Genomic DNA, 72,089 nt, shown 5'->3' on the forward strand with positions numbered 1-72,089 from the left:
AAAAAGAGAAAAATGAAACCACATGACACTAAATTAATACACTTTAAACCATAAGGTACTAAAGTGAGAAAGTGCGAAACCACAGGGGTGGTATTTGAAGTTTTTCCTATTAACTATAATTGAAAAAATATGTTATATATGACAAAACTAAGGCATATTTCAGGAACAATTTTGCTTTTCATGGATAGGGTTTCTTACGGTTTATGTGTTTGAGTGGGCTGGTATGCTTATGGAAGCACGGAGCCCTCTGTGCTTCCAAGTTGTTTTCAATATTCGGACTTTCGAATCGATGATCGGCTCCGTTAGAGCTGATCTAGGTATTTGAAGTACCCAGAAAATAAATTTTGTGATTTTTCGATATCATTTGCCTAGTGATTGAAGGGGTTCAAAATCAATAATTTTAATAGCCGTGGTGAGCTGGTTGCAAGTTTAACGGTGTAGAAATATCCAAATCACATGAAATTTTGATAAAAAATTCTTTATACCATATAAAACAAGATCAATAACTTTGATCTAAAATTTTAATGTCATATCATCATATTTTGTAAGATTTTTATTTTAAGCCGTTGATTTTGAGTGACTTCGATCACTAGGCCAATAATATCGAAAAATCGCAAAATTTATTTTCTAGATACTTCAAATACTCTAGATCAATTCTAATGGAGCCGATCGTCGATTCGAAAGTCCGAACATCGAAAACAAAGTGGAAACATGGAGCCCTTCGTACTTCCATAAGCATTCTAGCCACACTCTGTGTTTTAACTCTTTCGCATTTGTGGACATAACTTTGTTCTGCAGCAATCCTGGTTTTTGGCTAATCCTGGCTTTTGGCTTTCGACAATCATGTGATACTAGATTATTCTGTCAATTCTTCTAAATCTTACTTGTTCCCTCATATATTAGTAACTCCAAAAGCATCATCCATCCTTTTCTAAGGATATGAATATTCCTCTCGCACTATTTATATATATACATAGAGAGAAAGAAAAAGAGTCCTGCTACTATACTCTTCTGAGTAAGATCGTCTTCGTACTCATAAGTTGTTTTCGATAATAGAGGCTTCCAAATTGATCATCCATACAGTTAAATATGATTTAAAGCATTTGAAACTTCTAGAAACCAAATTTTATTTTTTTTCGGCAGTATTTACCTTGCGATCAAAATATCTCAAAATTGACAATTTTTAACAGTGGTGTGGGATGCTTATTAGTTTAACAGTGTCAAAGAATTGGAATTGTTTGAATTTTTAATAGAAAATTCTATTCACGATCTAGATAAAGATTAATAACTCTCATTTTAAATTAAAAAAATCCAATCCTCTAATTTTAGGAGTTGGTTTGATTTTGACCATTCATTTCATGCCTGCTGGATGGACTTCGTTATAATTTTAAAAAATTACAAGATTTGTTTTCTTAAAGTTTCAATGCTCTAGATTATATTTAATGGTATGGATTGTCAATTCAAAAGCTTTATTATCGAAAATAACTTATGAGTATGAAGGCCTCCGTATTCGACTATAGTAGTCTCTCTCACTNCTCTCTCTCTCTCTCTCTCTCTCTCTCTCTCTCTCTCTCTCTCTCTCTCTCTCTCTATATATATATATATGCATTAGTCTAATACTAGTTAAGGGACCCCGCGCGATGCTGCGGGAAATTATTATAATTATTAATATTATTTTTTTCTACTATGTATTAATATTTTTAAATATTATTTATCTCAGTATTGAATAATTAAAAATTAAAGAATAAATTAAAAATGAAATTAAAGAATATTTCTTTCTAAAAATATTTAAACCTAATAAGTAAAATGAAAAAATCAGTTTAAAATAAAACAGAAGCTCATTACAGTATTAAGAAAGATAAATAATATTTTTCTATTATCATCAAGGTAGAATTTACAAAAAAAAATTAAAAATATTAAGTGGAGTGAAAGTACTATCTTTGGTATTCTTAGCAGCAACGTTTTCATTGTGCCCTCATTAATTTTTATCATTATACATACAACTAATAAAGTATTTGATTCCTAAATTTTAATTAATTAAATTAGTGAAGAAATTAATCAGTAGGTAATAATCAGAAGCAAAAAAAATAAGACTAAGCAAAAGGCCTTCGAAATCAAAATATATAAAAAGATTTAACTATCAAATATTATATTATTATATAAATTAATTTTTAAAAAATTGTTTGGAAACTAAAATGAAAAATATGCAAAGTTTAGAGATTAAGGACCAAAATAAAAAAGCGTGAAAAGATTGGAGCCCAATGTGCAATTAATCCTTTAAAAAATTAATGTGGGTCCCACAACACCCCAAAATAAGGACAAGTCTTTTTTAAATTTCAAATTAATGTATTTATAAATTATAAATAAATAAATAAATAAATATTGTGTGAGAGTATGTGAGAGAGTGAGGGAGAGAGAAAAAAAAAAAGAGGACCTATAGCCCCCCAAACCCAGGGAGGCCTCTATAGGGTTCCAAATTCATAAGTATATAAATTGGTGTCTGTATCAGAAAATAGAAAAGAAATTAGTATTTATAGAGGAATTATCTTAGTGAGAAAGCGTCCTATTCAAGATGTATGCTAAAAATTGATTGATCCATCATGTACCATCCAACATAATTTCTTGCAGAAAAGCATCAATTCTATTAGGTTATGACGCCACAGCCGCCATATCTTATTTCCTGCAAATTAATTTGGGTATGCACATGCCATAGTTCGTGAATATAAGATGATGGATGAAACTTGTGTGCAGGGAGTGCACTGGGGATGAAGAATTGGCTTCGCGTCACTTTCGCCATCAATCCATCTTCTCTCGAAGATGGTCTTGACAGGCTTAAATCCTTCTGCCAGAGGCATGCAAAGAAGAGCAACTGAGTGACTAATAATATCGCCGAACAACCTACATATGGATGCTTGCGATCTACAACTCCGTGTTGAATCGCAAATCCTCTCAGGATCTATTGCAGTAAACTTGTACTTTGATGTAGTTGTGTAAAATAAATAAAAACCGTCTACCAGAGGTGCGCAATTAAAGATGAGCAGCTGGCTGAACTATAATAAGGATGAGATCTACAACTCCGGCGTTGAGTCTCAAACTCTCTAAGGTTATTTGTTGTTTCATGTAGTTTGAAGCAGTTGTGTACAGTGAACAAAACCATTGCGGTATGTTGTTGTTACCAGTGGGTTGAAGCAGTTACATAAAATAAACAAAACTGTGGCATTTTAGCATATGAATGGTGTTTGTTCTTTCTCAAGAGACTGTAAATCTATTATAACGTATCGAAACCCCGATAGTGATTATCGAACTTTAGCCAAAATGGATTAAAGTGCCGAGAAAAATGGATGGACAAACTCCAGTTGACATTCTAACAATGTTGGAAGGGTCAAAGTCGAGTCCCAAGAGTGTTAAGCAAGTTTTAGCATTGCTTGGCGCGATTTAAAAGTGAATAATGCGAAAGAAATAGATGAACAAGCTCCAATTAGCATTCCAACGAGGTTGGAAGGGCTAAAAATGAGTTTAAGAGGTGTTAGAAAGGTTTTAGTATCGAACGACGTGAAACAGAATCGAAAACAGCGCAAAATTGCATTCTGGAGCAAAGTGTACCGGTACAACCATCGAGTTGTCACCGGTACAGCATTGCAGGCCGAGAAGGAGAAACTCTCGGGTTTCAGAAATTTTGCCTGTGTTACCGGTGACAGCTACAGTGTACCGGTACACTTTGGAAAGACCTGCGAGAATTGCTCTCGGGTTTGCCTCTGCGTAATCGTGTTACCGGCGACAGCTACAGTGTACCGGTACACTTTGGGTCTGGCAGCACAATAAAAACTGCTGCAAATACAAGTGTTTGGAGGGCTTTTTGGCTATTGTTACAACATGTAATATACCCCAACACCCCTCCCACCTGTTCTAAGAAGCAACCACTCCCTCCTCTCTCATTTTTCTCTTTCTCTCTCTAGAAATCCTCTCTAAAGGCAAGGGAGGAGCTAAGGAGAATGCTTGGAAAAGGTGATCTTGGAGGATTAGAAGATCAAGAAGCTCTCCTACAAGGTGAAGTTGGAGGAGCTTAGGGCTAAGGTGAGTCTATTGCAAGAACTCTTCTAGAGTTTGAATTTTCACCCTAAGATTTAGTGTTTTGGACTTGTAGCAAGTTTAGAAACGTCGAACAAGCCAAGAACTCCATGAAAACCCATGGAAGCTCAAGGTGCTTTCATGGTGATCACCTAGGGGTTGTGTTAGATGCCCTAGGTGTTGGCTTAAATGGGCCAGTATCCTGCCCTGTGGCGGGAGGCCATGTGGGCCAAGTCATGTTCGAAATGGCGTGAGGCTGGGTTGGGCCGAGTCATGTTCGAAGTGGCATGAGGCCAGGTGGGTCGAGTCACAATCGAGACCCATGGGCGCTGTTTCTGTACGCTTTAAGTGAATTGGTTGCGTATTTCTAATAGCTCGAGCTTTTGGGATTAATGGTTAGCACCAACGATCCGACACTAGGGTTGGTCCAAATGACTTAGTAATGGTATTAGAGAGCTTCTTAGATGATTCTAAGCTAGCAATTGCTTAGGGATGAGATCAATCTAGGAGAAAACCAAATATGACATTATTAGGGCACCCAATTTGGGGCTTTTGCCTTCGACCGTTTTCGAGGCAAATTGACATTGCGAAAACATAATTGGGGGTACTCCCGACGCGTGGGACAACTCCGTTTGACATTACGAAAAAGGTTTAGATAAAGTTATTGAGTAAAAGCCTAATTTGGTTTCATTTTGCCGCAGGCGATAAAGTAGGGTTTCAAAAATTCCAAGATTTGAATCGTAGCATCCTCTCAACTATTTAAGGTGGGTGGTGCAATCCGAGGACCTCGAAATTTCTTTTATATCTAAAGTGTCATATTTGAGCATATGTGTATTGAGCATGAAATTGCATAGTAGGATTATATGTGAGCATATCATTGCATGTTGTGAGTACAAATGCATGTGGATTACTAGCAAGATTGTGAGAATTTTATAAACCCTATTTATGCATGACAAATGACAAAAACTTAGTGAACTTAGTAAACAAATGTGACATCTTGACATAGAAATAGAAAGTGACAATAATGAGTCGAGAATGCTAGAGTTGGAACACTTAGAAAATAGGTGTGGCATGTGTACAAGAACATAGTAGTGTATATGACACTAGTGAAAGTAAAGAATGCAAGTAAAAGTGTGATAGCGACATTATGACATAACAAACTTAGAGTTAAGGTTCATATGTGCATTGTTTCCTTATACTTAAGGAATGGATTGAACTTGACATCCTTATAGTTAAGGATTGGATCATACCCATCTGTAAGTCCTTCCTCGAGTGTGGTAGCTCCCCCTCGGGCGATGTGCTCCGGAGTTATCATCACTGGGTGTAGTAGCCTCCCCAGAGGACTGTCCCGTCGGGTGTAGTAGCATCCCTAATACTGGAATTTGAGTTGGTGAGTTGTTGAGGGCAAAACCTATGGGTTAGCCAAGAGATTGAGCAACGAGATTGTGACCTTGCATTCATCATGAGCATATTATTGAGCATTGCATTATTTATTGTTCAGGCATATTAGCTGCATTTGTATAGTTCGGTTACTATTTATATCTCTTTTCTTCTATTATGCATGATTTAGACCTAGTGGGAAAGTCGGCGTGGTCGGTTGCCGAACCCACTGGGAACTTTGTTGTAGTTCTCACCCTACTATTTCCACAGAGCCGGGATCGAGCGAGCTGGCGGACGATCGCGGTAAGGGCATCGTGCCCTAGATAGAGACCACCCGAGTTGGTTTCACATTTTGGTTTAGTTGCATACCCTTTAGTTATCATCTTTTGTATTTCGATGATTTTAGTATTATAAATATGTTAAAATGAATGATGTATAGGATACTTTATATTTCAATGCAAAACTTATATTTTGAGATCATGTGATGTAAAGAGAAGAAATGATGCAAAAATGTAGATAATTTTCTAAGTGTAGTTTATTACTTTCACTATTGGCTATTGCTTGCCCTCGTGCAAGTCATTGTGTTTGCTTCTATATGTGCAAAATTTTACCCTATTGATACTTGTTGTTGAGCCTTGGGCGGACAGGGTAGGCTCTATTCGTTCGGCGTCTGTTCGACACGCTCGAACCGGCGAAAAGAATCGGGCTCGGGGCGTGACATCTATTCTAGCTGAAATTAATCATTCTTGTTTTATTAAACTTTCCGTCACTCTCGTGGATTAACACTTCTAAAGCTTCTGTTAAATATAAAAATGTTTAAACACCATTATCTAACAGCTTAAACTTTTAGAGTATAACGGTTGTTTCATATGATATTAGAGCAGGAGGTCCTGAGTTCGAGTCACGCCAGGCTCCTAACATATTAATTTCCTCCCATTTAATTCAAGCCCACGTCATGAGCCGATTAAAATGTCTCGAGCCCAGATGTGAGGGGGAGTGTTAAATATAAAAATGTTTAAACACCGTTATCTAACAGTTTAAGCTTTTAGAGTACAACGGTTGTTTCACAGCTTCAATCTGCAGAATCAGGCCTTTTTTATTGATAGAGGCTTTAATCTTCGTCTTGAATTTCAGTTTACCTTTTTTTACTTTTTTATTTTTTCCTTTTTGATGCTTATAGGTTACATGCGCACACTCTTTTCTACATAGAGCGAGATTTGTTCTCAGGATTTTAACTCCCAAGGAAGAAGGTATACCAATCCCAACTACTCTAAAATGGGGAGAAGGGTTTTTTTGTTTATTTGGGAACAGCTAGTTATATATGACATATTATACAGGACATATTCTAAACTAATTCTTGATGTTCTATATGTGAGATAACATATGGTCTAATTCTGGGCAATATCACAATTTTATATTGAAACAATGTCTTTTTGAAAATCTTTTTGATTTTGCACTTACGTGCAATTTAGAGATTTATGATTCGAAGTTGTTATTCCATTCAGAATATTTATGACATAACTGTGGCTGAGTACACTCTCTTCTAATGTGGTAATTAAGCCATAGTGTTTAAATAATTTGTAACCTTTTATTTTCTTTAGAGAGTGAACGGTTGAATTAAAAGTGTAAGATGAATGAACGGCAAATGGGGTTTGTTATTTGCTGATGCACAGAAGCACAAGGTGTTGGAAAATCTTTCTGATCTTTTATTATAATATTTTTTTTAAAATCAATTCAAATTTAATTACAGGTTTAGGAAAATTCTGAAACAAAATTAAATAACAAATATGGTAAAGAAAAGGTTTAGATAAGGCCTGTGAATCGAGGCGTGCAGAACACTATCCTAGAAGCGAAATTGCTCCTCTACGTGCGAGGCTTCCCAGCAATTACTCCTAGCGGTATAATGACCACGTTCCATCCCGTCGGCACGCTTCCAAGGTGGCGCAAGATGAACCCAACCAGCTTCAGATCCAGCAAAAGAAAATTCGGCGAAAATCCAGAAAGCAGAAAAAGACGAGAGGCTTTAGGTATGTTCGGGTTATTATTAATTAACTCGTGCAACCTCGCTCCATATTTATAATCTAGGCGAGAATCTTGTTTCAACGCGTCAAATCTGTGTAGAACAAAATAAGCCTAAAATTATACGGATAAATATTAGGATTAGACTTAGAAAAAAGATAAAACTGAAAAATAAAAATAAAATAAAATAAACCGGATGTATGAACCACGTGCGCTGCCCGCCCAGCCTGGCTCGGCTCGTGCCGTGTTTGCGTGTATTTAAACGAGAGTATAACTCTCATTTTCTTCTAAGCAACTAGCTATAGAATAAAGCAATATATAAAAACAACAAACACTCTTTTGGTTTCCAATATAAGACTAAACATCTCACATGAAAATTTTAGTTGGGCTCCTAAGGAGCTCATTAACAATTATTGGACTCTCAAGAGGTTTTAATAAGTTTTAAATCATAAAACCCAATAAAATCCAATAAAAGGTGGAGGACACTCAAAAATTTTTTTCTCTATTAAAGGGGTGTTCAGATGTTAAATTTAAAGCTCGGGGACCAAAGTGAAACTTCGAGCCAAAAAAAAAATTAAAGAGGCTACAATTATTGCATTATCTACCCAGAGAGTGAAATTTCATAGTGTTCCGTGATTGCATGGTTCTACATGCAATTCAGTGCTTGCTGAGGAACACGAGAAACATGCTAAGTTCCAAGTACTTTTGATCTCTCTACTCTCACCATCTCATTTTATTACTACACTACACAGAAACAGTGTCTCCTATCATCTGACTCTAACATTCCAATGGTTTTCGCACTACTCAGTAAACCCATTCTGTGCCCTTCATTCCCCTCCTCATCCCGACCGCCGCCTCCTCGGTTCCGAGTTTCATTATTCTCTTCGCCTTGTTCATCAGTTTCATCTCCAACAGATAAAGGTTTCATCAGCCTGCCTTCTGACAAAAGAACAGGAAAGTTTTGCTCTAGCTAATTTTTTTCAGTTTTTTTTTTTCTCAATCTTGAGCTAATTATGCTAATCATGTTTCTGAAAATGCGGCATAGTTTATTCAACCAAGAAATGAATGTGTTTTGCATTTATTTCTGCAGCACTGGGAGATGATAGGGAGTCTGTCGATATCAGCATTCCGGTCTACTCATCGTCCGAGGTGAATTCCCAACGAAACACTCTCAGAACTCTTTTCAGTGTTTTTGCATCACCTTACATCAAAGCATATTTCTCAAATCAATCAATTGCGATCTACTAGGAAGTAGAACTTTTCGAGTAGAACTTTTCGAGTTGATGGTTTTACATGTTACTATTACACTACCGATCGATGAGCTCTTGAACAATATTCTTGCTTTCTCTATCACGTAGAGTAAGTGGATCATATGTTGATTCTCGCTCAAAAATCACATCGGATGATTCTGCAATTTTATTCAAAGAATACCGCTAGATAAATTGTTGAAGAGTAACATAAGCGACAAGGTTGCTATTAAATGATGACATATATAATGGGACTACAAATTGTAATTTTCGTACTGATCGATCATATATACTCTTGTTTTAGTTCATTCATGTTGTGGTGTGTTCTCTAGGTGATTGATAAATTGCAAGCAAATTTTAGTCGGGAAGCCAATCGCCAATATCAAGCAATGTATTCGAGTGTTTTCGGTGGAATTACCCTCGATCCGGCTTTAATGGTGATCCCACTGGATGATCACATGGTTCATAGAGGGCATGGTGTTTTTGACACAGCAATGCTCTTTAATGGGTTAGTAGATATGAATGATTATTTGCCGACAAATTTCATGAACTTAATTCTATTGTGAGATACTAGATTGCTGTATAATTAGTGGGGGTTTGCAGGTTGGAAATTGATAATGGAAATAAGAGCACTTTGTCACATGAGAACGTGTTGTCTGCATTTTCTATTTTCTTGAGAAAAAAAAAAAAAGAACTTGGAACCAAGTGAAGTATGCCTTACTGGGATTTCTTAAGTTTCAATGCTTTTCTCACTTGTACTTGCCTGTGTGGAACATGCTTTTAGTTGTAATGTAGTGAACATGACATAAGAGAGAAGCATCCTATGTGTACAACAAAATTCGGAGATTTTTGCAGGAACATACACTCAAAGAACCCTATGCCTTCAAATTATCATCCTTGTAGATGTCAACATGTATATCTTCTTAAAACCATGCATGCTTCCTCTTTTTCCTCAGGTTACACCACTTTCAATGCTTTGATGTACTGTCACTCGAATTACTGCTAAGTTTACCAGCTTTAAGTACTCAAATCTCAAATTTCAGCTTTAGGGGCATAATCTATCAAGAATTTAATTGAGAAGCAGTCACAATCAGATCTTGTTAGAACATGCATGAAAACAATGATGACATCGAACCAAATCATCGTGCAAGCTTGTCAAGGAGACTATCAAAAGCTTGATCAATGAATACTTATCATTTATGGATGTCGATATCAAAGGCGACGAGTTTCCCTTGCCCTAATCATATTGATTTTCTACAAAATTTTTTGCAGGTACTTGTACGATTTAGATGCCCATTTAGATCGATTCTTGGCTTCCGCGTCGAAAGCAAAAATCTCTTCCCCTTTCACCAGCAGAACTCTCCGAAACATACTTATCCAGCTTGCAGCTGCATCCAAGTGTAGAACAGGATCACTCAGATACTGGCTAAGTGCAGGCCCAGGAGACTTCTCTTTATCACCTAAAAGATGTTCACAACCCACATTCTACGCAATAGTAATCAGCCAAACCTTCTCACAACACAATGAAGGTGTGAGTATCATAACATCCACAGTACCGATAAAATCTCCTTTATTCGCAACAATGAAGAGTGTGAACTATCTCCCTAATGTCCACTCCAAGATGGAAGCAGAAGAGAGAGGGGCCTTCGCCTCTATTTGGGTTGATGAAAAAGGGTGCATTGCTGAGGGCCCCAATGCAAATGTTGCATTTATAAGCAAGGAGAAAGAGCTCACACTTCCTTCACCTGAAAGAATTCTTTTTGGGTGCACAGTTAAGAGATTGATAGTGTTGGCAAATAAGCTGGTTGAGAGAGGTCTTTTGAGAAGTGTTGTAGTTAGAGATGTAACAGTGGAGGAGGCCAAGGATTCAGCTGAGATGATGTTTGTGAGCAGCTTGCTTCCTATATTGCCTATCATTGAATGGGACAATCAACCAATTGGGGATGGTAATTAAGTTTCGAGGCGAAAAAACCAAAAAAATTCTATCAGATAGGCCTCGCTAAGACATGCCAGTTAATTATCACCGTCAGATATCACTTAATTGGAATCTCAGACAGTTTTAGTGATATCCGACTTTGATGATTGCTGCATCTGAGTGATACATACTAGCTAGATAGAATTTCTCTTCTTTTTTTTTTTTTGCAATTTATTTTTGAAAATTTAGGGACAATTTTTAGTTATATGAATAAAGGAGAACAAACTAACTACATTTGTTTCTTTGATAGGGATGGTAGGTGAAATAACACGTGCGATCTCCGCTCTCTTCTGGGAGGACATTGCTTCAGGACCGTCGACGCGAAGGATCCGCATTCCGTACAAGAATTTGTAGCATTAAGTGATCGGAGTAATAAGTACCCTCACGGCTATTTGAGGTAGAAATTGCGACTTAGATCATTCTTCCAGAATGTTGAGACACCATAAGTTGAATATCAAGTACTCTTAAGTGTGATAAAGCTTATATGATAAAGCTAATCGTGGTTGCAAAGAGTATAAATGCACTTTCTAATTGTCTCCAATTGAAGCCTTGCAAGTATAGTCACAAAATTTTCTAACAATAATAATCTAGACTAGTTTGTTATTACTTGGAGGGTTGGGGGGCCTGGATCGGAAGTTCGAACCCCATTAAAGAAATTCAAAATTAAACTCCCAACTTCTCTATATAACAGTAAAGGGCCTACAAGCAACTTGATGGGAAAACAAAAAAGCACAATATTCTCCAAGTTCTTGAAAAATCCATTAATAAATTATGGACTTTCTCTTATTAGTTGAATAATAACTATTGGGTAACATGTACCATATTAGTCCGTTTCAGTTTCATTCTTAAACTTTAAAAAATGATATTTAAGGTCCAAAGTTTTTTTTTGTTTTTTTTTTTTGAGAGAGAGATAGATAGCATACTACCCGCTTCGTCTATTTTTTTTTTAGAAATAAAGTTAGCTGAAAATAACCGACTATTCCTAGAGCAAGTGGTAAAGGGCTTGGTAGTTGGTACCCAAGACCCAAGTTAGAATCCTAGTTGATTCACAGCTAAGTTTATTTCTAAATAAAATAAACGAAGTGGATAGCGTGCTACCTATCTCTCAAAAAAAAAAAAAAAAGTTAGCTGAAAATATGAATCAATTAGGATTTAAACTTAGGACATTGGGTACCAATCACCAAGCCCTTTGCCACTTGCGCTAGGACGGTCGGTTAAGGTCCTAAGTTTTTAGTAGTGTTTCATGTTAGTTGTTAAACATTCACGTGTATGTTAGTTTAGTCATTACCTTGAAGTAAATAAAAGTTATTGTTTGTACTTCACCTGCATGTTTGTAAACAATAAATCTATTAGTACTAGTGTAGCACCCGCACTTTACGGCTTGTAAATAATATTTCAGTCAGTAAGATATATAAAACTAAAATATATAGTTATTAAAGTTTTAAGAATAAAAATTATATCAAAAGAAATACAAAAGAAAAGAAAAATATCTACAAAATAATCTTATGTACATTATAAAAAATAATTTTTTATTACTATTTTATCTACTTTTAATATTTATAGAGTTAAACTGTTCTTATAAATTTTTTAAAAAATTAATCAAATTTATAGTTTTGATAGCTATTCTATATATAAAAAAAAACTAAAAATTTAAAGTTGGAGGAATTATTTCAAATTAAAGATTAGGTGGTGGTGTCTTTATCTTGTTAAAATTGATTGGAGGAGTTATTTTACACACAGCAACTGACTAATGTTCCAATATCAAAAATTAATTAAATATAACTGATTTATAAAATCTAATAATTTAAATTATATTTAATGATTTAATTTTAAAATCTCTATTAAAGAATATTGCTTACGCCGTGTATGTACATAAATACACTTGGTGCAATGAATGCTTAGTACAGTGCACATATAATTCTAAAAATAAAAAAGAGGAGAAATCTTTGCTTGCACCTTCTGCATACTAATTTTTCACACACCTTACCGAATATTATATGATTGATGGAGTGTTTGATAATTAATACTGTAAAATAAAATATAATATAGTAAAAATATTTAAATAATTTATTATTCGATCGTTGTTTTATTTTTTATATATATTTTAGAGTAGGTTTACTGTACAATGGGCACATCCAAATTTTTAGTAGGCATGTGTCAATCCCCCATTGGTTAATGACATAATGGACAATAGAGTTTTATCATTTCCAAATAGAGGAGAAATCTTTGCTTGCACCTGGAGCATAATTTGCTTGCACCTTCTGCATACTAATTTTTCACACACCTTACCGAATATTATATGATTGATGGAGTGTTTGATGATTAATACTGTAAAATAAAATATAATATAGTAAAAATATTTAAATAATTTATTATTCCATCGTTGTTTTATTTTTTATATACATTTTAGAGTAGGTTTACCATACAATGGGCACATCCAAATTTTTAGTAGGCATGTGTCAATCCCCCATTGGTTAATGACATAATGGGCAATAAAGTTTTATCATTTCCAAATAGAGGAGAAATCTTTGCTTGCACCTGGTGCATACTAATTTTTCATACACCTTACCAAATATTATATGATTGATGGAGTATTTAATGATTAATACTGTAAAATAAAATATGATATAATAAAAAATATTTAAATAATTTATTATTCCATCATTGTTTTATTTTTTATATATATATTTTAGAGTAAGTTTACCATGCAATAGGCATATCCAAATTTTTAGTAGGCATGTGGCCAATTCTCCATTAGTTAATGACTTAATGGGTAATTTAGTTTTATCATTTTCAAAATAAAAGCGAAATCTTTGCTTGCACCTAGTGCATACTAATTTTTTCATACACCTTACAGAATATTATTTAATTGATAGAGTATTTGGTGATCAGTACTGTAAAATAAAATATAATATATATGTAATATGAAATATTTAAATAATTTATTATACTCTTGAAATTTTATATTCGATGCATATTTTAGAATAGGTTTATGATGCAATGGGCACATAAAATTTTTTTAGTATGCATGTAACACTCTCTCATAGGTTAATGACTTAATGGGTAATGTGGCTTTACGACAAATTGATTTTGGTAATGTGACCTAACCACCAATTCATATACTTTCTAGATTTATAGATTATAGATATTTTATAGATAGATAGATTTATAGATTAGTCCTCAATCCTCTCATATATAGTTTCAACTAAATAGTTTGACTAGTAAATTGAAAAAAAATTATAACTTAATGGATGGGAGGTTAAGAAATATAACGAGGAATATAGGATTGTTAAATGCATAATACACATCTGAATGTAGCTAATGATTAAATTTATATTGAGAACTAAAATGAAACACTTTTAAAAATATCTAGTCTGTAATAAGAAAGTTAAGCTCGAATGCCAAAATAAAACTTCCATGAAAAGTTCTTGTAGTTATCTAGGAATCCTCTCCATTGGTAAAAAATTTAGCAAGGAGCTTCGTACAGACTTTACTATAAGGGTGCGTTTGGTTCGCGCTATCTTTTAAGATTCCTAGTAATTCAATGGGAATAAAAAAATATGACGGTGTTTGGCTAAACGCACTAAGTAATCTAGTTGATAATATTAGATTCACTTGAGAATAAGATTCACCCCAAAGTACTAATCTCATTCCCTTGAGTGGGCTGGGAGGGGGCTGGGTATCCTCATATTAATGAATTGGGGTAATCATAATATGTCTAATCTCTTTCTTTCTTCCTACCCGCCGGCTAATTGATATTATTTTTCTTTACACTCTAACCTTATATCTCTCTCTAAACTTATTTTTCTCTCTAAAATTCAACTTTTTTTTCTCTCTCTAAACTAAGCTTTCTCTCTCTCTCTCTCTCTTTCTAAAATTTCAACTCTCTCACTCCCTCTAATTTCGACTATATTTTTCTTTCTATTTTTTTAATTATGCTCTCTCTCTCTAACTTATACTCTCTCTTTTTTCTAAAAAGATGTTGAAACTTTTGGTAACATTATTTAAAATTAAATAAATTAATTAATTAATTAATTGTATATTTTTTGTGATATTAAAAACATGGCTAATTAATATTACCGTGTGAACCAAACACAGAAATTCCGCATTCTTAGTAATAGAATAAATAGAAATAAGATTCTCGGATATCTTTTATTCCTAGTAATCTTTCATAATGCGAACCAAACGCACCCTAAGAACAGAGTTGGAAGCCATTTATCCCACTTCATGGGTAACGGAGCCATTGTGAGGCTCACAGTAGCCATACCCCCTCTCAACTTTTAAAAATTATATAATAAGTCTTTTATAGTAAAAATTAAAATATTACAACATTTACTTTTGGGGGGCCAAATTGATTTTTTTTTTTTTTTGAGACATAAGTAGCACGCTACCCATTTCATTCATTGAAAGATGAACTAAGTTACAGGAGTGAAGCAACATAGGCCTCGGAGGGGGTGAAAAAAAAAAAAAAAAAAAAAAAAAAAAAAAAAAAAAAAAAAACAACAACAACAACAACAACAACAACAACCTGGTAGAAATTGCTCCCAAAGATTCGTCAGATGCTTAATCTTGTAAGCTGTAAAGAAGGGGTCCGGTTGGGTCTTTCTAAAGATCACGCCGTTCCTGACCTCCCACATTACCCACCAACAGGCTACCAATCCGGATACATAGTACTCGACGACTGCATTCCAATCCTCGTCATCCACTTATCCCGGACCGAGCTCACGTCATCCCCCCAATCTCTAGACTGGGTATACTCCAAGGTCGTCACCAATAGAAATCTCGAGAAGACGCACTGTGTGAATAAGTGGTCGACAGTTTCCTCTTCAACCCCGTACAACACGCAGGCTGTGTTGCCAGTCCAACCTCTCTTTAATAGGTTGTCTGCAGTAAGAGGCCGTTTCTTAAGAATAATCCAGCAAAACACTTTCACTTTTAGGGATACTCAAAGATTCCAAATGTTGCTTGTTTGGGTGTCCCTTATACCCCCATCATTCAACATCGAATAGGCAGATTTCACCGTGAACCGCCTGTCAGGGCTCCAACGCCAATGTACACTATTTGTTCTATGCTCGAATTTGAAAATGGAGATCCTTTCCCTAAGTGACTAGAGCTCAATCCATGTCCACTACTGCTATCGCCACTAAAAATCTTACTCCAATTCCATCCGTCGCTAGTTAGATAATCGCTGATTTTTTCATTTTTGCGTGCGAAAGAAGGTATACATCGGGGAAAGACAATTCCAACATCTTTTCCCCACACCAGTGATCAGACCAAAAGTCGATAGTACACGCGTTGCCCAATTGGCAGTAGACTCCCCACTTGAAGATTTTGTTATGACTAAGGACTCCTCTCTACCAATAAGAGCTGGGTCTAATGGAACTGCCCGCCTTCAGTGGTCTTCTTCTACGATAGTACAAGTCGTGGATCGGTTTATTCCACTATAAATGAGGCTCCAAGTAGAGTTTGTCATGCCCCGGATTACTCGATCCCCGGGCACGACGACAAATCCGCCGTATATAAAGGAATTTCTCCTGTATACGAAGCGATAGTTGTACTTGTATAACATACAATACTACAAACAGTAGTATAGAGCTGCTAGAAGAACCAATAACTAAAAACAAACTGAGTTCCATATACATACATCAAATCCAAGCTATAAAACTACTCGCACTGGCGAGTTAAATATCTGTATGTACATGAACTCCAACCAAAAACAACTACCTGCTGTAGGGCACCTCTAGCTCGGCTCGTCGGGTAGGGCTCTAACTCGCGACGCCCTTGCCTAGATCCTGATCAGCAACAGCAGCAGCCGAAGACGATGGCTCTGCAAAAATGGGGTAACAATAGGGCGTGAGAACTACTGTAAAAACAAGTAGTCCTCAGTGGGTGCCGCCCTCAACATCATCGGTCCGCCCACTAAGTCTACAGAAGGGAGCAAAGGTAGTAATAAATGCTGGAATAAAATCTACAGTTATCATTTATTACACTATCATGCTCTAAGCTGACCTACTGTAGTAATGTGAATCCCGACCCAAACTCTTTGGGGACTGTAAACATACCCATCCCGGGGACTGTAAACACACCCGTCCCGCCCAGTTGAGACTATCCAGCTACCTCCATACTATTCAGTCCGTGGAGAGCAAGTCTAACCGGCATGCACAACACCAACGCGAAAGCACAGCGCCCGTCTCCAAAGTGGCACTCGTGGGAGCTACCCAACCGAGTATGCAGCGTATCTCTGTCGAACTCAATCAGGCTCTCTCAAGCCAAAGTTCAAGTAACCGACTCTAACTGGTCTAACATCCAACAGGTCACGTGCCCTAGGCACAATCCGACGCCAAACAAGCGATATGGGTCGACCGTCAACCCCAACGGCACCCGCAGTCCGGAACAGCCTTAACGCTACTGTAAAAATACACTCGGCATCCCAGCACGAGCGTAACTGAAAGCTAAACTACCTCGGGTATCCGTCGCCTCGATATTGCGATGATACAGATTATAACGGCTCCTAGAGCTAAATTAGGTAGTGTAAACAAGTAACAGGTCCAAATCGCTGGTTTCTCTTAAGTCAATTTTCAAGTCCAACATGTATATTTAAGGGTTACTAATCATGTCCTCAATGCTGATTTCATCCATGATACAATCAACGAAATGGAGCTACAACATGATTTACAAAAACTAGAAATCATACATGTCGACTGATACTGTACTTGGGAATAAACTGATATAACCCACCTGCAAAGCTAAATCCCTGGCAGCAAAGAGGCATCGAACCACTACTAACCTCTGCTGGATCAACCGAACTCTTTCAAGACCAGTAATCAAGCTATCTCCAAGCTCTATACATGGAAATCCATCACTTAGCACCAATTTCAGCACTTAAGCTTAATTTAACCAAATTGGAAATGCAAACTTTACCTTGTAAACTCCAATTTGGTTGAGTTAAAGATCCAATACCAGGGTATTAAACTGGAGTATAAATCTCAGGTCCAAGAATCCTGTTCCATCCAAAAATTGCATTGAAAAACCACTAAACCTCAAATTCAGTTTCAAAGTCAACAGCAGTCCAGAAAAATCTCAGTTCGACCAAGCTAAACTCAACTAAAATCTGCAATTAAGGGCTTTGTGGATTCCTCTGGAAGTCTAGAATCCAGCAAACCAAGTTTCACCGCGATCCGACCTTCCTACGTCACGTATGAGCCAAAACACTGGAGGTCGTTGCTGAAGAACTACAGAATCAGCACCTATCAAGCTCGGGGTTGTGGATCTTGAAGCAATTTGAGTAAATTTGAGGGTTGGAAATGTAATTTAAGGGTTCACTGTGAAGAATGGACGAAAAAGATTCATTGGGGTCAAGCTCCCCCTATTTATAGGGTGCTGGAAGAATAAAATAAGCTCGAGGTTCAATAGCTGCTAACCTGGTGTCCCTGCAGAAACGAGCATTTCTGGGCGCCCGAAACCCAATTCTGGGCGCCCGAAATCTCCAGGCTACACAAATCTTCCTCCTCGGACTCTCCGCTCGCGGTGTGCTGCGCCCGTAAACGGCTCCGGTGGATCTCACCTACCACCAGCCACGTGTCAGCGCAAACGATACTCACGATGTGAAATTTCCGGACCCACTTCCGGGCGCCCAAAACATGAACCCGAATTGGCTTCCAGTTCTGATCAAATCTGCACTCAACTTCTGGGCGACCCAAAACCTGTTCTGGGCGCCTGAATCTGGCAAAACTCCAGTTTTGCTTATTTGAGTGCGCCGAGTCCATTTCTGCATCCATTTCGCGCAGAAACGACTCCGACTCAGTCCGACACTCTCCAAAAGTGTCGACCAGTCACTAACACTGAAGCCAATCCTATCCAAAGCTCAGAAACACTACAGAGTTTCCACCACAATTTGGCTAGGAGAGCTTGGTTCATCGTGGCTAAGTCCAAGATGTCGAGCCCTCTCCCTCTATATTCCAGAAGAAGTCTCTACGTAAGGCCTCAATATGCTTAATTATCTATTTGGGTGCCTTGAACACTAACAGAAAATATAGAGGGAGGTTTGTTAGAACCACGTTCACAAGAATAAATCTATCCCAAATTGATTTTTTTAAAAAAAATAAAACTTGTGTTCTAATTATTTTCCAAACCCTTGGTCATTTCCTTTTAGCTTTTATAGTTTTGCTCCTTCTTGCGCATATTATCGCAACTGTCGCTAGAATAGGTGGCCAGTGAACTCGGCAAATTCTTTTTTTTTAACTATCCGAGGTTAAATTTTTTTCTACCAAAGAGTCCTAACGTGTAAGGAATAAGCCGAGCCCTTTTAAGCCCGATTCTTCCAAATTTTAAACTATAAAAGAAAGGTAAAAATGTAGAGAACTTATTTGAACTATGGATCATTTTGAACATGCTATCCAACCTTTTAAAATTTTAATTTTACTATCCAATCATTTTAATTTATTTGATTTACGCTAGTGAACAATACTTTGAATTCCAAATGTCAGCTAATTATTTACTGTAATTTACAGTATACCAACTAAATATGTAAAGTGTTAAAATCGGAACGGCGAAAAATAGATCCAGAAAATAATTTAATGCAAGAAAAGAAAAGATAAGGAAAGAACACACCGATATTTACGTGGTTCGGCCAACGGCCTACGTCCACGGGCGAAGACGGAGCAAATACTTTATTAATGTCGAAAAGGCGGAGTACAAGAATATCACCCGAAAGATCCGAAAACCAAAGTAAATATATATTCGACGCGCGTTACCGCATATGGCACCTTCCTAGCACGTCCGGACAATATATCTTGGCTCGGCTCACCAAAACGAGGATGTACGGCACCTTGGCTGATGGTGTTGTTGCCACCGTACGGACCATCACAAGCCACTTAATTAATTAGTGCATTACAACTCCTCCCAACAGAAGCAAGCAACCTCACCACTAATTAATCAGCATTGCATCTTAACCGGCCGGCTTCTTGCAAAATCAAGAACTCTCTTATATGCAAGGCTTAATTTGAGTCGCAGCTTCTTTAATTTGGCCGTAGCATGTATATATAATACATATCTCCTAATTAGAGTCTAATTCTAATTCAATTATAATTATACTCCTAATTATAATCCATATATGGCAAATTAAATCTAAATAATATCTAATCCCAATTAGATTAGGATTTATCCACAGAATTAGATAACTACAAATCTAAACCAAATATAACATAAAGCATTCAAATTTTGATATCGAAGTGTTATTGATTGACTCAAATCAAACAAATTGACTTGTTAGGTAGTCAAATCAAAGTTTTAAAAAATTGAATCACTAATTTAAAATAGTTTATAATTTCTATAAGTTTTGTACATTTTTACCTAAAAACAAAAAAAAATAAGAACAAAAATACCCTGCCATGCCGAACTGAGTATTGGCCCAAATAGGTTATGCTTATCACTATGAGGAGATTAGCTCACTTAAATTTAAGTGAGATTTGGGCCTTTTCTGGTGGGGCTTAGTAAAGCTATACTAATTAGCGTGGATGGGATAACTTGTCTCTACTGGGATAAGAGGTTGAGAAAAATTTCGGTGCTCTCTTCTTCCAACTCTCTTCTCGGTGCATCCCTTCATATGGAAGATTTGGTGTGTGTCACTGGAGTGAAGGAAATGGTCAAGAGAGTTGTGTGTTTTCTATCATGATCTCATTCTTTTTTCTTTGGTTTTTCCACCTCATTTGGTGAGAGTATTTTGACCAATCTAATTATAAGTGATGCATATAAACGAAGAGAGATTGATCTCTTAATGCGGATGATCCTCTAGTGAGACTAATGAAGAAGGGACAATTTCCTGTGTGCCCCTCTAAAAGTATGTATTTTCATGGATACCCCTATAAAAATTGAAATATCCTAAATGCCCCTCTAAATATAAAAAACTTTCAAAATTACCCTTCAAAACACATTTTTATTGAAATACACAGTGATAACAACCAAAGTACCGATTTTACCCTTTTCATAATAGCCCCTTTAAATGATCCAATTATTAGCAATAATTTTAACTTTTGTAAATACTCGATAAATTTAAAAGTTTTACAAATTTAAAAGTTATTTAGTTATATTTTCACATTGATTTCTGTACGAACTATAAAAAAATAATATTTCTATCTTATTCAATATAATTAAATATTTCTAATCTTTTTTAAAAAGGAAAGAGATAATAATAAATAGATGAAAAATTACAAAGTTTTATCATTAATTATAAACCATAAAATTACTTACTATATTTGAAAGTACAATAAAACGATTTAACATTGTTTGCAAAAAAAATTTAAAAAAAACTTAGATTATCTGATAAATTTTATAATCAAGGTTGGCGAGGTGCAAATGTGCTAAAATAACAGAGTGAAATCGGTATTTTAGTTGTTATCACTGTGTATTTAAAGGAGCTATTATGAAAAGGGCAAAATCGGTATTTTGGTTATTATCACTGTGTATTTTAATAAAAATGTGTTTTGAAGGGTAATTTTGAAAGTTTTCTATATTTAGAGGGACATTTAGGATATTTCAATTTTTATAGGGGTATCCATGAAAGTACATACTTTTAGAGGGTCACACTGGAAATTATCCCTATTTTAATTGGAGCGCTAGTCCTTGCACTAGCTAGCTAGATTTGCTATCCATCGCCCCCATCGCAATGCTCCCCTTCTCCTCCCACGCCCGCTTCTTCTCCTCTCTGAAACAGGTGAAGCAAAATCCCAACGCTTCCAGTCCATCCTCCCCTTCAGTTTTGCGCTCATCTCCTTTCCCTCTCGCAGGTTGAAGAAAGATTAGCTTCGGAGGATTCACCTCCAAACAAAACCCCCAAACCAGAAGCCTCTTCTTCAATCGATCCGTCCGGCTCCCCGATCTTCCTCGCCTACCCTCAATCCAATCTCCGCGACAGCGATAGCGGCAGCGGGCCCGCTCGCGACTTCCTCTCCTCCTCCTCCTGCTCCGAGGAGAAGGGAGGAGAAGATCATGCGGATCAGAAAGAACAAGAATGCGACACTGGCGACGAAGACGACGACGACGAGATCGAGCATCTGATGAATCTACTGGACGTAGAGGTGGACGTAGAGGGAGCGGGAGAGGCGGCGGAGAGCTGCGGAGAGTGCGAATTTTACGCGAAGGTGGCCGGGGTGAGGGGGCCCAAGTGCGAGAAGGAGAGGCAGAGGTTGGAGGGGTGGGTTGAGCATTTCTACCGAGGATGGAGGGGCGCGGGGCGGAGGGAGCCGGCCAGGCTGGCGCATCTGCTGCTGGCGAAGGCGTCGTGCTCCGCCGACGGGTGCGGCGGGATCGGGTTCCCGGAGACGGTGGAGGAGTTCTTGGAGCATGACCCGGTTCTTGCTACTACCGTACCGGCGGGAAGGGAGGGAGAATAATAATACCTGCCTTTGTTTGAATTGAATTATTATTGCAGGCTACATTTTAGCTTTTGAATGTCTAGAATTCGCTATTATATGGTAATACTATTATTATAAATAATGGTAAAAAGTGCAGGGTAAATACTACTAGTTACCTACTATCTAGCATATAGTAGCTGAACTTTTTATTCAGCCGTATTAATAATATCAACTCTGCTCGTTTGTGCTTTTTCAACAAACAGTTACTGTTATTGCAACCAATTAAATTGAAGTACTATTTTGAAGCCGTTAGACCTCAAAATTAAAAAATTAATTTTAAAAATCAAAATCAAATTTTAAAAACAAAATGGCTTAACGATCAATTGAGCCAGAATTTCTTTTGAGTCCAAAATCGCTTTCAAAAGCTTAAGCAAACGCCCACATATATATATATTAATAATATATAATATACTATTATTAAATATATATATTATATGTATATAATATATGAACATTATCTTTATATTATGACATTATCTTTATATTGAACTTGATACACAAGATTTTGAGCAATTAATCATAACTACACAATGCTAAACCTAAATGTATCAGCTTTGGATGAAACAAGATAACTTGTTCAGATGATCATTCTGCAGTTCTTAGATCTATACTAGTGCGGTTCAAATAGAGCGGCCAAGCAATTAGCATGTGGGGATGAAAACATTCACATAAAACTCAAACATATCATGGACTCTTTACAGCAACTAATCATGTGATAGTGTGCGAAAGTGTAAAATTACAAACGTTCAATGTATATAACATCTCCCGAGTCCAAAACAGCTGCAGAACCAATCCGATTCGTTTCACTCAGTGGTGCATGTAAATGAGAAATATAAACAAAAGAAATGGAAATAAACTTTGGAACAACATTATCTCATTCCCAGAATACACCTTTTATGAGCAAAAGATTTGACAATTTGATTTCATTTAGACCAATAATAAGATTCACTTACCAGCACTCAAACAAAAAAGCAACACTACAATCTATCATATTTTCTCATCTTTAAGTGAAATTGTATATATCTTCAAGGACAGTAAAAATCTTTCTACTATCCCTCTTCTTTCTTGCTTTCTTTCTTTCTACCATCTAGATCAGCGAAGAGTGTTTTGGCATCTAACTAAAAATAATAATGGAGATTAGTGTGTTATCAGGATGATGCAACCCCTGTAGCTTCCTTTGGAATCAAAAATAAGAATGCAATGGGTAAAAGAGTGGCTACTAGTTGCACAACTATGCCAAACAGAAGGTTATCAAAATTCTCAGAAGAAATATCAAGTACTGAAGCTAATGCAGCTCCGAAGAACGAGCCCAATGTGGAACTAAAATTGTTTATCGACATGAAGAGCGCAAAAAGTGTTCCTTCGATCCCAGGTGGGCAAAGCTGTCCCGATAGAATTAGGAATGGCATAAATCTGCACACAAGGAAAGAGCAACACCATAAATCTTGTGAAAGACTGTAAAAGAACCATCATTCTCCAAAGACTTGAGCAATTAGAGAACGCTGTTCTTAATTTATATATTTATATATTTAATACTTCTCACATCTAGGCTCGAAATATATTTATATATTTACTACTCTTACATCTAGGGTTGAAATATTTTTATAGGCCCAAAGTGTGGACTTGAATTAAATGGAAGGAAATTATGAGACGAGGGGCTTGATGGAATTTGAACTCAAAACCTCCTGCTCTGATACTATGTTAAATAACGTGAAACAACCATGATTCTCTAAAAGCTTAAGCTACCAGACAACAGTATACTTAATTTTTATATTCAACAAATCTATCATATCAATCAACCTATATAGTACATGTTCCAAACACTAACGTGTACAAGATACAGCAACATAATGAAAAGAAAATGATAGCATTCTGTTGTTAAACATATTCAAAAAGAAAATTATGACTCTAGCTAGAAATAAGAAGGGCAATTCATTTTTCTTTCGGGTTTTACTTTTGTATGTTTGGTCACATCATGGTCATCAATGTTTAGTATACTAATATAATTGTACCAATACTAAAGGATCAACTTGATTAGGCAGATCATATCAAGAATCAAGAAGAAATCTTCTCTTTTATCTATTAGCTATCCATACAAAAATGTTTACTTGCCATCTTATATTTGCAGATTGATACCAAAATTGCATTTCCAGCAGTTCAGTTGCTCATGTCAGCAGAAACAAAAGAAAATAAGTTCGTTCCATTGACTTCAAAATTGAAAAACTCTCTCTTCAGTTCTATACTTTTAAGTCCTCAACTTGGCAAACAATCTCAAATACGTTCCATACTATTTTCCTAGCGTAACAACACAGCATTCAACTCTAATTCCCTGTGTCTGACTATTCAAAACTATCAAAACCTGGATCTATTCCCTTTTTGCAACACTTTTTAGCCGCTCAAAATAAGATTTTGCTAACTATCTGCAGCTTCTGTGGTTAGGAATAGGGATTGATAATTTGGGTTGGAAGATGAAGCAAAGACACAGGATAATAATAGAGTAAGGAAAATCCACAATAACTCCAAACAAAATGAACAAATAGAATATTGAGCTTACTTTTGTAGTTTACTCCATCACATTTGCATGGAAGGGGAAATGAGATAAAAGCCTTACAATTCATGGGGTGTATATTTGTAAAGAAAGGGGTATTCAAGTGATTTTTCACATTACTTTTACAAGTTGCCTTACCGAAAATATAACTGAAAGATATGCTCTATAGTACTGAATGATGGGCCTTTAAGATAATAAACATCGCCAAAAGGTTAGCATAGCAAAGATATAGGTATGTTAAGGCAGATAATAAAAAATATTAGGAATTGAAAATGAAGATGTTTCTCCAAGATTGGGGCAGCCTAAACGAATGACAAAATTAGGGACTGTTTTGAGACACTGTCGCTTTACACAACATGGAGATCTGAATGTAAGCTTTTCATTCAAATGTTTAGAGAGTAGAAAACTCAATAATTTCATTCAAATGTTTAGAGAGTAGAAAACTCAATCATGCTTCTTTTCTCCAAGAAAATCTAAACCATTAGTCAGATTCTTTTTTTTTTCCTTTCTTTTTATATGTTCAGGTCTGAAATTCAATTCTGACAAACACTCCAATCCCTTTATGTTCTTCTAAGAATCTTTTATCTTTGGCATTTCATTTGCTGCATTTTGTTTCAAAATCATTATAGTAAATATGATGAATTTTTTTGATAAATAATCCTATTGATTTTTATAATTGTAAAAATAGTTTTTTTAAAAAAAATAATTATAAAAATAGACCTCTAAGTGCGGTGAATAATTCACCACATTTATAACTCCTCATTAGGAGTAGAAAAAGAATAAAAACGGTGAACCATTCACCGCTTTTATCATCGTAGAAATATAGAAAGAAGTGAGAAAAAGAAAGAAGGCGGTGAATGATTCACCGCTTTTATAGGACCATATTTACAAATAAAAATTTAACAGGTCTATTTTTAGAATAAAATTTTAGGAGAAGACTATTGCACTAAAAAACCCAAATATGATAGCGATCTACATATGATAAATGACTTTGATCAAGCCATTTGATCATTAGAAGATTCATTTTCAAAATTTCCAGGATACAAGACCACCACCTTCGGTTGCAAAAATATATCATCAAGAACTAAGTTATTACTTGTAGTTCAATTCAAACTTCAAAAGACCTAATTAGGGAAAATGCGGCAACTCCCTCACAAAGGGACCTAAATATATTGCTTTATTTTGATTCATTCTATTAACCATGATTGATTATTACCTTATACTGCAATCTAATCATGTAAGAAATTCGTATTCTGTTCAAAAATTTCGTATGCATTAATACGAAAATAACCAACTGTGAAGCAAAAGAGAAAAGGCTCAATATGGTAACCCTACTCTCGTAATTTATGATTCAAAGAAAAAATAGTTAGAAATTGCAACTGTTGATGAGTGAGATACTTGAATTGGTTGATCGCATCACCGAAAGCCGAACCCCAAAGCACCATATATTTGTCCGGTATTCCAAATTGAATATGCACTTGAGATACTAATACAACATCCAGAAAACATATTAAGGCAAGCCCAATGTGTGCAAACCTGTGAAATTAAGAAAAGCATGAATGCTTAGAACAAGCAAATAAAAGTTCATATATTTGCATCCTATAAAATGTCATTTTTCTGATTTTATAGTACAAACTATCATGCCTAGATATTTCCCAGTAAATCAAATTGGTTATGCAAACTACATAAATAAGTTTCTACGCATTGTGCTGACACCAAATCAAGAGTTTCTCAGGAAATTTATTATCTGGATATATAAAGATAGCAGTTAGATATTTCAGACATATGAATATTTCAATAGCTACATTAATCAATGAACTCTTTTTGTATTTGTTGAAGGCTGTACTTAAATGGTATGAAAAATCTTAATTTAAGCATTGAGCAACTAATTTACAGCACTCCTTTGCATAATTGTCTAGTAAACAATGAAAAATAATATTTAGAGCAAAGAAAAATGGCACATGTAAGACCGAAAACAGGAGGCAAATGTTTGAACATGGATCATTTTCTTCAATGAAGAATTTTCATACTTGTCAGTAAGCATTAATATGATGATATCATAGTTGAAACCATACTCCAAAAGAAAAATGGGCATTTAAAAGCAACAATGGCTACAACAAAACTTTAATATGAGATAAAATAAATTTGCAATATTATAGGTTTTTAAGGTGCAGTAAAATTAGTTTAGAGAGTTTTAGCGGCCAATCTCGTAGCTTGTAAGAAAAGGAAATATTAATCATCCCCAAGAACAGGGTTCAGAGAAAAAAAGAACATGTGAAGTAAGCAAGTGTACAAAATGGCACATGAACTACGATGCCCTAGCTGGCGAAGCATTCAAAATACAAAACCCTCTGACGGTGATGAAATTCATCTATTCTTTTCACAGAAGATAAATTGTAGCATCCTCTTTCTTTGACTTTACATCCATTAATACTAGACTTTACTTATATGCAGATAATAATAATACATAGCAACGCCAGCCATTCTATTTGTTGTCTACATAATATATACTCAAAAGTATGTTGCCCAGAATAAATCGGAAACAATGCAGAAAAAGTGATCGCAGAAATTAGAAAAATGAAAGTTCATAAAATACTTACATAAGAATACTCCGTAGTCTCTTATGCTTCAGATAACAATTGTAAATATATGCACCAAACATTAGGCTTAACCACCCAATGACACGTACAGTCCCCAAGAAGGATGATTCCAATTGCAGAACCTCAGTTTGATAGTAGAACAAAACTGTCGAGAGATTTGGAACCATAACATTCGAAAAGAAAAACCAGGCCATAGGTCTGACCATACGGAAGCGAAAGAAAGAGACTTCAGTCATTAATATGAAGTGGACACTCAACAACAATATAAGAGTTGAAGTTACTGGAAATTACTCACTACCTTAGGATGATAGGCTGTCTAAATGTAAAGCACAATCTATTCACAGCTGATATCAGGGATATGTAGGAACTTGCACTGATTGAACTATGCTCCATTTCAGGAATCTGGGATTGCTGCAATATAGTTTTCTTTTTACCATATTTGTTACTGCTCTTTCGCCTTCTAGTGCCACCATTTTTTGAAGGTTCAGTCAAGCTCTTTCCAGATGCAAAGTTATTATCAACTTGATTATGATTTTGTCCATTAGGCTCTAGTGCCCTTTTTAGTCCTTTGGGGTCTTCCCCAATAAAAGCACATGATAGTAGTTGCATGGCTGGAAGCAAAGAAAAAAGAAGGAAAATTATGTTTATATTCATATTTGTTAATGCATATCCCCCCAATAAGCTTCCACATATCCCTCCAAAGGCCATTGCAGACCAAGACAATGACTGGAGATCACCAGCAAGACCTGCACTGGTAGTGATAACTATTTAAAAATAAATTTTCTGACATAGACCAGATTAAAAAGAAAAAGAAAAAGTTTAACCAGACCAGGAGTTTCCAACCTTTCTATAGATTATTGTTTATTCCCCAACCTTTTATTACATTTGGATCTCTAACATTTGCATTCAATTGAAAATTTTCCAGTTCACTGAATTCCTTATTTAACTGTACCAATAAGTTTTTTTTTTAATATCCATTTTCACAGAGAAATTCAACTAAAGGGAAACATTGCAACAAGACACAAAGGGCAAGGATCCAGATGTAATAATTGCAAGGTTGGGAACCAAACAGAAAGTATGCCAATAAAGTTGAGGGCCCATGGTATAATTTACTCAGTAAAAGAGGAACCACAAAGATGAACATACTGCTCAAATCGAACTGCCTCTGCAATCATTGCGTCAATAACAACATCTGCCATGGCTGATCCTATGTTTTGTACTGTCAGGAAAGTAGTAAGGAACTTGCTTGATCCCCTTAAAGATGCCACCAAGCCAAGAATAAGCCAAGGAATAAGAGAGAGTACAGTAGCAACAATCAGGTAAGGTACTCGCTTTCTCCGTCTAATAGGAAAGCAGTCTGACAAAATTCTACACACACAAAAAAAAAAAAAAAAAAGATATAAGAAAGTATGCTCAAGATGGAAAAACTAAAATCTATAGGATTCTTCACCACAAAACAAAAGATTCAATTCATTTCAGTTAAAGTGCACCCAAAATATGGAATTTTATCATACTTAAGACTCATTAAACTCATTCGTAGAGTCTACATTGTACAAGATACAGTGATTTTGTATTTTGGCCCTTGTACAATCCTTCTAGTTAGTTAATTGAAATAGCAAGATTGAAAAATGTATATCGTGCAAGTGATACTGATCAAAAATTTCTATTTGGCTAAAATACAGAAACCCCTCTATAAATATGCACTTTTCGCACTTCCACCCCGGACTCCTAGAAACCTCTATTTTTCTTCTCAAAAGTTAAAAGGTGTAGCACTTAACCCCCCCGCTGTGAATGTTTCATCACTATTCTGTCTATATATTATATTATATAACTAGGTATAAGCAATATGCCCTTGAAGTTCTCGGGAATACATTAAAAAAAGTCTTTCTTTTCCCTCCAAAAAGCTACTCTCAACTTTTCCACTTTTTCAAGTATATAACATCACCTCCCTTCCCCTAGCAGCACCATCTCTACACTTCTTAGAGATATGGCATGCTTTTGTGGTTCCCAAACACAACAACAACAAAGTTATAAATCCTCTCTTGAGCTCTTTTGTTTTCTTTCTTTTTTTTTCTCTCTCTATAGCAAGCATCTCCTTGTTATTAAGTTGCACCATCATATTATACTTTCCTTCCTCCCTGCCTGTAGCAAAATGGTTGCCTCTTTATTCAGTGACCGCACTAGTGATCAATTCTTAAACAAAAGGAATGAATGGGAGGACAGTGAATCGACAGGCAACTACTGGTCTCTGTCTCCGTAAACAAATAAGAGTAATTTGGTCATTTAACTATCTCCATTAATGTTGTAACCCCTGGTGGATATTTTTGTAATTTTGAGGGAGCAAAATAGAGGTTTTTGACAAAGCGGATAAAAATCGGGTTTTCTGTATTTTAGTCATTATTTTTCTTACCATATCATTGGAACTACCATTTCCCTTAGTGATCTTAGTTAGATGTCCATTTGCTTGTGCTGTCATAGTGCTCTCCAATTTAAGCTATCTAATTCATGTTGTATGTTAGGGCATGTTTTTAGGTCACTGTTTGAAAAGGCGCGCATGAGGCACGGCGCTATTGCTGAGGCACGCGCCTCGAATATTTAAGTTTTCAAGATTTTTTTATTCAAGTTTTCAAGTTGTCAGGTTTTGAATTAGCATATTATACTTTAACCCAATAAGATACTTAAAAAATATTAAAAGAAATCCAAAAAAAATTCAAGTTTTCGGATTGTCGGGTTTTGAATTTGCATCTTATACTTTAAACCCGATAAGATACTTAAAAAATCTTGAAAGAAACCCAAAAAAATCACTAAAAAAAATCAGCCGCTCGCCCTCTCCTCTCCGTCTCTTGTTCTCCCACATTCTCTCCCTGTCGAGCATCCAACAACAGTTGTGCTAGCAGCAGGAAGCAGCGGCAACAAACCAGCGGTGGCCAGAACAAGCAACCAGCAGCAGCGGAAGCAGGAAAATAGGAAGCATCAGTAGAGAAAATATGAGCAGCGTCAGCAAGAACATCAAATAAAACTATATACTTGTGTTTTCTTTACTTTTTGATGGTTATTTTGGGATTTTTTAATGTAGAACATCAAATTAAACTAGGCTTAGTAAATGTGCGCTTCGCCTTCTTGAGGCGCGCGCCTCGCAGTGCGCCTCGCGCCTAGGCTCTAAGAGAGTCTTGCGCCTCTCCGTGACTCGCGCCTTTTCAAACATTGTTTTAGGTGAACGGCAAGTTAATTTAAACTTAAATTCCACCAACTTGATTTTTATAGAGTTGTTTGTTTGGGTGGAAGTCAACATGACAAAAGTGATGTTTCACAACTTTCCAACAATTGTTTAACCTAAAGTCAGCTTTGACATGAACTTTTCCAATGTTTGTTTTACCATGTCTCCAATCTCAAAATCGCCTAAATATGTAGGTAAACTTACCGAGCATGTTGTAGAGTAGGTCTATAAGAACCAAAACTTACCTCACATATAATGTGTAATTATTGCACATTGGACAGAGAATTGTAAAGGCAAATGATTCTCCCTAACAATTCCAAAGGTTAGGGAGATCCTATCCAGAGAGAATCTCTAACATGATAGGATTTCTCATTTCAGTTAGAGAGTCATCCCATAGATGAAATTACAAGCTCTAAAAAGAAAGGTGCATAAACAACAAAGAAAGGGACCCTCGAATGAAAGGCAGAAAATCTTTAATAGATGATTTTCTTATTCCTCATGTTGATTGAGCAAAGGAAAGCATGAAAGGTCAATAATGACTTTCAGAGATAAGCTTACGTGGTTATAGTTGCGGCAGCCAATAAGCACTTCAGCACCTCCTTTCATTTTTGATAATGTTGAGAATTATCCAAGGACCTCTAGGACCACATATCCCAAAGTTAAGAGATGAAGAGAACTTATTACGTACAATCACGCTAGAAAATACAACATATCATAGCTGTGTGGAGGCAAACAGTTGTTGTTTAAATTAACCTATATCAATTTGTACAACACTTTTAGTAGGCAGAGCCTCCAAAGGGTGTTGTGTTCTTGAATAATCTTATTAGACATTATGATGCCCTTAGGAGCATCTTTGGTGTTGACTAAGCCTTCAAGCAATTTAGGAAGACACTTGCACAATTTAATAATGGTAGGTTCAGCAAAGCTATGGACCATGAGACGAAAAAAATGAGTCCCAACGACTGCATCGTCAGACAATCAAGGAGACAGACTACAATACTGCTTTTTATTTTAGGGAGCTTAGGGCAAAGGTTGTGAGGTTGTACTGCTATGAATGAGAATGCAGCCCATAGTTGGAGCTCTATATTATTTGGGACAATTGCCAAGATTGAGGATTACAGCAATGACATTCCTTAGGCCTTCAATTGCATCTATGATGGTGAGGAGCATGCTAAGGTCTTCATGGTAAAGAACAGCAATAAGTGACATGCTTTAGTGGAATGCTTTGTGACTAAGAGATTTGGTGACCTAAGTTGTTGTCTCTAGTTTAGTAGTTCCAACTATATCTACTACTTTGTGTAACCGATCATATCAGAACTTTGCTAGTATATTTCATTCTGTACTGTTAACAATAACTATGTGATCTTGTGATGCTTTTGTAGATAAATCAAGTTTTTGTAAACTTGAACAATATTTTACTTTTATCTTCCTTCTCATGAGTTGTTACTTTGATATTAGCATGTTGGTTCAAAACAATGGGTCAGTCCTAATTGGTTCGTTAAACTTTGTGGTTGGTTCAAAAGAATGTTGTAAATTGGACCAGTTGGTTCAAAACAATGGGTCAGTCCTAATTGGTTCGTTAAACTTTGTGGTTGGTTCAAAAGAATGTTGTAAATTGGACCAGTTGGTTCAAAACAATTGGTCAATCCTATTCGGTTTGCTGAACTTTGATATCAGCACACTATATGCAATTACAGAACCAAAAATTTATTGTTAAAAAAAAAAAAAGAAGAAGTTTATGTACCCATATAAAGGTTTGATGCTCCATGGAAAATATGCAACTGAAACCAAAAGTTGTGATGCAGAGGGTGAGAGTTTAAGCATATCCTTCATCTGGTAGGAAACAGCTGTCCACACAAAGGACCTGAAACCCTGAAAATGAAGGCTAATCAACAGTTTGTAGAATGAATTTTAAATAAAGATGACGACCAAATAAAGATATCAAAACCTGCCATCTAAATTAAGGCAATAATTGATAGAATAGCTAGTTAAGCAACTTAAACAAATTTCAAAATAAACAAGTAGGACTATGTATCTAGGTACATAGTTCTCCTATAATAAGTGTAGAACAGAGTACAAGTACAATTTATGGCATAAAGAAAACTGCCAATCCTAGCAAACGAGAGCATATACAAAATTCACCACAGTCATTACTACAGAGTTGATAGGTAAGAATACTCACATATAAGCTAATATGTTAAACATATCAAGTTTTGTGTCTCAACCACAATATTTTGGTTATTGGGCATAGAGAAAAGCAATATGATTTCATAATTCATATAATTTATTTTTGTTGAGACCATCCACAATTTGTTTTCTATCAGATCAATCTTGTAATAAACGGTGTCGAAACAATTTATAAGCCTCTACATTTGATGCAATGCAAAACCATTTCCTTCTTCTTCTGTTTTCTCCAAGCCAAATTTGGAGAACCACTTGATAAAAATAAGAGAACAAAATACGATTCAACAGAAAAGAAACTGAAATGATTAATTGGATTACGAAAAAAAATGCACTAGTGTTTATAGGAATTAAAGCCAAAGATAGACTAAATCAAATCACAACTTATTCGTATAAAATTCGCTAAAAAAGCAACAGAACAAAACCTCCTAACTAGTCTCAAAATAAACATCAGTCCGGAGTTTTTAATTAGGTGAGTTCAGGTTTGTTAGGTGGAGGATGAAGGTTTAGGTCAAGCAAGGGGTTTCAAAGTGGATTTAGATAGGCTCAAACGGAAGTGGAGAGCTTTGGGGTTAGGTTCTTCCAGAAAGATATATCAGCTAATACCTCAGCCCCAGACCATGAGAAGCATCAAAGTTCCTTTCAGCTGCAAGTAACTGCAATTTTTTCTCCTATTCTGGACCAGTTTTCAACAGCAAATCAACAACAAACTGCTTCAACCAGTAATTCGGTGCTCCATACAACAGCGGCAGCAAATGATAAGGTCAATACAGCTACTAAAGAGGTCGTGAAAGCCTACATTTCAACTGTCAACTCCGAATGAAACATCCAACAATAATGGCAGCGATCATAAGAAGAGGAAAGGCCAATCCAGGCTCAGGTGAAGAAGGCAAAGAGGAGCAACAGATTCAGATTAAAGAGAAGAAAACACCCCAAAAAGGGCAGTAAAGAAGGTAAAAGAAGATAGTCCTTGTTCTTTAGGAAGGACTCAGATTTTTTTCATTTTTGGGTTTAGGAAGGGTTTTGTTTAGGTGCGCTATAGGTTCTTTTTTGATCAGTAATAAAGTCTTAATGCCATTCTGATGGTGGCATCTCTTGTTTTCACAATAGCTAGCAAGTTTCCGCAACAGAATTTCTAGTTTATTGTTCAACTCTAACAGTGGTTCACATCCTTTTTCACTAAATGCTTGCTAAAGCCTTTGTAAGCATCAATTTTATATCTATCGCTGAATAGGTCTTTCACCGAGCAATGTGTCCATGAGTTTGTGTGACTTGAAAAGTTTCCAATCTTTTTTGAGTGTAAATGGTTTCCAATCAATCTAGGCATGGTTAGACTTGGTACACTTGTTTCCTTGCATTGAATACTTATTAGGGCTTTTTGGGCTACTAAGCCTACGAAACTTTTTTATTGTAAAAATAGGCATCCAAAACTTTTATCTATAAAACTAGACTTAAACGGTGATTGGTTTACCGATTTTAGAAAGCGGTGACTGCGATACACCATTCACCGCTTACAAATAAGCTATATATTTTTCACATCTGAATTCCAAAAAATGTATATTATTAAACTCTAAAAATAATTATAATATTTTGAAGAAAGCCGTGAATGATTTACCGCATTTAGAAAGCGGTAATTCATTCACCATATAGGACTAGTTTTGTAAATAATATTTTTGCAAAATTATTTTTACAATTATATTATGCTTTAATCCTATTAACAAAAAAAATATATATCTACTTATTATGTTGTGGGCATGTGCTTGTCCTATTTGAGTGCCTTTTTTCCATATCCTTTTCTACTAGAGTTTTATTTGTCATTTCTCTTTCATAGTTTGCAAATCTCCATGAGGTGGATTTCCCCACCAATTCTTCTTTATATTTTCTTTATTTTCTTCATGATTCGCGCATGCTTTTCTAGCTAAAAGGACATTTGGATCCCCCTATAGCCCCAAAAACTCCCTAATAGGATTCAATCGATGTTCTAACAAAAACCGCACACAAATGCGCACACAAATGCGCACACAAACAAACGCACATAAAGCATAAGGAATTGAAACAAAATTTAGACATGTAACCACGAAATCTTAAGGGTCAATTAGTTTTCACACACAAACAAACATAGAAAACGAAGATAAACAAACCTGAGTGAAGTAGATCAAGGAGACAAGCCATAGGAAGGACGCCCCAAAGGCGTCTCTCATCTTCTTCGCCCATCCGATCCCCATCGCCGCTCACTCTCCCCGCATCAATCAAACGAAACGAGAAGGAGAGAACCAAAAAGAAAAAAAAAAAAAAAAAAAAAAAAAAAAAGGAAATAATATATTGACTTTTATTTTGTCTCTATTTGTCGATTCAGATCTAAAAAAAGTGACTAGATAAAGAGAGGGGAGGAAAGGGAAAGAGAGGAGGAGGAGGAGGAAGAAGGGATTCGCACTCTGCAGGTTTGTTTTTTTTTTTTTTTTTTTTTTTTTCACATTCGAGTGGCTTTGCGGAGAGAGTTTCCGAAACTGCCTCACGGCTCCCTTTCTTCGGGAAAAGGGTAAAAAAACCATGCTTTCGGCCTCCGGCTCTGGTGCGCCCATTTGGTACGAACAGTTGGTACGATCCAACACGGTTAGATCAACCGGTCAGAAGTCAAAAAAAAAGCTGTCTTGACTACGAAAGGTTTGGACTGCTCGCTTGGACTTGGACAAACGGTGGAATATGGTGCTCCCGGAATTCACCTTGCTGTTTGTGAGTCTATTTGTATTCGAACTTCTAAAGTTTTATTTGGCCTAGTTTTTTAAAAATTATTTTAGGCTTAAAATTATTTTTGGGTTCAGTAAAGTGTTTGGCAAAGAAATTTTAAAAATCTAATTCTGTCTTTCAGCATTAGAAAACTAATTTTTCAACTCAAGCAGAAAAGAACTATTTTTTTAAAACTGATTCCCGCAAAAACAGTTTTTCCACTTAAAATTTTTTATCAAAATATCAAAACTATTCCTAAACAAATAATACAATTCTACTCTATCCCTTTAATAATTATAATCTTTCCAACTATCATCGTCTCTCCCCCGTACTCCTTCACAACCAACTTTCCACTCCAACAAAAAAAAATTCACTTTCCTCTCCTCTCTCCTCCATCTCTCTCCCTTCTTTCTCTCCAGCGATGCCTTTCCCTCCTACGATCCACCAAGATACTCACTTTTTTTTTTTTACAGATTTCTCTCCCTCCTTCTCTTGATTTTTTCCATCCCCTCAGCCCGTCTTTATCGGATCCGCGCCGACGGGATCCAGCAAAGACGGATCCCGCTGGCTTGGCCGGATCCGCTCCGACGGGATCCGACAAAGACGGATCCTCCTAGCTTGGCCGGATTCGCAAGATCCAAACTAGCAGGATCCGATAAAGAAGGCTGCGACGAGGATGGATCTCAGGAACCCATAATTTATCTTCCTAATTATTTTTATAAAAACTAAAGAAAGAAGATCAATTGCATGGTATTTGTTTGCAACCTTTTTGATTAATATATATTAGCAAATTAATATAATATTATATTTGTAACCTTCTTTGATGTTTAAAATTAGAAACTGTGTGTTTGATTAATTTGATTAGTTTGTAGCATGTAAGTTTTAAATTTTTTTTTAGTTTGTAGTATTGTTTAGTTTGTATGCGATGTTTCGGTTTATTTATTTATTTTGTAACATACATGTTTCAATTATTTTGCCAAATTTGTAATATGAGTATTTCAATTATTTTTGTTAAAGAGTAAGTTATATCTATATTTTTATATTGCAATTATCTAATAGTTTTAATTATTTTTTATAGATAAGTATTATCTTGTAGACGCAAGGTATCCCAATATAAAAGGATATTTAGGACCTTACACTGGCAGAAATGTGAAATATCATATTCCTGAATTTAGACAGGGGTCTCAATCACGAGGTTATAAAGAGGTGATTAATCATGCACATTCGTCCTTGAGGTATATTATTAGTATACTTAGGCTGCATTTGGTTATAGAATTACTAGGGAATAATTCATTCTTGAGGAATGTTATTAGTATACTTAGACTGCGTTTGGTTATAGAATTACTATGGAACAATTCATTTTATCCTCGTTATTCTACCAAACAAAAGAAAATTAGGTAGAAATAAATTTTCCGGTCAAAGCGGATTATTCTGATTTTTACAGGAATAACCTGTTAATTTAGTTCTGCCCCAATCCCAAAATAGGCTTGATTCTTGGGGGTATTCCAAGGGCAGGGGCAATAAAATTCTCTACCTATTTTCTGACGCCTCGCTAACCGCGCCCGCTATACTCACATTGACTATCCAACTATCATGTTGCCTCATCCTCCTTCCCAAGAAAGGTGACCTCTTGCTACTCAATACTCTCTTTACTCCCATCTTGACCTAACCTCTCATCTCCTTCCTCTTCTTCTTTCTCCATCACCACCTCGTTTTCTTCTTTCACATTTACTCCATTTACCACCTACCTGAGATCTCAAAACTTTCATTAATTGGAGTGGGTTTAATTCCACCTTCCTCCTATTCTGATGAATGCTCAATGTGCATCTTAACCTTCTTTTGATGTGACCTCCGCCGACATGAAAGAATCAAATTATCTCTGCATTAGATTTAGTCGGCTTCATATTTACTCAAGCTACTACCATCCTCGGGAGGCGCCGTCTTATAGATTTCATGCTTGTATAAATTAATTCACATTTATCTTACTTGCTACAAGTTGTAGAGATGTGCAAAAACAAAATTTATTTCTTAATCATATCTTTGGTATTGTAAATTTTCTTAAATAAATTACATTAAATTTTTTCACCTATTATACATGTGTTATACAAAGAAAAATATTTACTACATATATAAGGGTAAACTTGGCATTTTGAAAAATTTCAATCAATTTATCCACTATTCTTCTCTTCTTCTAAGAAAGTTACCAAACATCATTTTGCTTATTCCAGAGAATAAATAAAAATTTTGCCAAACAAAAAATTAATTTCATTCCTCTCTATACTAGAATATTGAGATATTCTAGGGATTAAAAATTTTAACCCTCAAGTTATTATCCCATTTCCAAACACAACCTTAAAGTATGATGGCGTATATTACAAATGATGCAAGGTTATCCAGTGCCAAGTCAATCAAAAATAGTGACTGCAGCTATGGCACTTCACAATTTTATTAGGATGAGTTCGACGCAAGATTAAGAGCTCAACAAATGTGATCGAGATATGAATTATATGCCCAACATTAAAGTAGATGAAAGCAGTACAAGCAGTTCGGCACAGACTCATAGTACATTAACAAATGATTACATCATGACCCAAACTTGCGATCGTATTGTTGCATCATTGATGAGCACATTTAGATAAATTGTTATCCTAATAGATATTTATCATTAGATTCATTATACATTTTTGTTATATTAAATAATTATTAATAACGTGAAATATTGACATGTAATATTAATTAATTTTAAAAATAACTACTGTTAAACAGCATTACAAAATCATTTCAGCAAAAAAAAATGCCAAATAGCTTTCTAAAATCATTTCAGCAATCACTTTTCTATCAGACTCAGCTAAACGCTCTACAACTTTTAACATAAATTACTTTTCTAAACGAAAATCAATTCTGCAGAAATCACTTTTTCAGAAGCTAGGGCAAACGGGCCCTAAATGACTTCAAGATTGATGCTTGTTTAATAAACAAGTCGAATATGAATTAAATTTTTCAGCTCGAAATCTTGATGAGCCAAACACGAGTTTGGATTAGCTCATTCATGTTTGAGCATGACTCACTTGGACTTTGACAAAGGGTGTATTATGATGCTCGGCACTCGCCAGCTGACACGATCCATATTCAACCGGACCAAAACAGGCCAGAAAGTGGGCCAATTTTTGAATCAACCGATCTGGCATGGCCTTTCAGTTCAAACGTCATAGATTGAGCTAGACGTTATATTACCTCTATAACTTTTTTACTTTTTAATTTTTAATTGTTTAGAAAAATTTACAATGTATTTTAGTTAGATTTTTCTATTTAGGAAAATATTTTGGTTAATTTTTTTTTTTACAATTTCTAACGACTATGACGGTGCAGTCAGTTGACCATATAGTAACTGAAAACTGTAATTCCAACCTAAACTTCATCAAACCCAAAATCACAATAAAGTCAACTCAATTCCAAATTAAAAATTTCATCAAAACAACATTACATCTTAGCTAGTTAATTCGCGTATAACACGCGAATTATTCATGAACAATCAACAAAACGTATAAAATAATCCGTTTATGAACTTTTTTCAAAAAAATTGGAATAAAATGTATTTTTTTTCTTTTACTCAAAGTATTCGCGATCAAAACGGTTTCGTCGAATTATATTCCGAAAAATTTGGATTGAGCGGCCTGGAAAGATGAAATTTCTCAATAAAATTAGGATTGGACGACTGCGGAAAGATAAAATTTCTTGGATCGGCGTCGCGCGACCATCGCTTCGCAGATTTGCGCATCTCCTCGTAAGCAGTCGAGCAACCTTGCCTGATCGATTTTGAAGGAAACATGGAGATGAGAACAGCAAAGAAGAAAAGAGGAAGGGTGAGGAAGAAGAAAAAACGCAGCGTACCGTGTTGGGGAACAACGCGGTCCACAAGACTGCACTCAGCCTTATGGACCGTGTGGAGTGAGAGGTCCACCGTGGACTTCTTACTCTCTCCCCCTTTGTGTGTGTGTGTATATATATAATGTGATAATGTGATCTGCAAGATTTTTTCTAGATTTGCCAGATCTTTGCAATTAATAATCTCATTCAATTCATCTCTCTGTTAGCAAGATCTCCATTTTTTTTAATTACCTTAGGACTTTTATTAGTCCTCTTGCCTTCTTCATGGCCTTCATGCTCCTTTTGTAGTTGTTGTATAGTAGGAAGCATTATAACTAATGTGACTATTTCACACACTACATGACATTAAATTCTTGGCTGCTCCATACAGCAGAGCATTAAACTCCTTCCAACTGAAGAGTAAATTCTCAACTCATTAATGGAATAACATGGAACTATTAGTAAATTGTACAAAAATTTTCAAGAGGCTCTAACTGTTGTTGTATACATTGTTGCTTAGGTACCTATAAAAGTACCTACCCCCTTTGCTACCTTCCCCAAAGGTATGGCCTCCTTTGGTATTGGTCTGACCGTGGTTTTAAGGTTTCTGGCCCCTACCTCTCTCTATTTTTGGGGGTTATGGTTTTGTCGTTTGGTTACTTTTTGGGTTTGTTCGGCTGTTTAGTCATTTTGTTCTTCCTAATTTGAGATTTTTAAATATTTTTTACTAGTTTTTCTTTAGGGGCTTCGCTCGCCTCCCTCTTGCCTCTGTCCCTCTTATTTCGATGTGCCTTCAGGGCAGTGACGAGGGGCTTTGAAAGAAAAAAAGAATTAAAATAGGAACTCCAGTTAGGTTTTGGAGAGAGCCGATGTTTGGATGGCCTGCTAACAGGCAACCGCTCAATATTTTGGGCTACTTGCTCTGGTTGGGTTTCTGCGGCAAATTTGGCTTCAATCTCTTCTGTTTCTTAACCCACATGACGCGCTTCTATCACTGCTCTTCCTCCATAATGAAGATTGCCTGGTCAAGTTTTAGGCTGAACCCATTTTCTTACTTGCGTTCTACTATTTTTTTTTTTTGTTCTTATATTTGTTGTTTTTAACTTTTCTGTCGTTTTTCTATGCATTCCTGTTTTTGATCAAGTATTTCACGTGTTTGGTGCATTTGCTATTCCCTGTTCTCTAGCTATTCATCTTTCGATTCGTTAATTTTTTTTTCACAATTTGTGTCTCATATTTTGAATTTTTTTGGTTTCCTTTTTTTTAAAATACATATTTCATGTGCTTGGTGCTTATGCCTTATGGTATTTCTTTTTAAAAAAAAAAATTTTACAGTATGTTTTAAATATTCACTATTTGTTTATTACAAATTTAAAAAAGTTCTATCTTCTTTTCCTTTTGTTTTGAGGTAGTGATGATAGGTGAGAGTAAAAAAATGAAAAGGCCTAGGAAATTTTTTATTTCTGGACGGCCTACGCGTAGGCAACCACTCATTGGTGCTTTTTACTGTTGGTTGGGGTTTTCCCTTTTGTTTTGTATTAGTGATGCTAGGCAGCAGTAAAAAAAAAATCGACGTAGAACATGAGAATGTTTGGGTAACCTGCGCGTAGGCAACCACTTATTATTACTTCTTGCGACTGGTGGGAGGTTTTCACAGCCATTTTTAGGCCGCTTCATAATTTATTTTTTTATGTTGGCCGCTCTTGGCAACAAACTACTCCTACGCTACCCTCTACTCGCGCATTGCATTTGTAATACCCCAAATTTAATAATTATTTGTTATGTCCCTTTATTTTGAAATGTAGACTTTTTGGTAATTTGAATTAATAGAGGGGCTTGGTTGCATTTTGTGCATATTAACCCTAATTAATTTTTGGCTATGTCTATCTCTTTTCTCCTACATGGAGACCCTAGCCGCCTTTTAGTTTTTCTCTCTTTTGATATACTCAATCCTTTTTTTTAATCTCTTGCTCTCCCATCGTGCCCCGCACCTCTCACGCGTGCTCGCGCGCTCGGACTCTCGATCTTCGCTCGTCCTCTGAAATTATTGCTGCCATCATTGGCTGCCGTCGTACTTCATGATCACTATCGGCGCACTTGTTGTTCACCATCAACGGCACAATGGCACCTTGATTGCCATCCTTTTCTTCACTATCTTTGAAGGGTTCCGTCGATAGTTTGATTTTTGGTATTTGACCCATCAATACTTTGATTATTTGGAGGAAAGCGACCGAACATCCGTTAGTTTTTTATAAAATAATTTAGAAAAATATTTTGATTGTGTGAAAATTTTTATTTTGTAGATTTCAAAATTAAGGGTAAAGCGTATTATCACACATTTCTGAAAAATGTGTTTCAATTTTGATTGATGGATTCTTTAGCAACAAAATTTTGAGATTTGATAATGTATTCTTTAAGACTGGGTAAGTGTTTTAAATTATAAATATCTCTTGGTATTATGCTATGCTAATGTTGGTCATGTCGATATATATTCTGTTATAGAAGCTAGCTTCGTTTTTGTATTGCCCCTTCGGGTGCCTGCACCTATCCACACCTCTGTTATGTATTTGCGCTTTCGAGCACCTCTATTCTGTGTATGCACCTTCAGGTGCCTCTGTTCTATTTTGCTCCTTCGGGTGCCTCTGGATCTAGTATGGTGTATAGTTGCTTACCCAGATTTCGTAATTGTTTTGTTCGGCGAGGGCAAGGCCAAGTGAACGCTAGCCGTACTTAACTGTTCGAGTTACTTTTTGTTATTTTTGTCTTTGTGTAGTTAGGTATATGTTGGTTAATAGGTTACTTGAATTATCGAGATTTATTCATTTCTATATTTTTATTCTTCGTACCATGTAATTTAGCGAATTTTGTGATTATCTTATTGTCTATTTCTTTGTTGGGTTCTGTAGTCTTGCATATTTGCTATTCTAGCAAGTGTGCGGCGTTTGTTATGCCTCAGGTTTGGGGCGTGACAAAAAAATGGTATCAAAGCCTAGGTTTAAGGTTCATAGGATTTGTAGAAATTGAGCAATAGGATGATAAGGTTCATCTTAGACATGCGAGAACGTGTGAGAGGGGTAGACTTCTGGCTTTCGAAGATTAAAATTCTGATTATGTTCTTCCATTCTTGTGTTCTCTTACCAATCTATACTTTGGCTTTGAGAATATTCGATTAGATCTATCCTTCTTAATATTGTATGTAATTGTAATTGAAATTCTTTATTTCTGTCTTACAGATATGTTTGACCTCATATATATCCTTCTTGTTCATCCATTGGACCAATCTTTGTTATTGGTTTGATCATGAGCTATAACATTCTAGTTAAGATTTTAGTTTTGTTAGTTCTGTCATTATTGCTAATTTTTTTTTTACTTTTGATTCTCAATTTTGATGTAGAAGCTTAGCGTCTTAACATTACATTTCTGTCTTCAAGTTCTTTTGACATGAAAAAGATTATGATTATACATTTAGTTTCTAATATGCGCTATTTTATCCTTTGATTATTTGATTGAGAAATTATTTTGTCTTCTCACGTGTCCCTCCTATTGCAAATCTTTTTAATACGTGAGAGTGTATTTCCTATCATATACTAATTATATCACTTTTATTGCTGTCCTTTTCTTGGTTAGGTATTTTGTTTAACCTAAATTAAATTAATGATGCCCTGGCAACTTGATCAACCTATGAAATAGGGTGATTGATTGTATTTAGATCAACTTTTAAATCATTTGCCTCAAGTTACATTAAACGTTCCTATTATGATTAACTCCATATAGCATTTTGTCTATCTTCGCATGATGGATATATCGTAGTTAGATTTTAGCCGGTCGTTCAAGGGAGATTCAAAATTCAATTCTTGATTCTCTAGACTTTGTAACTATTAGTAATCCATCTATATCCCATTGAGATTATAGTATGTTTGTGGAGATTAAATTCTATGTTTGTATATGAAATAAGTGGTTAGATTATATTTTGAGCATTTTTTTTTATAGCGATTGGCATGTGAATGATGATATCAAAATATAAAGCTAAAATAAACAATAGTCATATCCATTCTCTGAAAGAGTAATTTAGATTTTGAGGACAAAAGTTTTATTAATTTGGAATATCTATTGCCTCATTCTTAAATTTTTTTTTTATTTTTACAAGAAAATTTCGAGGACGAAATTTTACTAGGGGGAAGATTGTAATACCCCAGATTTAATAATTATATGTTTAGGTCCCTTTATTTTGAAATGTGATTTCTTGGTAATTTGAATTAGTAGAGGGGCTCAGTTACATTTTGTGCATATTAACCCTGATTAATTTTTGGTTGTCTCTCTCTTTTTTCTCCCATGTGGAGACTCCACCGCCTTTTAATTTTTCTCTCTTTTGATCTGTTCCATCCTTTTTTTTTAATCTCTTGTTAGCTCTTCCGTCGTGCACCACACCTCTCATGCACGCTTGTGCGCTCAGACTCTCGATCTTCGCTCTTCCTCTGAAATTGTTGCTGCCGTCATTGGCTGTCGTCGTGCTTCATGATCACTATCGGCGCTCTTTTTGTTTACTACCAATAGCACCTTGATTGCCATCCTTTTCTTCACCATCTTTGAAGGGTTTCGTTGATAGTTTGATTTTTGGTATTTGACCGATCAATACTTTGATTATTTGGAGGTAAGCGACCGGATATCTGTTAGTTTTTTGTAAAATAATTAGGAAAATATCTTGATTGTGTGAAAATCTTTATTTTGTAGATTTCAAAATTAAGGGATAAGCGTATTATCACACATTTCTAAAAAATGAGTTTCAGTTTTGATTGATGGGTTCTTTTAGCAAAAGAATTTTGAGATTTGATAATATATTCTGTAAATTAGTGACTGGGTAAGTGTTTTAAATTATAAATATTTCTTGGTATTCTATTGTATTAATGTTCGTCATGTCGACATGTATTCTGTTATAAAAGTTAGCTTCGTTTTTGTATTGCGCCTTCGGGTGCCTCCGCCTATCCGCGCCTCTGTTTTGTATTTGCGCTTCCGAGCGCCCCTATTATGTAAATGCACCTTTGGGTGCCTCTGTTCTATTTTGCGCCTTCGGGTGCCTTTAGATCTCGCCAACGAATCATATAATATAGTTAGCTACCTGAGACTTAATTTTTTTTCGTTTATTTGCTAAAAGAAGTGGTACTATGTAAATTTTTAGTTCCTATTTGATCTGAATTTTAAATTCTGATAATCTTATTTTTTTAAAAAAAATTTGTAAATTAAAAACTAGTAGCTTAAATTATTTTTTATATATATTTATTTGTATACTTAATCCAACTAATGTGGTGTATAGTTGCTTACTCAGGTTTTGTGATTGTTTTGCTGGGCAGGGGCAAGACCAAGCGAACGCTAGCCGTACTTTGCTGTTCGAGGTACTTTTTGTTATTTTTGTCTCTGTGTAGTTAGGTATATGTTGATTAATAGGTTACTTGAATTATCAAGATTTATTCATTTCTGTTTTTTTCTTCTTCGTACAATGTAATTTAGCGAATTTTGTGATTATCTTTTTGTCTATTTCTTTGTTGGGTTCTGTATCCTTGCATATTTACTATTCTAACAAGTGTGCGACGTCTGTTATGCCTTTGGTTTGGGGCGTGACAGCATTGCATGCTTGAGCAGCCTGAGCCTTGCTATTTTGATCTTAATTTCAAAAGGAATTGCTTCGGTTTGGCGATTCCTCTTTTTGCTCTTCTTTCTTTTATATAAGTTTTCTAATTATTCTTATCATTGTTTTTTTGTAAATGCATTTTCGAATTTCCCTTACTTTGCTCTTTTTTTCGCACATGATTTGTTTTCTCTTTTTACTTTTTGGTTCTCTTACTTGGTGCCTCTTGTTTCTTCTAATTCTTCTTCTTTTTTGAGCTGTTGCATTTATCTTTTTCTAGCTTAATTATCCATCCCTTCATTTTAGAGTCTATACAAAACTCTAAATTGTTTATAGTTTGCATACTTCTCCTTTACTGTTAAAAAATTCCATCATTCCACTCTTGGTCCACTTGCTACTCCTCTCCCTGTGTCTTATCCCTCTTGTAGCTGTAGGCATGGCACTTATCCAACTCTCCTACACACGCTTGCTGCAGGAAGTGTCCGAGCAGCTTTAGATGGAAGTGCCTCAATGTGTTCTGATGTCTGACACTGATGGAAATTTCTTAGCATATATAGATCTTCCAATATCTCGAAGCGAATCTATAATTGAAAATGTTCGGTGTTCGGGTAGCCTAGCAACGACCTCGGCACGGGCTGAATTAGATATTAAGAAGTTGGTTGCTGAATTAGATCTGCAAGTTAAAGATGTAAACTACAATGACAGTATATTTTATAAGAATTTATATGAGCATCTAACTACTGATCACGCGGTGCTACTTGCCCAGTATAGTAAATTGGTTCAGGATTATAACTTTTTAAAGGAGTGTTACATCTCCACCGTAGCACAAAAAAATGAATTTATAACTGAGCAGACCAGGATCCGATGCTATCGAGGAGTGTCATGCCGTGATAACCCGTCTTGGCCCTACTCCACCTGCTGCAGAATCTGGCCCCTCCGAAGCTATGTCCGTTCAATTGGGTTGACAGTCAAAATTGCAAAGTATTTTGTGTATTTTGTGCTGCTGCACCCATTTATTTTTTTTTATTATGCGTGTTTGGCAACTAAGTTGTGCAACAGAATGTGTACTTCCCTCTTTCTACCCCTACTTATTGCTAAGTATTCGTATATCTTTCTCATTTCAATGGTTAGAATTTTGCTCTTATATTTAACGCTGCGAGCTTCTTTTCATCACTCTGAACTAATTATTTTACTATCTTCTTATGCGCTTTTCATCTACTTTTTGAAAAAAGGAAGATTGTTGCTACCAAGAAAGAAAATCGTAAAAGGCATAGTACTGCTTTCTTTCTTTTTCGAGACGACGAGGATGTTGACAAAAATGGGGCTATATTACTTCAGCTCGCTACTTCTTCACTGAACTAAACTAGATAGAAGAGGGATAAGGAGCTGAATCTAACTACCGAAATGTTTTTTTATTCTGTTCTAATTTTTATATAAAATTTTATTGTCAGTTGCGCACAACCTGGTGTTGGCAACCATAAAGTCCAACTTGTGAAAAGACGTCGGCTTTTGTAATGTCCAAAAAAAAAAAATTAAATACTCTATTGATATTTAATATAATTTACGTTTAATTGTTTTAATTTTTTTGTAGGTTTTATGAGTCTACGCAATCAGATGAAGAGGAAGATGAAGAGAAGAAAGAAGATGAAGAGAATAATGAAGAATCATTTGCCGCTGCTACTTCTTGACGTTTATAATTGTTTACTTATTTGATAAAACTATTAGCATAAGATACTGACACTTTCTACAATTCTTTTTTGGATACTTTTGCCTATAATTTTATTATCTATGTTAGGACTTCGATATATCATATTATATATATATAGAGAGAGAGAGGAGGAGAGAGATTGGACTGGGCTTAGCTAATTAGTATAAAAATTCATTGTTGCTACCAGTTTTTTAGCCTTCGGATCAACTCTTTTCATTATTTTCTAAAAGTGGATTACAATACTATAACCCAGAGTGGGCGACCACTCAACCCTAGGGGGCGACTCAAACTGCTAATCGACCTAAATATCATCCTGACCCTAAATTTTCATCCAAGGGTTAAAACTTGATAGCAAAAGAGCGTTTACATTAATAGTATTCCGCAATTTCTTCCGATCTACTCTCTCCTCTCCCTCGTCTCTCTTCTGCTCTCTCTCATATATTATATATATATATTATATATATATATAGCTTAGGCTGGTTATACTATCGCGTACCAGGCCTCCGTTGCTACCAAGTTGTTTTAAAATGATTGGCGGCTTTCAAATCGACGATACGGCTTCCGTAGACTTGAGTCTACACTATTAAAAAGTATTTGGAAACTAATTTAATAATTTTTCGACATCATATTGGCTAGTGATCAAAAGTTCAAATATTAACAGAGTTTATTAATGGTAATATGATGCGTTTTAGTTCAACGGTTGTAGAAGTACTCCAGAATTAGATGAAATTTAATTTAGAAAATTCTATACTTAAACATCAATAGCGCAACAAGACAAATACTTATGATTTGAATTTTGAATTCTTTATCACTGTTTTTTATGAGATTTCATTTCAGGCCGTTTATTTTTTGACTACTCGTTTGATAGGTATAATAATGCCGAAACTTATGAAATTTGTTTCAAATGACTTTTAATAGTGTAGAATTCAAGTCTAACGGAGCCATCGTCGCGATTAGAAGCCACATCATTGAAAATAACGTTGCTAGCACAGGAGGCCTCTGTGTAACCGATAGTATATCAGCCTAAGCTCTAATATATATATATATTATATATATATATGAATTAAGCTCCCTATGCTTTAAAAAGTACCAAGTCATTGCGTGCTTGTTAATCTTTCGACACTTGAATTAAGGGATGGGCGCGGTTAGGATGATGGTGCCCGCCTGCCTAGGTTCGAATGGCTGTGGTTGGTTGAATAGTATAATCTAACGGAGATGAAAATGATCAAGATTTGTAGATCTATGGTTAGAAGAATTTACAAGCACCAAAATGCTATGGTGCTTTTACAAAGCACCGAGCCGTACATATATATATTATATATATATATAATCAGATACTATATATATATATAATATTATAATATATACTAGATATAATGAACTAGGCCTACTAATACTATGCCGGTAGCGTACGGAGCGCTCCGTGCTACCAAGTTGTTTCGATGATGCGCTTCTCAAATCGACGATCGAGCTCTGGCCGTTAGAACTTGATGCTACACTATTGAAAAGTATTTAGAAACTAAATTTCATATTTTTCGATATCATTTACCTACAAACAATGTAGTCTAAAATTGAACGGCTGAAAATAAAAATCTCATAAAAAATGATGATAAAAGATTTAAATTCAAGATCAAATATACTGATCTTACTCTAAATAGTGAAAAGAATTTTCTATAAAATTTTCATCGCATTTGGATTGTTTTACACCGTTAAACTCACAAACACACCACATCGGCCATTAAAATTGTCAATTTTGAGATTTGTTGATCACTAGTCAAATGATATCGAAAAAATCTGAAATTTAGTTTCCAAATACTTTCAATAGTGTAGATCAAGTTTAACGGAGCCGATCGTCGATTTGAAAGCCGCATCATCGAAAACAACTTGGTAGCACGGAGCGCTCCGTGCTACCGATAGCATAGTAGCCGGACTCTATATATATATAATTGTTGGACTTAAATATCTGAAATATTACTCATCTGTCGTGAAGCGCAGACCCTTCACTAGTATGCATAAGAAAACCTATACTATAGGAGGCGACGTGGCTCAACCACCAAGCGTGTTTGGTTCCTCGTTTAGTATAGAGTTTAATTAATACTATCATAGTTCTCTTGCACAACTTAGTCGAACCTAATTTTGATCATCACACAATGTAGAGCAGAAAAGGCAAAAAAAATACTCAAACCATCTCCTGCACAAAACTAATCTTAGCCAAATACTGATACACATACACAAGAGTTAACATACCATTAATTACATGCAATGTTCCACAGAATCCTGAACCTCCAAAGACACAGACATAACGATAAATTACATCATATTTTTATTTTCGATATACATATCACATATCGGTAGTTACAATCACCACGCATCAGCTCCCTTTGTTGCTCCAATGATAATAGCAATTGCGGCAAGAACGGCCTGTCATGGCATGCAAAAAGTTCTCGTTAGACAGATCATCAGTCTTTGGAAAAGAAAAGGTAGAGAAAAAAAAAAAAAGAAAAAGAAAAAGAAAAAGGGTTCACTATAAGAATGGAAATGTTGTTCATCAAGGAAAATTCAGAATTTATACAATCATTGCCATGCTAGTCAGAAATTGCTAACTACATAACAAAAGGAAATATTGGTGCAATTCCCTATATGGTTAACATGTTTTTTTTCTCTTTTTTTTTTTTTCCATGTTTGCACGCTATGTAGTTCAATACCGTATCAGAAATATGGTACACAATGATGTCAAATGAATGTTTCACCACAACATTTTCAATAACAAGCAGACATTTTATAGATATGTAAGAGCAGCAAGTTGCGCATAAGATAAAAGGTAATAGTGCTAAAATATCTTGAAAAGAATCCTGTTTTTTGCAGCACATATTAATGGAAGAGTTATAAAAACAATATAACCTACAATCATTTTTAAGATGTTGGAAAGGGCAAATATCACTCACAATAATAATATTCTTTAGAACAATAGTACAAGCGTAAAACAACATAATCAACAAAAATGCAAAATCTTTGAGATCCATAGTGCTTCGAGCAGGTAGGTGATATCACTTCGATGATATAGAATCTACCCAAAACCCCTACAACTCTATTCCGTCTTCATACGTGGGTAGGTGGCTGTCGGTCAGTATTTGTGCACCAGACTAGAATTTAATGTGAGCTGTACAACTGCATATCATAGGCATTTTACAAGCTCCAAGTCTCAACGGCTTACGTGTTAAATCGATAGTTTGCTAAAATGGTTTATTGGCTAGAAGTTGTCTCCAAGAACGTAAACGAGTACACATCTTGAAAGCCTAGCACTCACTCAGGGTCTGAACATTGTAACAAATGTTGGAGAAAACCCCAAAATTTTTTGTTTAAATTTATTATTATTATTATTATTATTATTATTATTATTAGTTTTAATGTCGTTCTTATTGCAAATGTTACGGCATCCACTCCGTGCATGCTTGCTCCGTGAGCGCATGCACGACCGCCTTTTGCGCACCCACTCCCAACGTTCCGCACAAAACGTTGGGAGTAACGTTCTAATTTCATCCTATATATATATATAGAGAGAGAGAGAGAGAGAGAGAGAGAGAGAGAGAGTCCGGCAGGGATACTATCGATAGCACCAAAGACTTGGTGCTATCGAGTTTTCTACAGTTAGATTTAACCCTTTTATTATTTTTACCTGTTAGATTATACTATTCAACCAACCACCCACTCAACCTTAAGGGACCCATATCATCCAACCGCACATTTCTCAATCCAATGGCTGAAAAACCAATAGCACCAATAGCTTGGTGCTATTAATAGTATTCCAGCCTAGTTCTATATATATTTATATAGATAGAGAGAGAGAGTAGGGTCACTATACTCTTATGAGTATAGGGAGAGAGAGTAGGGTCACTATACTCTTATGAGTATAGGGAGAGAGAGTAGGGTCACTATACTCTTATGAGTATGGACTATTTCATACTTATAAGTTGTTTTTTATGATAGAGCTTCCGAATTGACGATCCATACCGTTAATTATGATCTAGAACATTTGACACTTTTAAAAAATAAATTTCGTAGTTTTTTGAAATTATATTAAAGTCCATCAAGGGAGCATAAATTGAACGACCTCCTAAAATAGATAATCAGATTCTTCAATTTAATATCAGAGTTATTGATCTTTATTGATAGTGAATAGATTTTCTATCAAAAATTTAATCAATTCCGAATATTTTACATAGTTAAATTAGCAAGTATCTCATACTGGCCGTTAAAAATTATTAATTTTAAGATCTTTTGATCATAATGTAAATGATGTCAAAAAATTATGAAATTTGATATCTAGAAGTTATAAATGCTCTAAATCATGTTTAATAGTATGGATCGCCGATTCGAAAACTCTATCACCAAAAACGACTTATGAGTACAAAGGTGATCATACTCATAAGAGTATAGTAGCCGGACTCTATATATATATAGGTTGAACTCTTGGGTTCTAATGACACAAGATATATGAGTCCCTTTGAAGAAAAATTCTTTGGAGAGTTGTTTATTCTATTGTTTTCTTCTACTTCATTTGATCCTTTTGTCGTTGGGTGTTGAAAGTTTCTCCGTCAACCTCTTCCATGTTTGTGCTCGTATGAGGAGGAATTCCGGTCGTACTTTGGGGCAGTGTTTCCGCTTAATCCTGCACGAAGGATGGGAATATGCCTTAGGGTAGTGCTACGCACGCTTTTGGATCAATTATTTTTTCGGCTTCCTTCTTCCACAATTTCTAAATTTTTAGCGCTCGTAAGTTGATTTATTAAGTTTTATCACAAAATTAGTTAGATAATTAATCACAATCGGATTTTTAAAGCGGTTTATTCCCAATAGCAAATTATTCGACAGTAACTTGCAAGGTCCGAGCAGGGGTTTTCTTTTGTGATTGCAACCGACAAGCTTGATTTCTATCCACTGCAAGGTCTGAATAATCACATTTTTTCAAAATAATGCATTCTACCTACAAGACAATTTATCATATTATGAGAAAAATGATTTAGGGGACATATGGCCGTATAAATCGTTAATGCTCTCATCAGCTGATTATATGTGCGCCTTCAGTAAATTCTACCAAAAGTTATAGATGATCATATAAGGTTGAAATCCTATTGGGTGCTTCCCAATCTCTTTTTGAGCTTCCAATGACAAAGTCTTCTACATCGCATTCTTTAAACTGAAGCAACATTTCTAGAAGATGGAAAAAAAAAAAAATGAGATGACGCATGTCAGTGACAACATCAATCCTATAAATATAAAGAAGCATTTGGAGCCTACAGACTAGGAAAGAAAGACCTATGCAAAGTCTATTGAAAAAAGAGTAAAATTCAGCTCGTAGGAAGAAGATACACATTCGTTGAAGCTGATCAATAACATCTCCAGTTTTCAATGATGGAAACTAGTAAAGTTTTTAAGTAAATCAAAATGAAAATATGAAGGAAGCAAAAGGAACGGTAACTTACTGCTATTGTGCAAGCAATATACCCTGGTTTCTCCCTATAGTCCACCCTCCTAACACAAAGTAGAATGAAAGCTCCAACATACCAGGGAATAGCAGCAAGAAAGAAGCCAATTATGAACCTTCCAATAAGAAAATACTTATCATGATTAACCAACCAAAAGGTGATGAAAGCAAAACTAATGGTTCAGAAAGTCAAAGAGAAAAAGCTAAAGTAATAAAGAGAAAAAGACAAGGGAAAAACAAAAAGTGTAAAGAGAAAAAAAAAGAAAAAGAAAAAAAGATCTTGCAAATTATATTAAAAAAAAAGATTAACAATAACTATGGTTACTTACAAAAACCAGCCAACACCACATCCACAGCATGGGAGGCGTGGTTCTCTTAGCGGCCTGCCTTCAACAACTTGTTCATAACCTTGAAATGCAAGTGTACAAGAAGAAAGGAAAAAAAAAATTAAATGTAGGCATGAGGTAACAATCAAGTTATGGGATAATGAACAGTATCAAATTAAGTCTACTGATAATACTTCCAAAAAATCAGATTCGTGTGTTTAACTTCATCCTTAAAAATAACGTCATCCTGTAGATAAGTTAAACTAATATTTCGCTCCAAAATATGGACATGTTGATGTTAGTTTTGACGCTGAAGAGTCTTGGGAGAAAAAAAAAATAATTGCATATCACATAAGCAAAAATAAACGTAAAATGTAAGAATTAGCAAACTTTCAACTTTAGTATCATATACATCTGAAACAAAATGTCAGAATTGTAGAATGGCATTACCTGATCAACGAGCATCTAGAATTAGAATCATTTGCATCACAATACGTAAACCAATGTACTATAAGCAGTATCTGTAAAGAGTAAATTATACCAGTCTAGGACAAGTAGCTACTTAGTAATGCAGTCTCTTTCTACATCATCGCAAACATGATTAAACACATAGCAAGTTCTATTTTGGTAATTATATTTTCATTAGAATGGCTATGAACTCTTCCACATATATAAACACATTCGGGTGTAAATGTTGGCAGACGATACAACATTACAAAACACTAATTAAATCTGTTAACTCAATGCACTATAAAATGAGATTGACCAAAATTTTCTATGTGATTTTCAAACTTTCAGGAAACGAATTTCAGAATAAACTAATAATCAATATTATATTCATTCATAGTCTACAGCATGGAGCTGATTAAAGAACAACCTTGACATGAGATAAATGCCTCTTATCAAACTAAATGTGGCCCTATGGAACCAACTAACAAATCTAAGGATTGGTTTAGGCACAGAAAATAAGGTTTGTAACTAAAAGTTAGGTGAAGTAGTGATGTAGATCGAGTCATGTAGATGGTGACATGATGCTATTTGATTTTAAACATCAACAAATTAAAAAAGCAGTGATAATATACAAGATAAAAGTGGATAATGAAGCAGAGAAAGAGAAGAAAAAGTGGATAATGAAGCAGAGAAAGAGAAGAAATTAGGTACGAAAGGGATAAGGGAGTTAACAGACAAGATGTATAAGAAAGGCATACAATAGGAGAGAGGCTAAATCTCTTGGTCTAATTCGTCAAAAAGGTTCTGGTATTAATTCATAGAGAGAAACTATAAGACCACAAAGGGAACAAAAATATTAGAGAATACAACTTGACTACAACAAGTACCACGGAATATAGGTCAAAAAAAAGGAAAAAAAAAACTTAAAACCGGTGGATTCAGTACAAAGGCAGGAAGCCGATTCCTTCTTGATTCCCATACCTTTACAGAGGAATTACATGGTAGATTATTCAAGATTAAAAAGACATTAGCAAACTTTCCCTTTAATTCAGAGTTTACGATCTATTTCACAAGAGGTCCATTGGAATATTGTTAATTCTACAACGGCGTGAACGTCAGGGTCTACAGACCCTACTTCAATATTAGGTTGACTTGGGAAATTCTAGGACTATACTTTCGTTGCACGTTGAGTGTTCTCCAAAAATGCTAAATGGAACTTATGGCCTCACTGGCATTGTTGCTGCTTTCACAATTATTTAAACACAAATACTATGTGATTCGATGAGATGGCGGATGGAGTTCTCCACTTTTGTCATTGTCTGTTAGCTTGCGATAAGCCCGGGCAGGATGAAGAATCAAGTTCTCTATTTTGATCTATAGCGACCCCAAGTCTTTGTATCCGGTTCTTCCCATAATCTTCAAAGTAGTAGAACATCTTTCTCAGTAGCTAGATAGAACAACAAATGATCTCCCGCCAACGAATCATCTTTCTCACCATGTATGATGAAGGCAATCCAATTTCCTACGGCTATCTTTGCACTTCACACAGCCTCCTCTTGCTTCGGTCTTTTGAATTTCTAATGTTCTATAGAGTACTAACAAAGGGAGGGGAAATTCTTGATTCTATTTATCTCCACTTCTTTGATTCCTTATTACATATTCGCTAAAGGTCAGATCTATTTCAAAGAAAAGATGTGATTTTGATTAGCAAGCTCTTAGCTTTCATCGTAGTGAGAGAGGAATCGAGGCTGATCCAGCAAAGGTGAAAGCATTGTCAATCTATGCCAAACTAAGGGCACCTGAGGATGAAAAGAGCTAGTACCCTTTCTCGTTCGGTTAGCCAGTAGCTAGGGCACCACAGAGATAAGAGGAAAAGATAAGAGGAAAAGACTATCCCTCCAGGTTAACCGCCGACGACAACATCTCGGAAAAAATCTCTACCTTGTCTTAAGGTTCTTTGGTGTACTAACTTACCATAAGCTCGAGTCATATTATGCCGATACAACTCAAGATTCTGCTAAAGGCAGCCAGCAGTCTATGGCAGGCATTTCGCGGTTTCACTATCTGAGGGAGGGGACGGAAAGAAAGGAGTCGATCACCTAGCCGATCCCGTACGATCGTTGTTTCATTTCAACCGATCAGCCGAGGAGGAAGATTGGGTCATGTCCTCTATAGATAAGTAATTTGCACCAATTAATTAAACGAGTCAAGTTAAAACGAAACAATAAGCTAAAATCCACATCAATTCTCCTCTTCTCCTCACCTACCATCCTCTACCCTCACTCTGCCTGGAATCTGGATGGAGAGAAAGCGAAGGGAAGAGAGAAACAAAAAGAAAATTATCTTTCCCACCATACAAACATAGGAAAACCTCCAAACTCGCAGTCGATCTCTCCACACATGCTTATAAGACAACGAAAGCCCCAACTAAGTTCAGCATCTGGATTCAATAATTGAGCAAAAGTATACGGAACTTACCTGAAATTCGATCCACATACTTGCTTCAATGAAACTGTGCTCGCGTAAAGTAATCGAAATATGCTAAACAAACTCATAAGCGAAGATTAGGGATTGGTTCGATGCGTTTTGACCTAGCAGTTGTCACAAGCAACGATCACAAAGACTGTGTGGCAGCAAGATCTGATCTAGATCTATCGTTAAATTTGGCCCTTTATTAGTCGGGGAGAAGAGCAGTAGTAACCTGGAGCAGCGGTCTGGTAGGCGCGGGCGTAGTAGGTGGGGGCAGAATGGGGCGGCAGGTGGCCGGTGATGCCGGGCGGCGGAGTCGGCTGGGGGAAGCCCATCGCCGGCGGCTGCGGAGGGTAGGTGGGCACGCCTTGGAAGGTGCCGTACTGCTGCTGCTGTTGCGGGGTCTGGGGCTCGCCCGTGCTCTTCCCCTCCTCCTTGCTCGTCATCTCCTTCTTTCTTGTTTCTCTCCTGTTTCTTTTTCCTTTTTTCTCTGCTATTATGAGCTTACGACGACCCTCTCTCACTCTCTATTATTATATCTCTTACTATTATGCGCGTTTGTTTACATGTGCATTAGGTTGTGATGGTTCCGGTAGCTGAAACAAGCTATCACAGTAGTTAATGGATTTGCGTGGGTCTCCGCTGGTGGGCCGTCTGGATTGATATGTGTCTATCTGTACGTCCTCCCAGATTTTCATAAAGATTTCAAAATTATATTTTTTAAATAAACACGACAATGATTTTTTCAGGAGCACTATTCTTCTAATTTTTTAACTCATGATCATTTCTAATATTTGAATTAATATTATTTTTTGACGAAAGTACTAAATCTTAGAAGGATTACTATTATGTCAATCCTACAATGCTGATACAAGTACCAAAAAGTCGAAAGTGACAACCTTTTCACTCTTTCGAAGAAAGTATACTACTCTATACAAAGTATACAAAATTTACCTCAACTAATATCTAGTTTGATTTGACCATCTGACTTATAAAATTTTTTATTTTATTATCTAATCTTGTAATTTATTGATTTAAGTCGGTTAGTGGCCCTTTAACTTTAAAATTTGGACGTCTTATTTATGTTTATAGGTTTTAGTTAATATATTTTATATAATTCATATAACAATAAATTTTTTAAAGTAAGCAATTAGTTTAAAATTTATATCCGAAGATGAGCCATTAAATTATTTAAATCAAACAAATTAAACGGTTGGGTACTATAAAATTAGAATTTAGAAAATCAGATAGTCAAATCAAAATGGTCTACAGTTTAAATAAGTTTTATATATTTCTATTTATAATTTATTAAAAGTGTTCTACACCATAAATAATATACATATCAAAAAATAATAATTTTTTATTTTTATCTATGATTTTTTTTTAATAAGCAATGCTACTTGTACATTCCAAAATGCGGCGTATTTCTTATACCTTTTTCATCCAAGAGTTATCATCTCTTACTTGTCACATTATTTTTTTTTAAACTAAAATCTATTTGGATTTTTTTTTATGTACAAATAGAATTTTTCTTTTTAATGAAAAATTCTAGTTGTACATCTAAAAGAATGTATAGATCTTACTCTCCATTCCAAAGTTCAAAAAAATTTAAATAAATTATAGTAAAAAGAAAGAAAAATAATGTAATAAGTAAAGAAATTATGATCTTGGACCTAAATTTGCCACCGTTTGGTTTGGGGTTAAGTAAAATCTTGTTATTTCAGAGATAGAGTTAAGTTCGGGGTTAATGTGGGATTAGAGTAATTTTGTGTTTGATTGAGAATTGGATTTAGTCCAGGTATAAATAAAATAGTATTTTGTTGGAGTAGACGGGATAAGAAGAATAGTGGATAAAATAGTATTTTGTTTTGTTGGGGTAGCGGGTAACCCCATCCCAAATCGGCTATTCCGGATAGCCTATTTGGGATGGGGTTAGCTAAATCCACCTCCGAAATTGGATGTTTAGAAATAATTTCGTGATTAAGTGGTTATTCCACCTCTTAACTCCGAACAAAACGGGTGCAAAAAGGTGTGGGATATTATCTATTTTAAAGTGTACCAGTCGCATTAATCTAAGTACTAAAGTATTTTATCCAAGTCTAAATGTCTAATCCATATAAATAACTTCAGGTATCAAGCGTAAACACATCAACCGATAAAGAAAAGTTACCAAGTCCCAAGAGGTAAAGATAAACCTATTCAACGTTCAAAGTAGTCTTAGCCCGTACCTGTGAATATTTGTTTGGATCCAAAGCGTACGGAATGCAACGCGGCCACAAGCGCCTTTGGGACCACTGGTGCCAGGACGGTGAGTTGTAATCAGAAAAAATGGAAAACATAGATGCGAAGCCCTTACACTAGAGGTGCAATCTAGCTCACTCTTCGCCAGCTAGCTCTTGTTCGACGCGTAATAAGCTCGAGAACGAATCGCTTGTTTAGTAAACAAATCGAATATGAACTGAATTTTTCAAATTATTTAATAAATGAGCCAAACACGGGCTTGAGTCAGCTCATTCGTGTTTAGCTCGATAACAGCTCAAACACATATATTTTATATTTATATAATTTATTTAATTTATATATATATATATATAAATAATTATATATATAAAATATATATATTTTTATTATTTAATTTTTAGCAAAAAAAAAATATAAAAACGAGTTCAATTATAAAAATACTCATTTATATATAACGTTTCAACTATTAGATCAAAGTCTAATGGATAAAATTTTATAAATTTATTTTTTATATATATTCAATCTAATCCTTTTAACTTAATGTTCGTTGGCCAGCTCGTGAGCCAGCTCGNNATATATATATATATATATATATATATATATATATCTAATCCAATCCATTTAACTTATCGTTCGTCGGCCAACTCGTGAGCCAACTTGTGTTCGGCTCGTTTATTAATGAGCCGAACACGAGCTAAATTTTTTGATTCGATACTTTAATAAGCCAGCTCGTGTTCGGCTCGTTTATTCGGTTTGTTGACACCCCTACTCACGACAATGATAAAAATGTGTCATCAACTGTCCTTAACACTAGTAGCAAAAAATTTAATAATTAATATCCAAAGTCTCAATTTTGAGGTCTAGTTATTTTATTTTTTTAGCTAAGTTTGTTGCTCTAAAAGAAGTAATAAACGAAATAGTAGCATACTACCATTCTCTTGAAAAGATATTGATTTAATGTGTCACAAATACGAATGTAAATGCGCCTTATTTATATTTAGTTTATTGATATTTATTTGTCAAAGCCGGGAATTTATTTCTTAGTATAATTTCCAACAATATTGCTCAATGCGTAATTTGTGAGGTAACTAAATAAATCAAGTTCAAATTCACCGAAACCAAATATACTTGGACTAAAAGTCTAGTGTAACTAATGCTTCAAAATTGCTACAGTCTAATGAGAGATTTTACAATAAAATATACTGATGTTGACCAGTTTTGTCCAATATAAATTCTTAGCGGAATATATATTATATTATTGGGTAAACTTCAAATCCCTATAGTAGTTTCACACTTTTTCACTACAGTACTTTGTGGTTTAAAGTGTATCGAGTTAATCTCTGTAGTTTCACACTTTCTCACTTTAGTACCCTGTTGTTAAAAGTGTATTAAGTTAGAACCATGTGTTTCATTTTTTTCTTTTTATTATCCATTTCACTAATTTTTTTCGTGAAATCAATGACAAATAAGGATGTCAATAGATATGGATATCCGAAATTTTATCCGAATCCGAATCCAAATAAAACGAATATATCCGATGCTAAATGGATATGGATTCGGATATGGATATCAAAAATAGAAACCCGACGGATATGGATTCGGATATGGATTTTGACTGTAATCGACCGAACCCGAACCCGACCCGAACCCGACCCGAACCTGAATTTATTTTGTATTATATATATATTCTATATATAGAGCTAGGCTGGTATACTATCAGTAGCACGGAGGCCTCCGTGCTACCAAGTTGTTTTCAATGATGCGGCTTTCAAATCGACGATCGGCTCCGTTAGACTTGATCTACACTATTAAAAGTATTTGGAAACAAAATTTCATAATTTTTCGACATCATTTTGGCTAGTGATCAAAAGGTTCCAAAATTAACAATTTTAATGGTAGATATGATGCGTTTTTAGGTTCAACGGTGTAGAAGTATCCAAATTAGATGAAAATTTAATAGAAATTTCTACTTAACATCAATAGCAAGACCAATACTTCCGATTTGAATTTTGAATTCTTTATCACGTGTTTTTATGAGATTTTCATTTTCAGCCGTTCATTTTTAGACTACTTTGAAAGTAAATAATGCGGAAAAATTATGAAATTTAGTTTCCAAATACTTTAATAGTGTAGATAAGTCTAACGGAGTCGATCGTCGATTTAGAAGCGCGCATCATTGAAAACCACTTGGTACAGGAGGCCTTCCGTCGCTACCGGATGAGTATACCAGCCTAGCTCTATATATATATAATTATATATATATATATATAATATATATATATATATATAAGTGCGTCTGGGTGCTTTCGAAGCACGGAGCGCTCCGTGGCTTCCTTTTTTTCGATGTTGGGACTTTCAAATCGACGATCGGCTCCGTTAGACTTGATCTAGAGTATTTGAAGTATCTAGAAAAATAAATTTTGCGATTTTTTCGATATCATTTGCCTAGTGATCGAAGTGGCTCAAAATCAACGTGAAAATAAAAATCTCACAAAATATGATGATATGACATTAAAAATTTTAGATCAAAGTTATTGATCTTGTTATATGGTATAAAGAATTTTCTATCAAAATTTCACGTGATTTGGATATTCTACACCGTTAAACTGGCAACCGGCTCACCACGGCCGTTAAATTATTGATTTGAGCCCTTCGTTACTAGGCAAATGATATCGAAAAATCGCAAAATTTAATTTTTGGTATTTTAAATACTCTAGATCAACTCTACGGAGGCCGCATCGGTCGATTCGAAAGTCCGAACATCGAAAACAAAGTGGAAGCACGGAGGCCTCCGTGCTTCCATAAGCATACCAGCCCACTCTATATATATATATATATATATATATATATATATATAAATTGATGTTATATTTGAATTTGTATTTTAAAAATTTAGATTTAATATAATATATTTTGAAATATTGAAAAAAAAAATAATTGTTTCGGGTTTAAATTTTCGGGTTCGGATTCGGGTTCGGGTTTCGAATTTTTGGTCGGGTTTGGGTTTGGATATGGATTTTTAAAATCCGTCGGGCTCGGGTTCAGGTTCGGATCTCGGGTTTGGAGTCAGGTTCGGATCTCGGGTTTGGAGTCCGGTTCGGGTTCGGGCTTTTGAAAATCCGCCCCGAATCCGACCCATTTGACATCTCTAATGACAAAGTTAAAATTAATGGGTACTAAAGTGAATATTCGATAAATCTAGATAGGATATCGAAAGTTTTTTGTACATAATTTAACGAAATATTAACGGAGAAAAAAAAATCAGTGACAAAATTAAAACTAAAGAATATTAAAGTAAATATTCAACAAACCTAAGTAGGGTATCTGAAGTTTTTTGTATATAACTTAACGAAATATTAATAGAGCAGCCGACAAAAAGATAAAAATAAGAACCACAGGGTATTAAATAATTGATGTACTTTAAACCACAGAGTACTAAAGTGAAAAAGTGCGAAATCACAGGGTACAAAATTGATATATTTTTAAACTACATGATAGTAAAGTGAAAAAGTACGAAACTATAGAAGTGGTTTTTAAAGTTTTTCCTTATTTATGCTTACATAATGACAAATTTTTTAAGGATTAGACCTACAGAGCACCATCTGTCACACAAAGATAAGGCAATTACTGCAAATATAATGTTTTGGAGTAGGCACAGAGGGCCATGTTTATCACGAAAAAAAGAAAAAAACAATACATGACAATAAGAAACAAAGAACAAAAAACACAAAACGACAAGTTAAAAAATAACCAAAAAGGTTTTCACGCATTCAAATTAGACTCATCTCTAATGGATATACCAACTAGAGTGGGCCCTAGACCCTAGTGGACCTGACTAGGGCCAGTAGTACAGTTAAAACCAAATGTCTCTTTGTGATGCCTCGAACTTGGACCGGTCGTTTTATTCAGGGAAAGCCTCAATTAGCCTCGCTGTCATTTTTTGTCCTATGTCACTTTATTATTCTATAGTTTTATTTTTATTATAAATTGATAAAATTTATAAATTATAGAATAATAAATTAATATATTTTACAAAACCACACGGTGATAAAAATTATAGAATTTTACTAACTTATATTTTCATATAGTTATCCTATAGTTTGTAAAATATACTAATTTAGCAACCTACTTAACGACAAAACTAATGGGCAAGGTAAAAGTAAAACCATATAGTAGTAAAGTAAGACAATCATACTAGAGGATACCAAATTGAAAATAAGTTAAACCACGAGGGGCCAAATTGAAGTTTTTCCTATAATTAAAACCAATTCTCTCTCTCTCTCTCTCTCTCCTCAGAAAATATTCAAGAACATTAAATTATATGAAATAACTTTAGAAGCTTGACATGACTCGAAAAGTAAGGGCCTCTATCTCTAATACCATATTAAATTATATAAAATAACTATTTATCTCCAAAATCATAAGCCTCAAAGAGCAAGTTTTTTAATATTTATATTTAATAAAAAATATTTTCAAATCAATTTTTATTGTACCATACGAGATAGCAAAAAGTCTAATAAAGAATAGTGTGGTAATCTCATACTAAAATGATATTTTTAAAAGGGGCAATGACTTATATATTCCTAAAAAATTTTTGACTTTCTGATTTATCCCTCTGAGAAGGCTAATATTGAAAATACTTTTTTTACATTCCAACCTATTTCAAATATACTTCTAGAGTTAAATTCTGCAATAATTGTTATCTATATGAAATTACTATTTTACTCTTTCAAATATACCATTCCACTATTATCGACTTTTTTTATTTGCCCTGAAGTTAGGGACACAAAAAATATTTTAATTTTTGGTCTTTTTAAATATACTCTTCTACCATCACTTATAATTTTTATTTGCCCTTAAGTTAAGAGCAAAAGAGGCATTTTTATTTTTATTTTAACTCTAATAGATATTTAACTCACGTTTAACTCAAGTTAATTTAACGGATGGTAACTGTAGAGGTATTTTGGAATAACGGAGGAACATATGGGAGGTATATTAAAAAGAAAAAAAAGGGTAAATAAGGTATTTTCGAAATTTTGAGGGATATATAGGCAATTATTTCTTTTTAAAATATACTTACACTTTTGAATAATATTAAAACTTTCAGTTGATTTTTGTTATTTTTACATAAAACAATAATGCCTCTAATCGTAAGGTAGGAAAAAAGTCTTATCTCGAACATGCATTCCATTTAGAAGTAGTATCATTCAAATAAAATTTCCATCCTGCATAGAGGTATGAAAATTTTTTATTTTACGGCATAATTTCAACTCAAAGTTAGGATATAGCTCAAAACTAGATTTTCACCCGTGCGATGCACGGCTTATATAATAATATAGAATAATAAAAATTATTATGTGATGATAACAAAAAAATTTTCTAATTAATTATATATTTTTTAATAAATAAAAAAATATACTATCAATCTTAATTATAGTACATATAAAAGTATACAAGATAGAGAAAAAAAAATTTGGACCAAAGTAAATATTCAACTAAAATGCAAAATTCAATCCTGCTCTATTATCTATGAATTGGTGTGCAAAATAATTTACATTTACATATTGATGTGCGAAATAAAATTGATAACTAAAATTGATATGAAAAATTACAAATGATATTAATATTTAAGCATATAATGAGATCAACTAAACTTTCATATTTGACACAAATTAGAGTAAGCACACATATATTAGCTTTCTAACTGTACTTTAAGATCAAAAAATATATAGATTTGGTTTTCAAAACATATAAGAAAAAAAAATTTGTTGCCTGAAGATTAAAGAGTTAAGATACAGTATGGAAATAATACTAATGAAAATTAACAGAAGTGATAGGAAATAATTATGTTCTATTTAAAACATCAATCTTACAAGCGAAAAAAATTACAGAAGTGATGTGAATTTTTTAATTTTCCTTCTTCAAAATGTCTCTATACCTTTTTTACTAATATTAATGCAGAATTATTTCAACCAAAATCATTCAAATAATTAAATACTTTTATTCTCACAGCGAATACGCGCGCCGCCAATTTCTTTCGCAACATAATATCCATAAATTTCTCAATATCCAATGACTTTGAAATAAAATTTCCTTATTATATGTGATTTTAATAATATAATCGTAAAAGCTATATAATTTTTTTATAAAGCGTATTTTAATTTTTTCTCCAAACATGTCTCTTATCATTTTTACTATATTTTTATGTCCAAACATTTTCAACCAATCATTTCAAATAATTAACTAAGTATACAATATTACTAAATAAAATACAATTATTTGCTCTTCATGCATAATACTTCACCGGCCAAATTTTTGCCACATAATATCCGTGAGATTTTGAAAATATCTTCAACATAATTATAGTATGACTTTTGAACATAAAATTCCTTTATTATAGGTGATTTTTAATAATAATAGCAACAAATATTAGATTATACCATTAGATTTTATCTAATTGATTGAAATAAAACATTTGTTTATTTTGTGACAATATACCCTCGATTTATATCAATATATTTTCTAGTATACGCTTTCTCAATATTTCCTTCTCACCGTAATATCCGCATCCAGTTCAATCTTTCTACAACGTAATATCCATGATATTCTCAAATATTTCATTAATTCCCTATCATCTCAAATATTTCATTAATCCACCTATCTTATAGTAAAAAATAAAGACGATGAAACGTGAAAAACATATAGAAGCCCGTTAGAATATGTCTCTATCATTTTTTAGCTACTATTTTATGTCCACGTAATTTTCAACTAATATATTCAAATAATAACTAAGTATAAATTTATTTCCGAATAAACGATAACATATTCTTACTCATGCGTAATATCTGTACCCGCAAATTCTTTCGCACGGAATAGCCGTGATTTAAATCTCAACAATAATATATAGTGACTTTGAAATAAAATTTCCTTCATGTACAGTGATTTTAATAAGTAGTAAATAGATATATATTTCCTTTAAAATATTAATTTTATTTTTTAAAGTAGAAATTGTATTTGAGTTTGACAACTTGATTTTCTTATATAGTAACAAATATTATTTTCTTTAAAAAATTCTAATTTATTTCCTATTATAAATTTATTTATTACAGGTGATTTTAATAATATAGTAAAAAGATATTATTTTCTTAAAAAATCTAATTTTGTTTTCGCATAAACGTATATATTCCTTTCAAAAAAGAAACTAATTTTATTTTCCGTAAAGTATTATTTCCTAAAAATCTATATTTTATTTTTCCTAAAGTAAAATATTATATTTGAATTTTGACACGTAGATTATTTTCCTATCTCATTTGCACCGCCAATTCTTCGGTAATTCTCAAATTCTCAACATAATTATAGTGGACTTTGAAATAAAATCACCTTCATCATTATAGGTGATTTTTTAATAAATTTAAAAGATAACTATTATCTTAAAAAAAATTTAATTTATTTTTCCTCAAGTGTCATATTCCTTCATAGTAATAATATCCTCAAAATAATTATACGGTGACTTTGAAATATTCCCCAAAATAGAAAATTTGAGCTAACATACATTTTTTCTATATAGTAAATATATTTTTTTTAAAAAAATCTATTTTTTTTCCTAAAAATAAAAAATTTATTATTTTGAGCTTGACAATAATTTATCTATTTATATTTGAGTCACGATCTTCAGCTTTTCAGATAGAGCTCGTAAGGTTCTACTTATAGTATATAGTAATAGATTTAAACTTACTGGAACCCACATATGCATGAATGGGACTTTTTTTGTAGTGCACTACAATTGTTACCAAATTCTGAATTGATTAGGTTGACTAAAACCCTCGCACTATTTGCAGTTGGTCATAGCCACTCTCTGGGCTAAATTATTGAAACAGGCCAGGCTTACGAAGTGGAATCAGAGTTGTTGTATGGCCGGGTTGACATCTTAGCCCAACACCATAGCTGGTCTTCCAATCTAAACACCATGATGCCATGTGCTTAATTTTCAGCTAACCTTGCTGCAATCACAATTTTTAGACAAATTTATTTAACGTTCTTTGTGACACCGCTGAATAGAGTCCCAATCATATAAAAAAATTAATGAATTGGATATTCATGAAGACTCATGGACCATAATAATAAAAGCAGTTTGAATAAATATTTTCGCGCGGTGTTTACGTCAACGAGTTATCATACTATGAAACTCGGATCGCTATATCATGTTAAAGTCGATTCACCACCGAAAGTTGGACACACCTCTATGATTTGAGGCCGAGTAGAGTTGAACCAAACACTGAGGGCAAATGAACCCTAAATAATCATTAGCATATAAACACTCCTCCGCTTCTTCTTTTCCCCTTCGTCTCTTTCTTCTTCTGTTGCGGCAAGCGCACCGCGGGCTAGTCTTGACTTTCTCATGCTTAAATGTGATGGTGTTTTGAATCAATGGAGTGAAAGCATATTAATTGAACTTCACCAAATGTGCATCATTTTGCCTGTTTGAATCACTTACGCACATCATGTAACAAGCTTGAGAATGAGCTTTGCTCTTCCAAGAAAGGATTTCATACTATAAACTAGAGAAGTACATCGCTGAGGAGTTCGAGAATTGCTTCTATCCTCTCTTCATTCTCAAGAAGCGTCGCGTGCAGTAAACTTCCTTACAAGGTTACAATTTCTCAACCATACTATATTATATATATATAGAGCCAATCAGCTCCGATTAGTCACGCTAAGCATATGTCAAACATTGACCACATATAAAGACAAAACTTGTACCTTGATCCTGAGAACTGAATACATAATTCTTGACTCCAATATAATCTGCTATGTTGGAGCTCTTGTTAGTTACACACTGTATAAAGAAAATTCTTTGATAGAGGATCTAATGCGAAAATGTCATATATTTAAAGCTTTTTCAACCACCTTGACTTGTATCTCACCGTCATAAACACCATATTCTTTCTTGTTTCTTTCTTTCTTTTCACAAAAATAATAATAATAAAGGAGAACTCCAATTGTTTGCAGTGAATTTTAATGTATACAGTAAGTAAAACGCACATTTGATTTGTATTTCAGATAAAGTACTTAGCCATCTTATGACTCCCTGAGCCACCAACAGAAAGCAAAAAAAAAAAAAAAAAAAAAAGAGAATATGAGGAAAAAAGAGAGGAAAACACAAATTCTCTACAATAATTTACATCGCTCTTTAATTTCTATCCTTCGCAACCTAACTTGTGTGTATCAAAATGAGATTTCCAAATTTTTTAATCCATCCACATTTAATCCCAAGAAAAAAAAAAAATAAAGGAAAAAAGAAGGAACTTATTTTGTAAAATCCAAGTAAAGGGAGAGGAATCACTCAATCACCAGATCCATTACACTTCTGCACACCTCATCGGGCGAATCCGAGCGGGATTGTCCCAGTCGTATAAAATTGGAAATTCATGGCTGGGCTGGATTCCCTGATGACGACCAGCGCTCGACCGCGGCGTGCGAGAATGGCGAGACACACCAATACCTCCGCTCGAGCCGGATGAAGTAGTCTCCACGGGAATCCACACCGTAACCGTCGCGAACACATCGCAACTCCGCAGCTCCACCGTCCTCCACCGAGACGGTCAGGAGTCTTAGCACGGATAAGTACAGTCGAGCGGCCACGATAGATTCTTGACCCTCTCGACGAACGCTTCCTCTGAATCACCGCATAACGCCGGATCGGCGAAGTAGCTCAGCGTCGTCCCCCGAACGACGAGGTCTCGCGCCGCCTCGTCCCGGACAAATATCCAGTCTCCGGGGAATTGCTAGGCATGATGGCGCGACAGATCCCTTGATCGAGACGTATAAGAGTGTCTCGCCGGTTTGTCCTTCCGGCGACGAAGCGGTTGTAATTGAGATCGGTGGCCAGCACCTCCGGTCCGCCCGCGAATAATCAGCTGGCTGGACACCTTCATGTCGCTGTCAGCGGTTCGACGAGGCAGTAGTGAGAAGGCTGGCGTGACCCGCGAGCCTGCGAGGCGAACGACAGCGGCCGCGGCCGAGGCCACCCGCAGCACTCCCGGCGTCGCCGTGGAACAGCCCCGCGTTCCAGTGTGCCCCGCAGCCGAAGATCACGTTGTCCACGCGCGGAAACGCGTTCAGCCATTGGTCGCGGGGAGGAGGTTCACGGTGACGCTCGAGCGGCGAGGTCCCGTGGTGTCGAAGTAGTCGCCGACCAGTAGAAGTAGGGCAGGGAGGGGGAAAGGGGGGGCAGGGGTCGGGGGTCGGAGGCGACGAGGGCGCAGCGGGTGTCGAGCAGGGAGTGCGGAAGGAGGAGGAGGAGGTTCGAAGGGGCCGTCTGGTCGAAGCAGGCGAGCAGGAGGGCGCCTGGAGCCAGTTGAGGTCGGCTGCCGTGTCCAGGATACGAGAAGTGCCGTCGGCGGGGTCCCACGAAACACGTCCATCAGTAGCTTGCCCCGACCCCAGCGTCACGCGTCCGACTCAGCCGCGCCCCACCGCCCCGCGCAGCCGCCGACCTACCGCAGCTCCCGTCAGAGTCTCGGTCTATCTTCTCCTTCTCCTCTCCTTCTCCGCGAGTGCGCGACGCCGCAGAGGTCGAGTTCATGATTCTTCCTGTCCGCGATCCATACCTGACAGGTCCTGATCCGAACCACGTCCTTCTGCGCCGTCTCTCCACATTCGATTCCTCGCGCCTGTGCCTCACTGCAGCTTCAGCGCGGGGCGGGGCGAGGCGCTGGCTTTTCAGCCTCTATCTGTCGACCGGAGAACGTCGCGGGGCTGCAGGCCGGAATCGGACGCCACCCGTTGAAAGACTCGGCAGCTCGATCCGCGAGAAAGAGGACTTTCTGGAGGTCGAAAGTTCGCGCTGGAGAGAGAAGCCGACGAGGGGCCGAAATGGATAGAGAGATTAATAGAAGATCAACTGGAACTGAAAGATTAGAGCCAATTTTTTTTTCACAGCTGATTCTGTCATGAAATAACTCAGATCTATAGCTCAACAACGGAGACGAAATTAATTCTGAAGGAACAACAATACATTATATATTTTTTAAAAAAAAAATAAACAAACTGGGGAGAGGAGAGGAAGTGGAGGAGTGGATATTGAGGAAACAAAGAGGAGTCAAAATGGGAGTTTCCCAGAACATTAGCTGTGTGTGTACTTTGAAAAGAGAGAGGAGAGAAAAGGTTAGTTTGAATCACGGTTGGAGTTATATTGGGAAGTCCAAGCAATGGGGAAAAGGGCTTCTCTGCCGAAGGGCGAGAACGAAGACACATTCCTTGTTTTATTTTATTATTTATTATTTTATAACTCTAGTGCGGCAGTGTTATTAAAACCAAAAGTAAGAAGAAAAATAATAATAATTTTTTATAGTATTATATCCTGAACTTGATTTTAAGTTTTCGAGGAGCAACGGACAGTGTCATGCCGACACGGGCCAGCACATTAGAGCCAATCGGCGCGTGTAATTTGATCCATCCGCAGCCAACATTGCACAAGAGACCGCCGGAAATGTTTAGTTTTAGATAATCAAAATTGCTAATACTAAGTAAATATTTGTAATCTGAAATTATTATAGCATTAACTAGTTTATTAAAGCTTTAAATACAGCACAAAATTTATTGCTGCTCTTTTTTCTAACGCATGAACGAAAAATAATAAAATTCTGAAGTAATAGGTTTGTCTATTCTCCGATGTTTGTACTTATCTATGCACAATTGATGGAGAAAAATTAAATTTCTAACGCGTGTTTTTAAAGCTTATATAAAATATGTGCAACGTATGTTATAAAACGGACGTCCACTTAATTAATTATCATCAATTAAAATTTTGCAGCCTATTTGCACAACATTTTCTAAAGTTTGCGAGAGATCCTAATCCTTATTTTAACTTGTTTTAATGCATAGTATTATACTCGTATTTTTTTTTTTTTTTTTTTTTTATTTTTCTAGAAGGAGTATTCTCATAGTTTTATCAAAAAAAGTATAACAAAATAATTGCTCTCTACAATATTGGGTATATTATAAAAAAACTCAAATTTATAATTTTTGGAGTAGTTTTAGAGGAATCATCTAAGGTCTGCAAATTCATATCTGCTCTATTCTTTCTCTGTTAAAAGGATATGATATTTCTTTTAAGTTTAGAAAAATCCCGAGTGATCAAATCATCTAAAATATGCATTTTTTAATCTCAAATAAAATTATTTTGAGCAAACCTTTTACACATATCCCAAAAAAAAAAAAGAGTTCCAATTAAATTCTTCAGAATAGTACATAATAATGTATTAAAATTTGTGAAAGCTGTAGACCCGACCCTGCACTAACCTAATCCAAACCAAACTTTGAGTACTTGAGTTTTAATAAAAAATAATTAGGCATATTAATTATTATTAATCTTTGATTTATTCCATTAATATAATATAATATTATGGGTACAAACAGTGGTACTTCTGATTCTTCGGTGAATTTAATTCAAATTTTGTTTAATAATTTTTTTTTCAATATTTGTAGTGTATTTTGTACAATTGTTTATATACCTTTCATTGATTAAAAGATTAAATACGAAATTTACAATTGCCATTGAGTGCGGTTTTTCCTGGCTCTTGTTTTAAATTTTGGCACTTCAAATGAACATATTAGTTTGATTTTATGATTATTTATCTGTAAACTCGTATTTAAAAATAAAAAATATATTTATTATTCATATTCTAATTTTTTCGTTGACTTATAAAATTCATAGAAATAAATTTTCGTATATCAGAAATAGAAATTTGTTACCCATCCACTCAAACATGGTTACATTTTTATTCCGCACTCCATTAGTATCTATGTTCGTTGTTTTCACACATAATAAAAAAAGAATAATAGATATTCTAACACGTAATATTTTTATGCTGAGATCCCTCAGTAAAATTATTTAAATTTATTGTTCAGTTTGTCTTGAAATTTTATAAGCGTCCACGTGATGGACTAAATTGGATAATTTTATAGGGGGAACCATCCCCGTCAAATTAAAAGCACAAGTTTCCAGAAAAATGGTCGAAAAAAAATGCGTTTACTAATGATTTCGGTTTTTAAATGTTATTTTTGTATTCGTTGTTTCCCATTACAGTTGCTATAAAAATCCATTCAATAAAAGGTTGTTCATAACGACACTAATATTTATAAAATTTCATAAGTAACATCCACAAATGAGTCAAAAATTTAAGCATTTACTCACTATAATTCGTACCATCCAAAATCATAAAAATATATTTGAACCCATTTAATGTTTAAGAAAATAAAATCGAGTTGGTGTAATTAATCTTAATTTTTGAAAAAAAAAAGAGAAAGAAGAAGAGCATGCGGACCGACAAGATCTAAACTAAAATTTGTATACCAAAAAAATTTTACTCCCAATAATTTTTTCCCCTATTTATATAATAAAAAGAACTAACTCAGATTACTCAATTTTAGAATCTTTTATCCAAATATACTTAATCTTTTTAAAATCATACTTTTTAATTTTAGAAATTTTTTATTTTTATACAAAAATAAAATCTAAAAAAACCCTCTAATGCAATTAATGTAACAAAATTTTTCCAAAATTCAAAAATGGAAATTTCAATACAGTTGATTTCTTTTGTTTTTTTTTTGGGACCGTGTCACTGTTAATTCAAATTAGTTCGTTTAATTTACTTTAGGGGAAGGTTTAAACGCATTTGTTGGGCCTGAGGAAACGGTCAAATGAACGAATAGAAATTGTGGGAGGAGAATAAAAAAAATAAAAAACAGAAAAAGAAAAAGAAGAGTTGATTTTTTGTCACAGTTTGGACTCGCCCGTGATCGAAAGTTCGCACTTAAAACGACACGAGCTATTTATTATTTATTAATTTATTTAATTAATTAATTTATGTTATGGTTCCTATGCTAATTTGGATTCTCCAATCGATAAATTTGTGACATTTTGATTAGTACATTTTATTAATTTAAAATATATTTGAGCTAAAGATTATTTGTCGTGTGATTTTTTTTTTTTTTGCTTATTTAGATTTGTATAAAAAAATGTGGAAATTTGCATTATACGTTTTAAAATAGAGAAATAATCTTATACATTTCTAAAAACAAGTTAAAAAATATCTCTGATAAGATTTATCCGTTATTCAAATCTGTCCTCACATTTACTACTGTTAGATCTCTTCGAATTAAACCAGATTAAATAGCGTCGGAAAATTAATTTTATCTTTTTTACTTAATCATTTTCCTAATTCTATACATTCTAATTCCTCGTCTCTCTATAGATTTCTCCCTATACGATCAAATTCTCTCCTTCGGCTGGCCGTCTCTAGAGCAAGTGCAAAAGGCTCGGTGGTTTCCCGAGACCTAAATTCGAATCTTATTATGTCACTTTTTCAGGCTAAGTTTATTTCTAAATACAATAAACAGAAACGATGCGTGCTATCTATCCTCTAAAAAAAAAAAATAAAAATTCTCTCTTCGGGATTTCTCGCGTCGGTCACACCTCTGAGACGACGGTAGCTCGTGTGGCGGAGGTCCCTCACCAAAATTTCTGCTAACATTCATTTCTCA

At 35.0% G+C, this 72,089-nt stretch overlaps 4 protein-coding genes across 5 annotated transcripts; 2 read left to right on the forward strand and 2 right to left on the reverse strand.

The window, feature by feature from the left end:
* Window positions 8,565-11,213, forward strand: LOC109716822 (D-amino-acid transaminase, chloroplastic-like). The gene is made up of 4 exons (XM_020242404.1): window positions 8,565-8,616; window positions 9,047-9,222; window positions 9,987-10,660; window positions 10,940-11,213. Exons 2-4 carry the CDS (start codon window positions 9,104-9,106, stop codon window positions 11,041-11,043), a joined length of 897 nt encoding a protein of 298 aa, XP_020097993.1. The 5' UTR covers window positions 8,565-8,616; window positions 9,047-9,103; the 3' UTR covers window positions 11,044-11,213.
* LOC109716688 lies at window positions 21,340-22,202 on the forward strand. Its single transcript, XM_020242234.1, has 2 exons — window positions 21,340-21,400; window positions 21,474-22,202. Exons 1-2 carry the CDS (start codon window positions 21,353-21,355, stop codon window positions 22,077-22,079), a joined length of 654 nt encoding a protein of 217 aa, XP_020097823.1. The 5' UTR covers window positions 21,340-21,352; the 3' UTR covers window positions 22,080-22,202.
* Window positions 22,795-35,032, reverse strand: LOC109716451 (probable folate-biopterin transporter 4). 2 transcript variants are annotated; one of them, XM_020241913.1, is made up of 7 exons: window positions 34,788-35,032; window positions 32,210-32,337; window positions 28,395-28,616; window positions 27,547-27,999; window positions 27,249-27,446; window positions 26,029-26,184; window positions 22,795-23,513 (listed from the first exon to the last, which is right to left on the reverse strand). In XM_020241913.1, exons 1-7 carry the CDS (start codon window positions 34,869-34,871, stop codon window positions 23,249-23,251), a joined length of 1,506 nt encoding a protein of 501 aa, XP_020097502.1. In that variant the 5' UTR covers window positions 34,872-35,032; the 3' UTR covers window positions 22,795-23,248. The 2 variants fall into 2 exon arrangements, with proteins under 2 accessions (XP_020097502.1, XP_020097503.1); XM_020241914.1 differs by having other exon boundaries at window positions 26,047-26,184; window positions 34,788-35,027.
* On the reverse strand, window positions 48,746-55,845 carry LOC109716401 (60S ribosomal protein L18a-like protein). Its single transcript, XM_020241827.1, has 4 exons — window positions 55,534-55,845; window positions 52,386-52,464; window positions 52,055-52,172; window positions 48,746-48,992 (listed from the first exon to the last, which is right to left on the reverse strand). Exons 1-4 carry the CDS (start codon window positions 55,745-55,747, stop codon window positions 48,933-48,935), a joined length of 471 nt encoding a protein of 156 aa, XP_020097416.1. The 5' UTR covers window positions 55,748-55,845; the 3' UTR covers window positions 48,746-48,932.

This window comes from Ananas comosus, linkage group 10 (genome assembly GCF_001540865.1).
Source record: "Ananas comosus cultivar F153 linkage group 10, ASM154086v1, whole genome shotgun sequence".
Taxonomy (NCBI): Eukaryota; Viridiplantae; Streptophyta; class Magnoliopsida; order Poales; family Bromeliaceae; genus Ananas; species Ananas comosus.

Bases quoted from the DNA above. Each gene is read 5' to 3' on its own strand.
- LOC109716822 (XM_020242404.1), top strand. From the start codon at position 9,104: ATGTATTCGAGTGTTTTCGGTGGAATTACCCTCGATCCGGCTTTAATG. The intron at 9,223-9,986 runs GTTAGTAGATAT...AATTTTTTGCAG, and splicing joins ACAGCAATGCTCTTTAATGG to GTACTTGTACGATTTAGATG. The intron at 10,661-10,939 runs GTAATTAAGTTT...TTTCTTTGATAG, and splicing joins CAATCAACCAATTGGGGATG to GGATGGTAGGTGAAATAACA.
- LOC109716688 (XM_020242234.1), top strand. From the start codon at position 21,353: ATGCTCCCCTTCTCCTCCCACGCCCGCTTCTTCTCCTCTCTGAAACAG. The intron at 21,401-21,473 runs GTGAAGCAAAAT...TCCCTCTCGCAG, and splicing joins TCTTCTCCTCTCTGAAACAG to GTTGAAGAAAGATTAGCTTC.
- LOC109716451 (XM_020241913.1), bottom strand. From the start codon at position 34,871: ATGGGGATCGGATGGGCGAAGAAGATGAGAGACGCCTTTGGGGCGTCC. The intron at 32,338-34,787 runs GTTTGTTTATCT...CTTCATTTTCAG, and splicing joins CCTTGATCTACTTCACTCAG to GGTTTCAGGTCCTTTGTGTG. The intron at 28,617-32,209 runs GTACATAAACTT...TTGTGTGTGTAG, and splicing joins AGCATCAAACCTTTATATGG to AATTTTGTCAGACTGCTTTC.
- LOC109716401 (XM_020241827.1), bottom strand. From the start codon at position 55,747: ATGACGAGCAAGGAGGAGGGGAAGAGCACGGGCGAGCCCCAGACCCCG. The intron at 52,465-55,533 runs GTTACTACTGCT...TTGCATTTCAAG, and splicing joins CTACCAGACCGCTGCTCCAG to GTTATGAACAAGTTGTTGAA. The intron at 52,173-52,385 runs GTAAGTAACCAT...TCTTATTGGAAG, and splicing joins TGTGGTGTTGGCTGGTTTTT to GTTCATAATTGGCTTCTTTC.